General features: G+C 34.4%; 1 protein-coding gene across 1 annotated transcript; it reads left to right on the top strand.

Annotated features, from left to right (window-relative positions):
- The first annotated feature begins 43673 nt into the window (after window positions 1-43673).
- Window positions 43674-66477, top strand: LOC140145084 (uncharacterized). The gene is made up of 10 exons (XM_072166866.1): window positions 43674-43753; window positions 53689-53748; window positions 54806-54936; window positions 56973-57189; window positions 57572-57647; window positions 58622-58698; window positions 61984-62059; window positions 62215-62279; window positions 62419-62582; window positions 65371-66477. Exons 1-10 carry the CDS (start codon window positions 43693-43695, stop codon window positions 65386-65388), a joined length of 945 nt encoding a protein of 314 aa, XP_072022967.1. The 5' UTR covers window positions 43674-43692; the 3' UTR covers window positions 65389-66477.
- The last annotated feature ends 5612 nt before the right edge of the window (window positions 66478-72089 follow it).

Genomic DNA, 72089 nt, shown 5'->3' with positions numbered 1-72089 from the left:
AATAATATAAACTGTCAGATACCATTATTTGCCATTCATACCTTTTTCATTAGAAAAACGGTAACTTTATAATGGTCTTTTAAAAGATATCTGTCTTGCTACATTTTTGTATAGCTCTAATGGATGAATGTACTTTGGGTACTGATGATTGTGACGTAAATGCTCTTTGCACCGATACCATGGAATCTTTCACATGTACATGTAATACCGGCTACTATGGAGATGGAGTAACATGCACAGGTTAGTCCATTTTGTACCATTTGGCCATATTAATATTGTCACGTATACGATAGTCAAAGTACATGTATCTCTTGGAAATATTGTATGAAAGTGCCTATCACACACGTTTTTAAAGTAAAAATGGTAACTTCATAATAATCATTTGGAATTTATCTGACTTGGCACATTTTTTGTACAGCTCTGATGGATGAATGTACTTTGGGTACTGATGATTGTGACGTAAATGCTCTTTGCACTGATACCATGGAATCTTTTACATGTACATGTAATACCGGCTACTATGGAGATGGAGTAACATGCACAGGTTAGTCCACTTTGTACCATGTCGCCATATTAATTAATTTCCAACTACCTTTTGGAAATGTTATATTCCTATCGATACCATCTACTATGTTCGTTTCAATTTTTCAAAACAGATACGTTTCCGTACCAATATTTATGATGTAATCGATATGATACACGATGTTGTAAAGCAAAGCCAACTATTTTTGACTATTATTGGATTTACATTCAATGTTGAAAAGTACAAGAAGTATTTCAACTTTTGTATTGATCATACATAAAAATCTGTTTGATACCTAATTATGTGTGGCAAATGGATGTGTTGGTTTGGGAAGTTATGTATGTGTTTTTCTGTTCCTCATGAATACTACCTAAATTATTTGAGCACACTTAAAATAATAATATAAACTGTCAGATACCATTATTTGCCATTCACGCCCTTTTTCATTAGAAAAACGGTAACTTTATAATGGTCTTTTAAAAGATATCTGACTTGCTACATTTTTGTATAGCTCTAATGGATGAATGTACGTTGGGTACTGACGATTGTGACGTAAATGCTCTATGCACCGATACCATGGATTCTTTTACATGTACATGTAATACCGGCTACTATGGAGATGGAGTAACATGCACAGGTTAGATAATTTTGTACCATTTGGTCATATTAATTGATTTAAATTATTGTCACGTATACGGTAGTCAAAGTATCTCTTGGAAATATTGTATGAAAGTGCCTATCACACACGTTTTTAAAGTAAAAAAGGTAACTTCATAATAATCATTGGAATTTATCTGACTTTGCACATTTTTTGTTCAGCTCTGATGGATGAATGTACTTTGGGTACTGATGATTGTGACGTAAATGCTCTTTGCACTGATACCATGGAATCTTTTACATGTACATGTAATACCGGCTACTATGGAGATGGAGTAACATGCACAGGTTAGTCCATTTTGTACCATTTCGCCATATTAATTGATTTAATTAATTGTCACGTATACGATAGTCAAAGTATCTCTTGGAAATATTGTATGAAAGTGCCTATCACACACGTTTTTAAAGTAAAAATGGTAACTTCATAATCATTTGGAATTTATCTGACTTGGCACATTTTTTGTACAGCTCTGATGGATGAATGTACTTTGGGTACTGATGATTGTGACGTAAATGCTCTTTGCACTGATACCATGGAATCTTTTACATGTACATGTAATACCGGCTACTATGGAGATGGAGTAACATGCACAGGTTAGTCCTTTTTGTACCATGTCGCCATATTAATTAATTTCCAACTACCTTTTGGAAATGTTGTATTCCTATTGATACCATCTACTATGTTCGTTTCAATTTTTCAAAACAAATGCGTTTCCGTACCAATATTTATGATGTAATCGATATGATACACGATGTTGTAAAGCAAAGCCAACTATTTTGGACTATTATTGGATTTACATTCAATGTTGAAAAGTACAAGAAGTATTTCAATTTTTGTATTGATCATACATCAAAATCTGTTTGATACCTAATAATTATTATGTGTGGCAAATGGATGTGTTGGTTGGGGAGGTTATGTATGTGTTTTTTCTGTTCCTCACTCATGAATACTACCTAAACTATTTGAGCACACTTAAAATAATAATATAAACTGTCAGATACCATTATTTGCCATTCACGCCCTTTTTCATTAGAAAAACGGTAACTTTATAATGGTCTTTTAAAAGATATCTGACTTGCTACATTTTTGTATAGCTCTAATGGATGAATGTACTTTGGGTACTGATGATTGTGACGTAAATGCTCTTTGCACCGATACCATGGAATCTTTCACATGTACATGTAATACCGGCTACTATGGAGATGGAGTAATATGCACAGGTTAGTCCATTTTGTACCATTTCGCCATATTAATTGATTTAATTAATTGTCACGTATACGATAGTCAAAGTATCTCTTGGAAATATTGTATGAAAGTGCCTATCGCACACGTTTTAAAGTAAAAATGGTAACTTCATAATAATCATTTGGAATTTATCTGACTTGGCACATTTTTTGTACAGCTCTGATTGATGAATGTACTTTGGGTACTGATAATTGTGACGTAAATGCTCTTTGCACTGATACCATGGAATCTTTTACATGTACATGTAATACCGGCTACTATGGAGATGGACTAACATGCACAGGTTAGTCCTTTTTGTACCATGTCGCCATATTAATTAATTTCCAACTACCTTTTGGAAATGTTGTATTCCTATCGATACCATCTACTTTGTTCGTTTCAATTTTTCAAAACAAATGCGTTTCCGTACCAATATTTATGATGTAATCGATATGATACACGATCTTGTAAAGCAAAACCAACTATTTTTGACTATTATTGGATTTACATTCAATGTTGAAAAGTACCAGAAGTATTTCAACTTTTGTATTGATCATACATAAAAATCTGTTTGATACCTAATAATTATTATGTGTGGCAAATGGATGTGTTGGTTGGGGAGGTTATGTATGTGTTTTTCTGTTCCTCACTCATGAATACTACCTAAATTATTTGAGCACACTTAAAATAATAATATAAACTGTCAGATACCATTATTTGCCATTCACACCCTTTTTCATTAGAAAAACGGTAACTTTATAATGGTCTTTTAAAAGATATCTGACTTGCTACTTTTTTGTATAGCTCTAATGGATGAATGTACTTTGGGTACTGATGATTGTGACGTAAATGCTCTTTGCACCGATACCATGGAATCTTTCACATGTACATGTAATACCGGCTACTATGGAGATGGAGTAACATGTACAGGTTAGCCCATTTTGTACCATTTCGCCATATTAATTTATTTAAATAATTGTCACGTATACGATAGTCAAAATATCTCTTGGAAATATTGTATGAAAGTGCCTATCACACACGTTTTTCAAGTAAAAATGGTAACTTCATAATAATCATTTGGAATTTATCTGACTTGGCACATTTTTTGTACAGCTCTGATGGATGAATGTACTTTGGGTACTGATGATTGTGACGTAAATGCTCTTTGCACTGATACCATGGAATCTTTTACATGTACATGTAATACCGGCTACTATGGAGATGGAGTAACATGCACAGGTTAGTCCACTTTGTACCATGTCACCATATTAATTAATTTCCAACTACCTTTTGGAAATGTTATATTCCTATCGATACCATATACTATGTTCGTTTCAATTTTTCAAAACAAATACGTTTGCGTACCAATATGTATGATGTAATCGATATGATACACGATGTTGTAAAGCAAAGCCAACTATTTTTTGACTATTATTGGATTTACATTCAATGTTGAAAAGTACAAGAAGCATTTCAACTTTTGTATTGATCATACATAAAAATCTGTTTGATACCTAATTATGTGTGGCAAATGGATGTGTTGGTTTGGGAGGTTATGTATGTGTTTTTCTGTTCCTCATGAATTCTATCTGAATTATTTGAGCACACTTAAAATAATAATATAAACTGTCAGATACCATTATTTGCCATTCACGCCCTTTTTTCATTAGAAAAACGGTAACTTTATAATGGTCTTTTAAAAGATATCTGACTTGCTACATTTTTGTATAGCTCTAATGGATGAATGTACGTTGGGTACTGACGATTGTGACATAAATGCTCTATGCACCGATACCATGGAATCTTTTACATGTACATGTAATACCGGCTACTATGGAGATGGAGTAACATGCACAGGTTAGACCATTTTGTACCATTTGGTCATATTAATTGATTTAAATTATTGTCACGTATACGGTAGTCAAAGTATCTCTTGGAAATATTGTATGAAAGTGCCTATCACACACGTTTTTAAAGTAAAAATGGTAACTTCATAATAATCATTTGGAATTTATTTGACTTGGCACATTTTTTGTACAGCTCTGATGGATGAATGTACTTTGGGTACTGATGATTGTGACGTAAATGCTCTTTGCACTGATACCATGGAATCTTTTACATGTACATGTAATACCGGCTACTATGGAGATGGAGTAACATGCACAGGTTAGTCCATTTTGTACCATGTCGCCATATTAATTAATTTCCAACTACCTTTTGGAAATGTTGTATTCCTATCGATACCATCTACTATGTTCGTTTCAATTTTTCAAAACAAATGCGTTTCCGTACCAATATTTATGATGTAATCGATATGATACACGATGTTGTAAAGCAAAGCCAACTATTTTTGACTATTATTGGATTTACATTCAATGTTGAAAAGTACAAGAAGTATTTCAACTTTTGTATTGATCATACATAAAAATCTGTTTGATACCTAATTATGTGTGTCAAATGGATGTGTTGGTTGGGGAGGTTATGTATGTGTTTTTCTGTTCCTCATGAATACTACCTAAATTATTTGAGCACACTTAAAATAATAATATAAACTGTCAGATACCATTATTTGCCATTCACCCTTTTTCATTAGAAAAACGGTAACTTTTTATATTGGTCTTTTTAAGATATCTGACTTGCTACATTTTTGTATAGCTCTAATGGATGAATGTACTTTGGGTACTGATGATTGTGACGTAAATGCTCTTTGCACCGATACAATGGAATCTTTTACATGTACATGTAATACCTATCACACACGTTTTTAAAGTAAAAATGGTAACTTCATAATAATCATTTGGAATTTATTTGTCTTGGCACATTTTTTGTACAGCTCTGATGGATGAATGTACTTTGGGTACTGATGATTGTGACGTAAATGCTCTTTGCACCGATACAATGGAATCTTTTACATGTACATGTAATACCTATCACACACGTTTTTAAAGTAAAAATGGTAACTTCATAATAATCATTTGGAATTTATTTGTCTTGGCACATTTTTTGTACAGCTCTGATGGATGAATGTACTTTGGGTACTGATGATTGTGACGTAAATGCTCTTTGCACCGATACCATGGAATCTTTTACATGTACATGTAATACCGGCTACTATGGAGATGGAGTAACATGCACAGGTTAGTCCATTTTGTACCATGTCGTCATATTAATTAATTTCCAACTACCTTTTGGAAATGTTATATTCCTATCGATATGTTCGTTTCAATTTTACAAACAAATGCGTTTCCGTACCAATATTTATGATACAATCCATAAAATATAACACACGATGTTGTAAAGCAAAGCCAACTATTTATAATAATAATATTAATAATAATATTTATTTCAATTGCCATTAATTACAAACATGAAAAAACATTAAAAGCAATTTAAATGACAATCCAGGAAAGAAGAAATAGACTAAACAGTCCAAGCACAATGTTTTCTTCTTTCCTGATTATATTACAGTACATATAATAATAATAATAATAATAATAATAATAATAATAATAATAATAATAATAATAATAATATAAATTTAGATAATAGATACGCATTAATTAAACCAGAAACATTTGTAGGAAAAAAAATTAGTGAAACACTCTATGACATAGCTTATGCACACAGGATGTATCAACAGTGCACAAGATAGGCAGTACAAAAAATAAAACATGCGTGAACAAAGTTATTGCCTTAGAGTGGGCCTACATGTAACTCAAATTATACAGGTAAATTGCCTAAAATTTAAACAAAATGATAACTGGCAAAAGATTTCAAAACAGCAATTGCAATGAAAGAAAAAAAAAGTAAACATGCATATGAAAAACATAATTATATCATAAAATGTTCTTTACACGTGGCCTTAAACAAGGTAAGGGAGGGCGCAGAGCGTACATCAGTGGGAAGTTCATTCCACAAACGTGGAAAGGAAACAAAAACAGAGTTGAAAAAAAAAGGCATTGATATGAGAACTACAGTGGAGATACCTAAACTCCTTTATCTTAGAAGGCTTGAACAATTGGCAAAAAGAAGAAGAAGGACCAATTCCATTAACCAATTTAAAGCAGAAGATCAACCTCAACAAGTCAAATAAGTCGCATGTTTTAAGTAATCCAAATTCATCTAATCTAGACTGATATGAAAGATCAGAAGGACACTCCTTCCTATACATCAAAACTTTAGAAATCTTTCTCTGACTCTTATCTAACCTATCAAGCAGGCCAGTCTGACAAGGATTCCAAATAACAGCACAGTAAGTAAGATGAGGGAGTATCAATGCTTTAAATAGATGCAGAAGAGCACTGAAGTGCATATGGCGAGAAGTTCTGATGACAAAACCAGTTCGGCGAGAAACCTTTTTACAGATTTTATCAACATGTGAAGAGAATGATAGGGAAGAATTGAAAACAACACCAAGCAGTTTATACTCATCAACAACCTTAATTGGAATACCACCTAACTTGTATGTATAAAGACTGCAAGCCCTAGACCTCGAAAAATGAACAACAGCACACTTAGAAGCATTCAGGGGGAGTTTATTCTCAATGGTCCACTTGTGAATTGTGTCAATATCTTTCTGCGGTGCAACTTGATCCTCAAAAGTTCTAATAGAGCGCACAAGTGTATGGTCATCAGCAAATTGAAATAAGGGAGAGGACAGGTTGTCATTAATGTCATTTACAAATAACAGAAACAAGATGGGCCCAAAACAGAACCTTGAGGAACACCCGATGTGACTGAAGCCCAATCAGATTTAGCTCCGCCAAAGATAACTCTTTGTTTTCTACCAGAAAGAAAACTTTGAATCCAGTTAAGCACATTATTCCTGATACCATAGTAATGATGCTTTTGTAACAAAATTGTATGATCTACTCTATCAAAAGCAGCACTAAAGTCAAAATAAATCCCATCCACCAAATTACAATATTTGCTGTTATCAAGGTTACCACTGAGAAAATGATAACATCTGCTCACAATTCCTACCATGTCGAAAACCAAATTGATTATCTGAAAGAATGTCATGCTCATCAAGATAACCAAGAAGACGTTTACAAACCAATCTTTCCATGACCTTACAGAGGATTGCTGTTAAGAAAACTGGCCTGTAACTCGAAATAGCATTCTTAGGCTTACCAGAACCTTTGTAAATAGGCACAACATTTGCACACTTCCAAGCAGACGGAATTTCACCCTTTGAAATACAATCATTAAAAAAGGTACACGAAACAGGAGCTAATTCACTTGCACATTATTTTAAGAAAACAGGAAGAATACTATCAGGACCGGGAGACTTGTTGGTATCAAAACCCTTAAGAATATCAACAACTTCATCAACAGAAAACATGTCAAAGGAGAGACAAGCTCCACCATGAGAGGGGGAGAGTCAGGAAGACAATTCACATCAATGGTAGAGGATGTCCCAAAGTTACTTGAGAAATGCTTATTAAAAGTGCAAGCAATATAATCGGGGTCAGTCAAATCACCACTATCAGTAGTAAATGAAAGCTGGGAAGAGTCCTTAGAACTAGATCTTACATAATTCCAAAATTTCTTAGGATTCCTCCTAGCTAGTTTGGAAATACCAAGAGAATAATTACAATGACTAGTCCGAATAGCTTTTTTCAAATTCTTACTACACTCTTTAAATTGTTGCTCAGCAACATGACTACCAGATTTCTTAAACCTCCTGTACATAAGCTTTTTTCTTGTACATAACTTCCTAATGTCCTTTGTCATCCAAGGAACAGACTTACCCTTCTTAACAAATTTCTTAGGAACAGTTTTATCAACAGCAGCATTAATATTATGCTCAATGAAATCCCATTTGTTACTTATATCATCAATCATATTACAAACATTCCATGGGCTACTTGAAATAATATCACGCATTTCACCAAAATTTGCCCTATTCAAACAGAAAACAGGTTTATCAACAGCCTTACTTTTCAATGTATGCAAATTAAGATTCAATATAATAGCTTTATGATCACACTTATCATTTACATTGAGAGAAGTTACACATGACTATTATTCCATCATCTTTATTCAAGCAATTTAAACATACAAATTTAAAAGAATAAAGAAACCAACAAACATCCAAGACAACTGGGGCCTTTACTGACCACCAGGCATGGCGTGAACGAAATACAAATTACACATACACAATCATTAAAACACTAAAAAGATACAAAAATATAAATATATATTTTTTTAAAAAGGTTAACCAACAAATTAATGACATTGATCATCAGGCGACAGATACGCCACCCTGGTTGGCTATCTGAGGATATTGACATTCCACTCTTTTTCATGTCTTGCCTGGAAGATGGAAAAAGAAGACGTGAGAGCCATTTTGGAGATGTCATTCCTCAGATCTTTGTATTTGATGTGCGACTTGGCTACATGCAGGAGGCGGTTAAGACGAGTCTTGTTCGATTTTGTAATTAGACCTCTTGAACCAACCTCGAATGGAATGTAACTGCAATTGTAGCCAGTGTCAGAAATGTCGCCTACCAGGGAAGCATATCTGTCAACCTTAAGCTTGTGAGACTTATCAATGTATCAGATACAAACACAAGATCAAGGAAGTGCTCATTACCATTACGAGTGACATAAGAAGCCTCATTAAGCACTTGAGTAAACCCACAAGAATTCATACAATCAATAAGAAGATTAGGAAGGGCTCCTTTTTAGTTAGATGGTTCACCATCCACCCAATCCATATGAATATTAAAATCACCAACAAGTGTAATGAGAGAAAAATTATTTGTTGGAGGATGAATCTTAAGGAGATAGTCATCAAGAGAATCCATGTAATTCTTCGGGTAGTCAGGAGGCCTATAAAAACACCAATTAAGACCCTACCCTTACGTGTTTTGAACTCAGCCCAAATGATCTCATGATCGTCTGTGTCAAATTCGCACTTATCAACTGGATAAAGACCTTCCTTAATAGCCAAAAGAACACCACCACCATGAGAATTTCTATCATTACGAAACACTCTGTAACAAGAAGGAAAAATTTCTCCATCTAAATGAGAATCATCAAGCCAGGATTCACTAATGGCAACAACATCATAATCATCGTGAACAATACGGGTTTGAATTTCTGAGTGATAAACTTGATATAGATGGCGATGAAGTTGAATTTGAACGAGTACATAGACTGAAATCGCGCGGTGGAAATACAGCTCCAATCATTGCCAAGTTCACGAAATATAAACAAAGAAGTGCAGTTCTCGATGCAGCACAAACGAAGTTGAAGAAAAAGGACAAATATGGGGTCTCACAAGATTTCACAAAGAAGGTTCGCGATACAAGAAAAACCCTGATCCCATTTATGACAGAAGCAAGGAACCAAAACAAACGTGCATATCTCTCCTATGACAAGCTAGTTATCGACAAAGTTAAATACGTGTTCGATGAAGGAACTGAGGACATTGTACCAGCATAGGGATGTGGTCACGGCCATAATAACTCTAATAAAAAAGTGCAAAAACATCCTCGGACAATCACTGAAATTTCAGAAATAAATCATAGTGAAGTCATAAAGGCTGATAAAATGAGTTATTATAATGTTGTCATTGATACATATAATGAATATGCAAACATGTTAAAGGCTAAAGATGCTGGTGGTGGTGGTAATGTTGTTAAAAATGATAACGTTGAATGCTTAAATGTCAAAAAAGACACTCTTGAACTTGAAAGTTTTAACGATATGATGAGTGAAATTCATATGTCTATGAACCATGATGAAAATGTTAGATCTGTCAAAAATGCAAATACCAAGTATAATAATGATGCAGTGATAAATGGGTGCATTATAGAAAATACCGTTGACAATGGAAGTATGGACATGATTAATGAGCTGGAAATACAAAATATTTCAATAAATAGTCATGGTGATAGTGATAACAATATTTGTAACAAACATGATGAATATCCAAATAAAACCCTGATACAAATGATGTTGTGCAAAATACTCTGGTAAACATGTCAAATTGTTTGAAAAGTGATAAATATATGTCCATAAAACATTGTGAAAATTATTGTAATGTCATCAAAGATAAAAATGTTGCTATTGTCAAAAATGGTTGTGTTAGTACAAATAGGCCAACTCCTGGTAATGGAAGTATGAATAATTTGGCAAAGGATCATTTTAAGTTGACAACATATGGTGATAATGATGATGAAGCATCTAAGATGAGTAAACATGATAACACTGGTGCATTTGATACTGATTCAGGTAATAATGGTAACAATCATGATAATGGAAATGTAGAAAATGATCAGATTGATGATGATGAAAATGGAACTGAAAGTAATAATGACAATGTAAATAATGATAACCATGGTGGTAATCAAACTGAGTATGATATGAAAAATTTCTCTACTGGAATGTAAATGGTTTATTAACAAAGCTTTGTGATACACAATTTATTGCTTTCATAACAAAATTTGATTTTATGTGTTTTGTGGAAACTTGGGCAAATTCAGACAACGAACCAAATTTGGATGGTTATAATCATGTTGGTTCTTACAGAAAACGACGTTTTGATATTGGACGTCCGTCTGGAGGCATTTCCTTCTTTTATAAGAACTCTCTAAATGTTTTAGCTACAAAACTAAAAAGTATTTCCGAAAATATTCTCTGGACGAAAATTGATTTCATTTCAAAATGCATTATTGTGGCAACTGTGTATAGATCACCGGAAGACTCCCCCTATTCTATAAATGAAGATGTACTTGACATTCTAGAGACTGAATATGCTCAATATTTATCAGATTACCCAAATGCCATTTTTATTATTGTTGGTGATTTTAATGGAAGAACAGGTATTCTCAATGATTTCATTGACTCGGATGAATGCCCCGAGGGTTGGGACAATGATGTGTATGATGAAGATGTCCCCCTCCCAAGAAGATCAAACCAGGACAATTTTGTAAATAGATATGGTCGTGAATTGTTGAATTTTTGTTGTAACACGGGTTTAAAAATTGTAAATGGTAGAATTAATGCTATTCGATCAAGCTTCTATACATTCATAAGCCATCAAGGGAAAAGTGTTGTAGACTATGTGTTATGTAATGTTTCCACCTTTCAAAAGATCTGCAATGTTGATATCCACTCAAGAATTGAATCGGATCACCTCCCAATTACCTTTTCATTCATAGTGGGTAATTCTTCTGTACCGTCTGATATGCCAGACCCATGGCAACAGACAGCATGTAGCTCGTTACATAGATATGTGTGGAAACCAAATCTACTCAACTCTTTTGTTAACAGGTGGAAGCATACAAAGGTGAATGAAATGAAACATGCTTTTCAAAGAGCTCTAGACTTGGTACAAATTGACAAAGCATTGTCTGCTTTGACAGATATCTTTGCTTATGTAGGGAAAGCTATGCAACGCCCTTTTATGAACAACAAAAGTAAGGCACATTGTAAGTCTACGTGGTTTGACGATGAGTGTATCAGGTTTAAAAATAGAGTTCAATACAAACTCAGATTATTCAGATTAAGTCGCTCTGAAGAAGCTTTAACTGATTACAAAAATACGAAGCATGAATATAAAAACTTCATTGAGGAAAAGAAAACAAAATTCAAAAACCAGCAACAAAAAGAAATTTTGGACTGTTTGAAAAATCGCGACAGTAAAGGTTTCTGGTCAAGATTGAAGGAAGTCAAACATCAATTTCCAGTGAGATTTCATCAGACAATTGGTTTCAATACTTTGAAAATCTATTTCGAGTTGATATACCAGGTGGGGAGCCCACGTTGCAAAACCAAGTTGAGGGTGAACTAAATCACCATCCATATTGGACTGCATTTTTTGATGCCGAGATAACACCAGAGGAAATTAAATCGAGTATTGATGCTCTTAAAAATGCCAAGGCTCCCGGTATTGATGGTTTTCCACCCGAATTTTTCAAAAACAGTCCAATTAATGAGTTGAGTGATATTTTGGTGAAGTTTTGCAACCTGATCTTGACCACTGGATCATTTCCACTCCAATGGGCATCCAGTCTTATTATTCCTATTTTTAAAAGGGGAATAAAACTGATCCAGCAAATTACCGTGGTATTTCTTTACTTCCTATAATGAGTAAAGTTTTTCTAAAGTTTTGCTCGAAAGGTTAAACTTTTGGGCTGAGGCTGAAAATGTTTTCCATCAAGAACAGGCCGGCTTCCGTAAAGGTTTCAGAACCACAGATAATGTTTTTATATTGGATACAGTTATCAATAAATATCTTTCATGGAAGCGTGGAAGGGTCTATATAGGCTTTGTAGATTTTCGTAAAGCTTTTGATTTAATAAATCATGATGTTCTATTATTTAAGCTGAAACGATATGGTATTACTGGTAATGTTCTTAATGTTTTGAGTTCAATGTATATGCAATTAAATGCTTGTGTCAGAACATCTACAAGTATAACAAATGTTTTTTCTTGTAAGGCTGGAGTTCAGCAAGGTTCTTTGCTGTCACCATTTTTATTCAAACTTTTTATAAACGATTTGAGTACACGACTGAACTCTGACGACACTAAAAAAGTGCAGATAAATCAATGTTTTATCAGTCATCTACTATTTGCTGATGACTTAGCTCTTATAAGTGGCACTATCTTTGGTCTACAAAAACAACTTGATGTTCTAGCAGAATATTGTCACATGAATGGGGCCTTTCAGTAAATATAGATAAAACTAAAATCATGGTATTTAAACGAGGTGGTGTTCTTAAACGTGCTGAGAAATGGTTTTATAAGGGAACAAGAATAGAAGTGGTCAATACCTTCAAGTACCTAGGTAATGTGTTTTCAAGTAATGGGAACTGGCTTAATGCACAGAAATCCACTGCATCGCAAGCTAACAAAGCTTTCTTTGGTCTCATAAAGATTTTGAAAAGCTATAGTCCTCTCCCTGTGGATGTTCTATTCAAGATTTTGACACAAAAATAAGACCTATACTCCTTTTCGGTAGTGAACTTTGGGGAACATCTGAGTCCCAGATAATTGAAAGAGTACATATTAAGTTTTGTCGTTATGTTCTTGGTGTATCTAAATCATGTAAATCTATCCCACACTGTGCCATTCGTGGTGAACTTGGTAGAAATGCACTGTTGGTAAATTCACTTATTAACTGTATTAAGTATTGGTTTTACATTTTATCACTGGATAATAACAGGTTTTTAAGACAAAGTTATGAGTTTCAATACAAAAAGGCAGAGAATGGTAAAGAATGCTGGGCTATGAAGATCAAAAATATTCTGTACTCTTACGGTTTTGGTGAAATATGGATTGCTCAAGGTGTTGACAATGTAAATTATTTTATTGATGTTTTCAAACAGAGATGTAAAGATATTGATATACAAAATTGGCGAAATGCATTAAGTACATATTCATCACTTACATTTTATACTCAAATCAAAGAAAATCTAGTGGTGGAAGACTATTTATTGTGGCTGGAGAAACCATTTCATAAAATACTTCTGACCAAAGCCAGATTGGGTGTTCTTGAGTTAGAATATGTTCGTGGAATATGGTTTAAGGTTCCTCGAAATTTACGTATTTGTAAAATCTGCCACACTGGTGAAATTGAAGATTTGTATCATTTTGTATTAAAATGTCCTGCTTATGCTAATGAAAGAAATCGCTTATTGCCAGAGTGTATTCCAAATTTCAATTATTTTATTACTCTATTTCAGTCTAGAAATCAACAAACTATAATTTCATTATCAAAATTTATTTTTAATGCTCATAAAATCAGGCAAACTCTTTTGCCCCCTGGTGATGGGTAAATATATTGTACTGTACTTTATTGTATTGTAAGGCCGAAGGCCTATATATACTGAGAAATAAAATCTCTCCATATGGAGAGAACTGAACTGAACTGAACTGATTTCAGGAATCTTATTTTTAACACTGCGAGCATTAAAATACAAAACCGAAATACTGTCACGAACAGAAGAATTACTACAACTAAGATTATTACTATTTACAGAAGTATCATTGCACATATTATCATTATCCACATTAATTGTGATGGGATCAGGATCAACTGATCTACTGTTCATGGAAATTGAACCATTCAAACAATGATGATTGATAATACCAGGATTTTCATGGTTACATACACTGTAATCAGAAACAGAACAATCAGATTTGCAATCACAATCAGAAGCATGATTAACATCATTGTTTACAATAGAGCAGTTTTCATGAACATTATTTGGTATATCATTAACATGAACATTATTAACTTGGGAACAATTATAATTATCAGTACATGTAGTAATCATGATAATAGGACATACATCAACTTTTTCTAAACATACAGACACATTACTTGTATTATTATTACTTGTATCAGCACTACATATGTCAATATCATTAACAACACTTGAATAAGAATGGGTGAATGGATGATTGGGATGAGAGGAGTGACTTCAAGAGCACAATTGGTAACACTTGAGACAGGATGATGAGGTGAATGAATAGAGTTGGTAACAATAGTGTTAGTTGAGTCATTGACATCACAAATAGAATTTTGGTGAACATTATTACAAGTGTCTTTAGTTGTACAGGTAGTTTTAAAACTCAAACCTGTATCAGCATTATTTGAAATATTTTCAGTGATATTATGATCATCAGTAGTTGACAAATTGGCATCTAAAGTTATGTTATGAATATTCATATCATTACCATAACTTGAACAATTTGTGTTAAGAAGAGTCATATCATAATTATGAGTACATGTATCATGAAAAGTACATAAGCTTGCATTCACAAGAACATCATTAATATTATTTTCATTAACTTTATCATTAGGTGTTTTAGAGTTCGATTTTAGATCAACTTTGCAAGACTTCAGGCTGTAGGATACTTCCTCTGTGTTACAGACTCGAAGTTTCGCGGTATCTCCGACATTAAGAAAGTTAATGTTGGGGCATTTCCCAGTAGACCTGCAGTTTTCACAGGGGTGCGAATTTGTGGTACAGTTCGTCGTTGATACAATTTCCGACCCTGCTGAAAAAGGGAGGGATGTGCCTTTCTCAAAAAATCCTGATAGTTTTTGGCAAGAAAGCTTATGCCGCGTGCATTAGGATGAAGTTTGTCATTCCCTAAGTCCTGAATTGCAGTATTATCTATGAATGTCCAGTTATTTTGAGTACATATATTATGTAGTTTATCATTCACAGCATCCAACTTAGGTTTGAGGTGAGGTTTATCTGTCCTTTGGATGATTGATGAAATAGCAACGGAACACTTGGGCATTTCAGATTTCACACGCTCACACATGGTGTTATATTTGTCAGTTATAGTTTCAATAGAGTCTCTTTGAAGATTGTTGGTACCAACATGTATGATGATAGATTCAGCACCAGAACTCTTGTTCACAGAAATATCATTGCAAACTTGTTCAATATGACGACCACTTTCGCTGTGATTGATGACTTTGGCACTGCGTGAAAGTCGTTCACTATCTATCCTCTTGGAAATGGAGTCACCAAATATTAAAATCTTCGGCTTTGAGAGAGCAGCATCAGGTTGTCTTTTTGTTACATGTTTGTCCTTAGATTTAGCCTGTGATGACTTCGTAGATGCATTGTTAGTGATCAAATTTGAGGCGCGGTTTTTCGCTGATGGACGTGTAACTGCTGTATCGTCAGAATCTTGCGGTTCCAGCAAAGTAAACCTGTTGGACACTGGAACATTATATTGTTGAGAAGATACATTTGGCTTTGAAAGTGTAGATTTATTGTTAGATTGAGTTGAAGGTTCAGCAAGAAAATGCTTAAACACATAAGAGGGTGCTGAGGTAGACTGCTTGGTAGTGGTAATGCTAAGTGATGGGATACTCGCTGCATCACTGTATGGTGTTGTCTGTGTTGATGCTGTACATGTAGATGTGCTGCGTTTGCAAGATGAGAGGTCTTGAATTTGTTGAAGCAGATGTTTTCTCTCTTCTGAGAACTCTTCAGAAAGCTTAGAAGAAAGCTTATCAACCTCTTGTATCAGCGATGCAACTCTTTCTCTCAGCATTGAGTTTTCTGTCTTGTACTTAGTTCTTTCTTCAACACATGTGATCAGGTTCTCCACTAGTGCTAACTGAAGCTTATCAGTATTATCATCATGATCAGAATTTGAAGGAGATTTGAGGGAGATTGAAGGAGATTGTGAAATTCTTGACTTCTGTGGATGAACTGGTGTGGAGCTCAGAAGACTTCCAAGAGAAAAGTTTGGCGCACTTAAAGGTGGTTGGCTTGAAGATGATTCTGTAACTGTGGATGGGCTGCATACAGTTGGATCTGTTTGGGATTCATCAGTCACATTGCCAAGTTGTGCCATTACTGATCTGGCTAGTTTGGGAAGAACTTTAGTAGCCCAATGGGCATAGCCTCCTCCCTGTACTCTTACAGTTCCAGTTTGATATAGAGTAATTGTAACTCCTTCTCCACTAGAAACAAAGCCTCTGTATATATTTCCATTATGCATCATATTTGTGGGTTCACCATAGTCCTGTTTCACTTCCTTTTCAAACAATTGAAAAGCAGACTTGTTATGGACATGGATTGTTAATGAGTCTTTTCTTGGCAAAAGTTCCCAAATATGTGGTGGAACATAAGAAAGATCAGTAGTTGAGAAACCATCAAAACTACAACTTGAGCTTGTATTTGTAGCATTAAACATGGAGGAAGGTGAAGGCTGGCTATGACTCACTGAGTCCATTGTTGTATTCAGTAGGCCTATTGTACTGGCCATTATGTAGAAAGTTCAGAAGAGCTGGTAGTAGATCAATAATCAATAACAGTCACACATTGAAGTCCAATATCAGTATTCCAAATTATTCCAAATTCATGGAAAATACACAAAAATTGCTAATATTCTGAAGAAACAAAGTACATATAAATCATCCTGGTGTTTACAACTTCAAAATGGTATGAAATACAAATACAAAAGCAATCAGGAAACAGTCCAAATTTGTATGAATTTAGGAGCACTCAGGAGTACACGTCTGCTCATCAGCACAAATATATGAGGAATAATTTTTGACTATTATTGGATTTACATTCAATGTTGAAAAGTACAAGAAGCTTTTCAACTTTTCTTTTGATCATACATCAAAATCTGTTTGATACCTAATTATGTGTGGCAAATGGATGTGTTGGTTGGGGTGGCTATGTATGTGTTTTTCTGTTCCTCATGAATTCTACCTGAATTATTTGAGCACACTTACAATAATAATATAAACTGTCAGATACCATTATTTGCCATTCATACCTTTTTCATTAGAAAAACGGTAACTTTATAATGGTCTTTTAAAAGATATCTGACTTGCTACATTTTTGTATATCTCTAATGGATGAATGTAATTTGGGTACTGATGATTGTGACGTAAATGCTCTTTGCACCGATACCATGGAATCGTTCACATGTACATGTAATACCGGCTACTATGGAGATGGAGTAACATGCACAGGTTATCCCATTTTGTACCATTTCGCCATATTAATTGATTTAAATTATTGTCACGTATATGACAGTCAAAGTATCTCTTGGAAATATTGTATGAAAGTGCCTATCACACACGTTTTTAAAGTAAAAATGGTAACTTCATAATAATCATTTGGAATTTATTTGTCTTGGCACATTTTTTGTACAGCTCTGATGGATGAATGTACTTTGGGTACTGATGATTGTGACGTAAATGCTCTTTGCACCGATACCATGGAATCTTTTACATGTACATGTAATACCGGCTACTATGGAGATGGAGTAACATGCACAGGTTAGTCCATTTTGTACCATGTCGTCATATTAATTAATTTCCAACTACCTTTTGGAAATGTTGTATTCCTATCAATACCATCTACTAGGTTCGTTTCAATTTTTCAAAACAAATGCGTTTCCGTACCAATATTTATGATGAACTCCATGAAATATGATACACGATGTTGTACAGCAAAGCCAACTATTTTTGACTATTATTGGATTTATATTCATTGTTTAAAAGTACAAGAAGCATTTCAACTTTTCTTTTGATCATACATCAAAATCTGTTTGATACCTAATTATGTGTGGCAAATGGGGGTGTTGGTTGGGGTGGTTATGTATGTGTTTTTCTGTTCCTCATGAATACTACCTGAATTAATTGAGCACACTTAAAATAATAATATAAACTGTCAGATATCATAATTTGCCATTTACACACTTTTTCATTAGAAAAACGGTAACTTTATAATAGTCTTTCTAAAGATATCTGACTTGCTACATTTTTGCATAGCTCCAATGGATGAATGTACTTTGGGTACTGATAATTGTGACGTAAATGCTCTTTGCACCGATACCATGGAATCTTTTACGTGTACATGTAATACCGGCTACTATGGAGATGGAGTAACATGCACAGGTTAGTCCATTTTGTACCATATACGAAGCGAACAATGAATTAACAAATAGCATCCACCTTTTTAAATGAAAATAGTGTTGAAAATAGCAATGACAGTTATACTGATTATGTTTTAAATGATGTTAGTGAAGCTTGTATGGGTATTGAAAGCAACAATAGTTTAAATATATCAAGTGACAATTCAAACCAAGTCAGTAAAGACAATAATAATAGTAATGGTATTAATCACTTGAATGATTTTAATCCCTACAAAGTTCTTAATACACATGGGAAAAATATTGTTTTAGCAAACCTAAACATTTGTAGACTTACTGGTAATATTGATGAGCTAAAACATATACTTAATGATAATCCCATTGATGTAATGGGACTTGGTGAAACTTTCTTAAATGAACATATATCAGATAACATTATAGATATTGATAATTATTTTTTGTATAGACATGATAGAGTACTAAATGGAAATTATGTTAATAATAGACGTGGGGGTGTAGCTTTTTATGTAAACAAAAACTGTATTCACAAAGTAAGAGATGATTTAGTTTCAAATCAACTTGAACTGCTTACAATTGAACTAATGCCTTTTAAAAGGAAACCTATTATAGTTATATTATGGTATAGAGTGCCTGGGTCAGCTATTGATCTATTCAATCATCTTAATCATCTTCTTCAAGTAGTTGAGTCAGAAGGTAAAGATTATATTCTTATGGGTGATCTAAATTGTGATCTATTAACAAGCACTCCTCATTGTTATACAAATAGGCTCAAAGAAATTTGTAGTAATATGAACCTTGTACAGCTAATTAAGGAACCAACTAGGATAACTACGAATAGTAAAACACTCATTGATGTTATTTATTGTACAAATCCTTCTAAGATATGTGATTCTGGAGTAATTCATGTTGGTATAAGTGACCATTCAATATCATATGCAATATGGGGTAAAAAACACAGGATATGTAATGAACCAACAAATGAAAATGATGATGATAAAATGCATGCAGATAAACATAACTTCAGAACATCTCGTTCTTACAAGAAATTCAATGAAACTGACTTCTTAAATGATTTGTGTCAAACAAACTGGGATAGTGTATTTAATACTGGTAATGTTAACATTTCAGCTGAACTATTTGAAAAATTATTTCTTGAAGTAATTGACAGGCATGCACCTTTTAAAAAGCATAGAATTCGTAAAAAGTGTTCTCCATGGATCACTGATGATGAGCTTAATATGATGCGTAAACGAGACAAACTTAAATAAATTGCTATTAAATCAAGTAATGATAACAAATGCTGGGAAAATTTCCGTAAAATTAGAAACGAAACTAACAAACTTATAAAAGATAAAAAGAAAGAGTTTCTTAAACAAGGTTTTGATGCACACAAGAATAATATTAAAAAAAGCTGGGAACATCTACGGCATATTGTTCCATCTAAAGGTAAAAATACAAAAGTCTCTGTTATTAACTCTGAAAATGGCCTGGCACTAACTGAACCTAAGGATAAAGCAAATGAATTGAACAATGTTTTTGCCAATATAGGCCCTAAACTTGCAAGTAAGATTGCTAAAAATAACTTTTGTAATTATGAAGTCAATGAAAAGCAGCAAACTGATCAGTCACATTTTGAATTTGTACATGTATCAAATGACTATGTATTCAATCAACTCAATAAGTTAGCAAATGATAAAGCTACTGGTTTAGATAACATTCCATCTCGACTACTGAAAATAGCATCACCAGTAATCACACCAATTGTAACTTATTTAATAAATAATTCTTTTGCATCATGTACTTTTCCTACATGCTGGAAACGTGCAAAGGTTATTCCTGTATTTAAAGCTGGGGATCCCAATGATCCTAGCAATTATAGACCTATCTCAATTCTAGTTGTTATCTCTAAAATTATTGAAAGGGCTGTTTTCGATCAACTGTACGAGTACTTAAATGTAAATTGTTTAATTAATATAAACCAATCTGGTTTCCGGCCATCTCACTCCACTTCTTCTTCTCTTATAAACATCACGGAGGACTGGTATAATGAAATTGATAAAGGTAATTTAATTGGATTATGTCTGCTGGATCTGAAGAAAGCATTTGACACCGTAGACCATAATATCTTCTTGAGTAAGCTTAAAATGTATAAAGTAGGTGAATATTGTATTAAGTGGTTTACTAGTTATCTTTCTGGTCGCACCCAATGTACATCTGTAAATGGGACTCTCTCAGACTTTAAAGAAACTGTTTGTGGAATGCCCCAGGGCTCAATTGACGGACCACTCGCTTTTCTCATTTATATAAATGATTTACCAAATTATGTTTCTCATTGTAAAGTTAATATGTATGCAGATGATACTGTGTTGTACTATGCCTCTAACTCGTCAAATGATATCACGGAATGTATTAATAATGATTTAAAAATTATAAATAATTGGTTACAAAGTAATAAACTTAGTCTGAATACTGATAAAACTGAATTTATGCTAATAGGATCTAGACAAAGACTCAATACAATTAAGAACAGTGTTAATGAATTATCTATCAACATAAATGGTGTAACTATAAAGAAAGTTAATAAATGTAAACATCTGGGTGTAATTATTGATGACACATTAACTTGTAATGAGCAAATCAATAATGCACGTAAAAAAGTCTAAAAGGTATGTTCATGCTCAAACAATGCAGGGCAAATAGTCTCCCTAAGGATATTTTATGTACTGTGTATAATGCTATTGTTCTGCCGCACTTAGATTATTGTAATGTTGTATGGGGAAATTGTGGTGTTACTGTTTCAAAGAAACTTCAAGTTATTCAAAACAGGGCTGCAAGAACTATCTGTGGTGCACAATGGGACACACCTAGCATAGATGTCCGTGCTGAACTTAATTGGAAACCATTAATTGACAGACAAAACTCAAATTGTTTAATTTTAACCTACAAAATCTTAAATCATCTTGCACCTCCTTATTTGAGTCATATTTTCAGTCACGTAAACAATACCTATAATTTTCGTCAAAGCCAAAGCAATGTAACTATTCCCCTGCCAAGAACAGAGTACAAAAAGCGCAGTCTGTCATATAGAGGTGCTGTAAGCTGGAATGAACTAGAAAATAATATCCAAAACTCTCCAACATTGTATACTTTCAAAAATAATCTTAAAAATCATAAAGCCATGCCTGTAAGCATGGTATGTATGTAACCATAAGTATCATTTTGGCTTGACAATTAATAATTTTGAGTTTGTAATATGTTTAAGTCTAGATAATAAGCTTTTGCAATTATTTGTTATTTTGTACATTATATGTTTGTTTATGCACGGCCCCAAGGAAGAACAACTTTTGTTGAATTGGGCTTTCCGTGTTGAAATAAAGTCTAATATAAATTAATTAATTTCCAACTACCTTTTGGAAATGTTGTATTCCTGTCGATACCATCTACTATGTTCGTTTCAATTTTTCAAAACAAATGCGTTTCTGTACCAATATTTATGATGCAATCAACGAAATATGATACACGATGTTGTAACGCAAAACCAACTATTTTTGACTATTATTGTATTATTGGATTTACATTCAATGTTGAAAAGTACAAGAAGTATTTCAACTTTTCTTTTGATCATACATCAAAATCTGTTTGATACCTAATTATGTGTGGCAAATGGATGTGTTGGTTGGGGTGGTTATGTATGTGTTTTTCTGTTCCTCATGAATACTGCCTGAATTAATTGAGCACACTTAAAATAATAATATAACCTGTCAGATACCATAATTTGCCATTCATACCTTTTTCATTAGAAAAACGGTAACTTTATAATAGTCTTTCTAAAGATATCTGACTTGCTACATTTTTGTATAGCTCTAATGGATGAATGTACTTTGGGTACTGATGATTGTGACGTAAATGCTCTTTGCACCGATACCATGGAATCTTTCGCATGTACATGTCATACCGGCTACTATGGAGATGGAGTAACATGCACAGGTTAGTCCATTTTGTACCATGTCGTCATATTAATGAATTTCCAACTACCTTTTGGAAATGTTGTATTCCTATCAATACCATCTACTAGGTTCGTTTCAATTTTTCAAAACAAATGCGTTTCCGTACCAATATTTATGATGAACTCCATAAAATATGATACACGATGTTGTACAGCAAAGCCAACTATTTTTGACTATTATTGGATTTATATTCATTGTTTAAAAGTACAAGAAGCATTTCAACTTTTCTTTTGATCATACATCAAACTCTGTTTGATACCTAATTATGTGTGGCAAATGGGGGTGTTGGTTGGGGTGGTTATGTATGTGTTTTTCTGTTCCTCATGAATACTACCTGAATTAATTGAGCACACTTAAAATAATATAAACTGTCAGATACCATAATTTGTCATTTACACACTTTTCATTAGAAAACGGTAACTTTATAATAGTCTTTCTAAAGATATCTGACTTGCTACATTTTTGCATAGCTCTAATGGATGAATGTACTTTGGGTACTGATGATTGTGACGTAAATGCTCTTTGCACCGATACCATGGAATCGTTCACATGTACATGTAATACCGGCTACTATGGAGATGGAGTAACATGCACAGGTTATCCCATTTTGTACCATTTCGCCATATTAATTGATTTAAATTATTGTCACGTATATGACAGTCAAAGTATCTCTTGGAAATATTGTATGAAAGTGCCTATCACACACGTTTTTAAAGTAAAAATGGTAACTTCATGATAATCATTTGGAATTTATTTGTCTTGGCACATTTTTTGTACAGCTCTGATGGATGAATGTACTTTGGGTACTGATGATTGTGACGTAAATGCTCTTTGCACCGATACCATGGAATCTTTTACATGTACATGTAATACCGGCTACTATGGAGATGGAGTAACATGCACAGGTTAGTCCATTTTGTACCATGTCGTCATATTAATTAATTTCCAACTACCTTTTGGAAATGTTGTATTCCTATCAATACCATCTACTAGGTTCGTTTCAATTTTTCAAAACAAATGCGTTTCCGTACCAATATTTATGATGAACTCCATGAAATATGATACACGATGTTGTACAGCAAAGCCAACTATTTTTGACTATTATTGGATTTATATTCATTGTTTAAAAGTACAAGAAGCATTTCAACTTTTCTTTTGATCATACATCAAAATCTGTTTGATACCTAATTATGTGTGGCAAATGGGGGTGTTGGTTGGGGTGGTTATGTATGTGTTTTTCTGTTCCTCATGAATACTACCTGAATTAATTGAGCACACTTAAAATAATAATATAAACTGTCAGATACCATAATTTACCATTTACACACTTTTTCATTAGAAAAACGGTAACTTTATAATAGTCTTTCTAAAGATATCTGACTTGCTACATTTTTGCATAGCTCTAATGGATGAATGTACTTTGGGTACTGATAATTGTGACGTAAATGCTCTTTGCACCGATACCATGGAATCTTTTACGTGTACATGTAATACCGGCTACTATGGAGATGGAGTAACATGCACAGGTTAGTCCATTTTGTACCATATACGAAGCGAACAATGAATTAACAAATAGCATCCACCTTTTAAATGAAAATAGTGTTGAAAATAGCAATGACAGTTATACTGATTATGTTTTAAATGATGTTAGTGAAGCTTGTATGGGTATTGAAAGCAACAATAGTTTAAATATATCAAGTGACAATTCAAACCAAGTCAGTAAAGACAATAATAATAGTAATGGTATTAATCACTTGAATGATTTTAATTCCTACAAAGTTCTTAATACACATGGGAAAAATATTGTTTTAGCAAACATAAACATTTGTAGTCTTACTGGTAATATTGATGAGCTAAAACATATACTTAATGATAATCCCATTGATGTAATGGGACTTGGTGAAACTTTCTTAAATGAACATATATCAGATAACATTATAGATATTGATAATTATTTTTTGTATAGACATGATAGAGTACTAAATGGAAATTATGTTAATAATAGACGTGGGGGTGTAGCTTTTTATGTAAACAAAAACTGTATTCACAAAGTAAGAGATGATTTAGTTTCAAATCAACTTGAACTGCTTACAATTGAACTAATGCCTTTTAAAAGGAAACCTATTATAGTTATATTATGGTATAGAGTGCCTGGGTCAGCTATTGATCTATTCAATCATCTTAATCATCTTCTTCAAGTAGTTGAGTCAGAAGGTAAAGATTATATTCTTATGGGTGATCTAAATTGTGATCTATTAACAAGCACTCCTCATTGTTATACAAATAGGCTCAAAGAAATTTGTAGTAATATGAACCTTGTACAGCTAATTAAGGAACCAACTAGGATAACTAAGAATAGTAAAACACTCATTGATGTTATTTATTGTACAAATCCTTCTAAGATATGTGATTCTGGAGTAATTCATGTTGGTATAAGTGACCATTCAATATCATATGCAATATGGGGTAAAAACACAGGATATGTAATGAACCAACAAATGAAAATGATGATGATAAAATGCATGCAGATAAACATAACTTCAGAACATCTCGTTCTTACAAGAAATTCAATGAAACTGACTTCTTAAATGATTTGTGTCAAACAAACTGGGATAGTGTATTTAATACTGGTAATGTTAACATTTCAGCTGAACTATTTGAAAAATTATTTCTTGAAGTAATTGACAGGCATGCACCTTTTAAAAAGCATAGAATTCGTAAAAAGTGTTCTCCATGGATCACTGATGATGAGCTTAATATGATGCGTAAACGAGACAAACTTAAACAAATTGCTATTAAATCAAGTAATGATAACAAATGCTGGGAAAATTTCCGTAAAATTAGAAACGAAACTAACAAACTTATAAAAGATAAAAAGAAAGAGTTTCTTAAACAAGGTTTTGATGCACACAAGAATAATATTAAAAAAAGCTGGGAACATCTACGGCATATTGTTCCATCTAAAGGTAAAAATACAAAAATCTAGACTGTTATTAACTCTGAAAATGGCCTGGCACTAACTGAACCTAAGGATAAAGCAAATGAATTGAACAATTTTTTTGCCAATATAGGCCCTAAACTTGCAAGTAAGATTGCTAAAAATAACTTTTGTAATTATGAAGTCAATGAAAAGCAGCAAACTGATCAGTCACATTTTGAATTTGTACATGTATCAAATGACTATGTATTCAATCAACTCAATAAGTTAGCAAATGATAAAGCTACTGGTTTAGATAACATTCCATCTCGACTACTGAAAATAGCATCACCAGTAATCACACCAATTGTAACTTATTTAATAAATAATTCTTTTGCATCATGTACTTTTCCTACATGCTGGAAACGTGCAAAGGTTACTCCTGTATTTAAAGCTGGGGATCCCAATGATCCTAGCAATTATAGTTGTTATCTCTAAAATTATTGAAAGGGCTGTTTTCGATCAACTGTACGAGTACTTAAATGTAAATTGTTTAATTAATATAAACCAATCTGGTTTCCGGCCATCTCACTCCACTTCTTCTCTTATAAACATCACGGAGGACTGGTATAATGAAATTGATAAAGGTAATTTAATTGGATTATGTCTGCTGGATCTGAAGAAAGCATTTGACACCGTAGACCATAATATCTTCTTGAGTAAGCTTAAAATGTATAAAGTAGGTGAATATTGTATTAAGTGGTTTACTAGTTATCTTTCTGGTCGCACCCAATGTACATCTGTAAATGGGACTCTCTCAGACTTTAAAGAAACTGTTTGTGGAATGCCCCAGGGCTCAATTGACGGACCACTCGCTTTTCTCATTTATATAAATGATTTACCAAATTATGTTTCTCATTGTAAAGTTAATATGTATGCAGATGATACTGTGTTGTACTATGCCTCTAACTCGTCAAATGATATCACGGAATGTATTAATAATGATTTAAAAATTATAAATAATTGGTTACAAAGTAATAAACTTAGTCTGAATACTGATAAAACTGAATTTATGCTAATAGGATCTAGACAAAGACTCAATACAATTAAGAACAGTGTTAATGAATTATCTATCAACATAAATGGTGTAACTATAAAGAAAGTTAATAAATGTAAACATCTGGGTGTAATTATTGATGACACATTAACTTGGAATGAGCAAATCAATAATGCACGTAAAAAAGTCTAAAAGGTATGTTCATGCTCAAACAATGCAGGGCAAATAGTCTCCCTAAGGATATTTTATGTACTGTGTATAATGCTATTGTTCTGCCGCACTTAGATTATTGTAATGTTGTATGGGGAAATTGTGGTGTTACTGTTTCAAAGAAACTTCAAGTTATTCAAAACAGGGCTGCAAGAACTATCTGTGGTGCACAATGGGACACACCTAGCATAGATGTCCGTGCTGAACTTAATTGGAAACCATTAATTGACAGACAAAACTCAAATTGTTTAATTTTAACCTACAAAATCTTAAATCATCTTGCACCTCCTTATTTGAGTCATATTTTCAGTCACGTAAACAATACCTATAATTTTCGTCAAAGCCAAAGCAATGTAACTATTCCCCTGCCAAGAACAGAGTACAAAAAGCGCAGTCTGTCATATAGAGGTGCTGTAAGCTGGAATGAACTAGAAAATAATATCCAAAACTCTCCAACATTGTATACTTTCAAAAATAATCTTAAAAATCATAAAGCCATGCCTGTAAGCATGGTATGTATGTAAACATAAGTATCATTTTGGCTTGACAATTAATAATTTTGAGTTTGTAATATGTTTAAGTCTAGATAATAAGCTTTTGCAATTATTTGTTATTTTGTACATTATATTTGTTTATGCACGGCCCCAAGGAAGAACAACTTTTGTTGAATTGGGCTTTCCGTGTTGAAATAAAGTCTAATATAAATTAATTAATTTCCAACTACCTTTTGGAAATGTTGTATTCCTGTCGATACCATCTACTATGTTCGTTTCAATTTTTCAAAACAAATGCGTTTCTGTACCAATATTTATGATGCAATCAACGAAATATGATACACGATGTTGTAAAGCAAAACCAACTATTTTTGACTATTATTGTATTATTGGATTTACATTCAATGTTGAAAAGTACAAGAAGTATTTCAACTTTTCTTTTGATCATACATCAAAATCTGTTTGATACCTAATTATGTGTGGCAAATGGATGTGTTGGTTGGGGTGGTTATGTATGTGTTTTTCTGTTCCTCATGAATACTGCCTGAATTAATTGAGCACACTTAAAATAATAATATAAACTGTCAGATACCATAATTTGCCATTCATACCTTTTTCATTAGAAAAACGGTAACTTTATAATAGTCTTTCTAAAGATATCTGACTTGCTACATTTTTGTATAGCTCTAATGGATGAATGTACTTTGGGTACTGATGATTGTGACGTAAATGCTCTTTGCACCGATACCATGGAATCTTTCGCATGTACATGTCATACCGGCTACTATGGAGATGGAGTAACATGCACAGGTTAGTCCATTTTGTACCATGTCGTCATATTAATGAATTTCCAACTACCTTTTGGAAATGTTGTATTCCTATCAATACCATCTACTAGGTTCGTTTCAATTTTTCAAAACAAATGCGTTTCCGTACCAATATTTATGATGAACTCCATAAAATATGATACACGATGTTGTACAGCAAAGCCAACTATTTTTGACTATTATTGGATTTATATTCATTGTTTAAAAGTACAAGAAGCATTTCAACTTTTCTTTTGATCATACATCAAACTCTGTTTGATACCTAATTATGTGTGGCAAATGGGGGTGTTGGTTGGGGTGGTTATGTATGTGTTTTTCTGTTCCTCATGAATACTACCTGAATTAATTGAGCACACTTAAAATAATATAAACTGTCAGATACCATAATTTGTCATTTACACACTTTTTCATTAGAAAAACGGTAACTTTATAATAGTCTTTCTAAAGATATCTGACTTGCTACATTTTTGTATAGCTCTAATGGATGAATGTACTTTGGGTACTGATAATTGTGACGTAAATGCTCTTTGCACCGATACCATGGAATCTTTTACGTGTACATGTAATACCGGCTACTATGGAGATGGAGTAACATGCACAGGTTAGTCCATTTTGTACCATATACGAAGCGAACAATGAATTAACAAATAGCATCCACCTTTTAAATGAAAATAGTGTTGAAAATAGCAATGACAGTTATACTGATTATGTTTTAAATGATGTTAGTGAAGCTTGTATGGGTATTGAAAGCAACAATAGTTTAAATATATCAAGTGACAATTCAAACCAAGTCAGTAAAGACAATAATAATAGTAATGGTATTAATCACTTGAATGATTTTAATCCTACAAAGTTCTTAATACACATGGGAAAAATATTGTTTTAGCAAACCTAAACATTTGTAGTCTTACTGGTAATATTGATGAGCTAAAACATATACTTAATGATAATCCCATTGATGTAATGGGACTTGGTGAAACTTTCTTAAATGAACATATATCAGATAACATTATAGATATTGATAATTATTTTTGTATAGACATGATAGAGTACTAAATGGAAATTATGTTAATAATAGACGTGGGGTGTAGCTTTTATGTAAACAAAAACTGTATTCACAAAGTAAGAGATGATTTAGTTTCAAATCAACTTGAACTGCTTACAATTGAACTAATGCCTTTTAAAAGGAAACCTATTATAGTTATATTATGGTATAGAGTGCCTGGGTCAGCTATTGATCTATTCAATCATCTTAATCATCTTCTTCAAGTAGTTGAGTCAGAAGGTAAAGATTATATTCTTATGGGTGATCTAAATTGTGATCTATTAACAAGCACTCCTCATTGTTATACAAATAGGCTCAAAGAAATTTGTAGTAATATGAACCTTGTACAGCTAATTAAGGAACCAACTAGGATAACTAAGAATAGTAAAACACTCATTGATGTTATTTATTGTACAAATCCTTCTAAGATATGTGATTCTGGAGTAATTCATGTTGGTATAAGTGACCATTCAATATCATATGCAATATGGGGTAAAAAACACAGGATATGTAATGAACCAACAAATGAAAATGATGATGATAAAATGCATGCAGATAAACATAACTTCAGAACATCTCGTTCTTACAAGAAATTCAATGAAACTGACTTCTTAAATGATTTGTGTCAAACAAACTGGGATAGTGTATTTAATACTGGTAATGTTAACATTTCAGCTGAACTATTTGAAAAATTATTTCTTGAAGTAATTGACAGGCATGCACCTTTTAAAAAGCATAGAATTTGAAAAAAGTGTTCTCCATGGATCACTGATGATGAGCTTAATATGATGCGTAAACGAGACAAACTTAAACAAATTGCTATTAAATCAAGTAATGATAACAAATGCTGGGAAAATTTCCGTAAAATTAGAAACGAAACTAACAAACTTATAAAAGATAAAAAGAAAGAGTTTCTTAAACAAGGTTTTGATGCACACAAGAATAATATTAAAAAAAGCTGGGAACATCTATGGCATATTGTTCCATCTAAAGGTAAAAATACAAAAATCTCTGTTATTAACTCTGAAAATGGCCTGGCACTAACTGAACCAAAGGATAAAGCAAATGAATTGAACAATTTTTTTGCCAATATAGGCCCTAAACTTGCAAGTAAGATTGCTAAAAATAACTTTTGTAATTATGAAGTCAATGAAAAGCAGCAAACTGATCAGTCACATTTTGAATTTGTACATGTATCAAATGACTATGTATTCAATCAACTCAATAAGTTAGCAAATGATAAAGCTACTGGTTTAGATAACATTCCATCTCGACTACTGAAAATAGCATCACCAGTAATCACACCAATTGTAACTTATTTAATAAATAATTCTTTTGCATCATGTACTTTTCCTACATGCTGGAAACGTGCAAAGGTTATTCCTGTATTTAAAGCTGGGGATCCCAATGATCCTAGCAATTATAGACCTATCTCAATTCTAGTTGTTATCTCTAAAATTATTGAAAGGGCTGTTTTCGATCAACTGTACGAGTACTTAAATGTAAATTGTTTAATTAATATAAACCAATCTGGTTTCCGGCCATCTCACTCCACTTCTTCTCTTATAAACATCACGGAGGACTGGTATAATGAAATTGATAAAGGTAATTTAATTGGATTATGTCTGCTGGATCTGAAGAAAGCATTTGACACCGTAGACCATAATATCTTCTTGAGTAAGCTTAAAATGTATAAAGTAGGTGAATATTGTATTAAGTGGTTTACTAGTTATCTTTCTGGTCGCACCCAATGTACATCTGTAAATGGGACTCTCTCAGACTTTAAAGAAACTGTTTGTGGAATGCCCCAGGGCTCAATTGACGGACCACTCGCTTTTCTCATTTATATAAATGATTTACCAAATTATGTTTCTCATTGTAAAGTTAATATGTATGCAGATGATACTGTGTTGTACTATGCCTCTAACTCGTCAAATGATATCACGGAATGTATTAATAATGATTTAAAAATTATAAATAATTGGTTACAAAGTAATAAACTTAGTCTGAATACTGATAAAACTGAATTTATGCTAATAGGATCTAGACAAAGACTCAATACAATTAAGAACAGTGTTAATGAATTATCTATCAACATAAATGGTGTAACTATAAAGAAAGTTAATAAATGTAAACATCTGGGTGTAATTATTGATGACACATTAACTTGGAATGAGCAAATCAATAATGCACGTAAAAAGTCTAAAAGGTATGTTCATGCTCAAACAATGCAGGGCAAATAGTCTCCCTAAGGATATTTTATGTACTGTGTATAATGCTATTGTTCTGCCGCACTTAGATTATTGTAATGTTGTATGGGGAAATTGTGGTGTTACTGTTTCAAAGAAACTTCAAGTTATTCAAAACAGGGCTGCAAGAACTATCTGTGGTGCACAATGGGACACACCTAGCATAGATGTCCGTGCTGAACTTAATTGGAAACCATTAATTGACAGACAAAACTCAAATTGTTTAATTTTAACCTACAAAATCTTAAATCATCTTGCACCTCCTTATTTGAGTCATATTTTCAGTCACGTAAACAATACCTATAATTTTCGTCAAAGCCAAAGCAATGTAACTATTCCCCTGCCAAGAACAGAGTACAAAAAGCGCAGTCTGTCATATAGAGGTGCTGTAAGCTGGAATGAACTAGAAAATAATATCCAAAACTCTCCAACATTGTATACTTTCAAAAATAATCTTAAAAATCATAAAGCCATGCCTGTAAGCATGGTATGTATGTAACCATAAGTATCATTTTGGCTTGACAATTAATAATTTTGAGTTTGTAATATGTTTAAGTCTAGATAATAAGCTTTTGCAATTATTTGGTATTTTGTACATTATATTTGTTTATGCACGGCCCCAAGGAAGAACAACTTTTGTTGAATTGGGCTTTCCGTGTTGAAATAAAGTCTAATATAAATTAATTAATTTCCAACTACCTTTTGGAAATGTTGTATTCCTGTCGATACCATCTACTATGTTCGTTTCAATTTTTCAAAACAAATGCGTTTCTGTACCAATATTTATGATGCAATCAACGAAATATGATACACGATGTTGTAAAGCAAAACCAACTATTTTTGACTATTATTGTATTATTGGATTTACATTCAATGTTGAAAAGTACAAGAAGTATTTCAACTTTTCTTTTGATCATACATCAAAATCTGTTTGATACCTAATTATGTGTGGCAAATGGATGTGTTGGTTGGGGTGGTTATGTATGTGTTTTTCTGTTCCTCATGAATACTACCTGAATTAATTGAGCACACTTAAAATAATATAAACTGTCAGATACCATAATTTGTCATTTACACACTTTTTCATTAGAAAAACGGTAACTTTATAATAGTCTTTCTAAAGATATCTGACTTGCTACATTTTGCATAGCTCTAATGGATGAATGTACTTTGGGTACTGATGATTGTGACGTAAATGCTCTTTGCACCGATACCATGGAATCTTTTACGTGTACATGTAATACCGGCTACTATGGAGATGGAGTAACATGCACAGGTTAGTCCATTTTGTACCATATCGCCATATTAATTAATTTCCAACTACCTTTTGGAAATGTTGTATCCCTGTCGATACCATCTACTATGTTCGTTTCAATTTTTCAAAACAAATGCGTTTCCGTACCAATATTTATGACGAACTCCATGAAATATGATACACGATGTTGTACAGCAAAGCCAACTATTTTTGACTATTATTGGATTTATATTCATTGTTTAAAAGTACAAGAAGTATTTCAACTTTTCTTTTGATCATACATCAAAATCTGTTTGATACCTAATTATGTGTGGCAAATGGATATGTTGGTTGGGGTGGTTATGTATGTGTTTTTCTGTTCCTCATGAATACTGCCTGAATTAATTGAGCACACTTAAAATAATAATATAAACTGTCAGATACCATAATTTGCCATTCATACCTTTTTCATTAGAAAAACGGTAACTTTATAATAGTCTTTCTAAAGATATCTGACTTGCTACATTTTTGTATAGCTCTAATGGATGAATGTACTTTGGGTACTGATGATTGTGACGTAAATGCTCTTTGCACCGATACCATGGAATCTTTCGCATGTACATGTCATACCGGCTACTATGGAGATGGAGTAACATGCACAGGTTAGTCCATTTTGTACCATTTTGGAATATTAATTGATTTAAATAATTGTCATGTATACGATAGTCAAAGTATCTCTTGGAAATATTGTATGAAAGTGCCTATCACACACGTTTTTAAAGTAAAAATGGTAACTTCATAATAATCATTTGGAATTTATTTGTCTTGGCACATTTTTTGTACAGCTCTGATGGATGAATGTACTTTGGGTACTGATGATTGTGACGTAAATGCTCTTTGCACCGATACCATGGAATCTTTTACATGTACATGTAATACCGGCTACTATGGAGATGGCGTAACATGCACAGGTTAGTCCATTTTGTACCATGTCGTCATATTAATTAATTTCCAACTACCTTTTGGAAATGTTGTATTCCTATCAATACCATCTACTAGGTTCGTTTCAATTTTTCAAAACAAATGCGTTTCCGTACCAATATTTATGATGAACTCCATGAAATATGATACACGATGTTGTACAGCAAAGCCAACTATTTTTGACTATTATTGGATTTATATTCATTGTTTAAAAGTACAAGAAGCATTTCAACTTTTCTTTTGATCATACATCAAAATCTGTTTGATACCTAATTATGTGTGGCAAATGGGGTGTTGGTTGGGGTGGTTATGTATGTGTTTTTCTGTTCCTCATGAATACTACCTGAATTAATTGAGCACACTTAAAATAATATAAACTGTCAGATACCATAATTTGTCATTTACACACTTTTTCATTAGAAAAACGGTAACTTTATAATAGTCTTTCTAAAGATATCTGACTTGCTACATTTGCATAGCTCTAATGGATGAATGTACTTTGGGTACTGATGATTGTGACGTAAATGCTCTTTGCACCGATACCATGGAATCTTTTACGTGTACATGTAATACCGGCTACTATGGAGATGGAGTAACATGCACAGGTTAGTCCATTTTTTACCATATCGCCATATTAATTAATTTCCAACTACCTTTTGGAAATGTTGTATCCCTGTCGATACCATCTACTATGTTCGTTTCAATTTTTCAAAACAAATGCGTTTCCGTACCAATATTTATGACGAACTCCATGAAATATGATACACGATGTTGTACAGCAAAGCCAACTATTTTTGACTATTATTGGATTTATATTCATTGTTTAAAAGTACAAGAAGTATTTCAACTTTTCTTTTGATCATACATCAAAATCTGTTTGATACCTAATTATGTGTGGCAAATGGATGTGTTGGTTGGGGTGGTTATGTATGTGTTTTTCTGTTCCTCATGAATACTGCCTGAATTAATTGAGCACACTTAAAATAATAATATAAACTGTCAGATACCATTATTTGCCATTCATACCTTTTTCATTAGAAAAACGGTAACTTTATAATAGTCTTTCTAAAGATATCTGACTTGCTACATTTTTGTATAGCTCTAATGGATGAATGTACTTTGGGTACTGATGATTGTGACGTAAATGCTCTTTGCACCGATACCATGGAATCTTTCGCATGTACATGTCATACCGGCTACTATGGAGATGGAGTAACATGCACAGGTTAGTCCATTTTGTACCATTTTGGAATATTAATTGATTTAAATAATTGTCATGTATACGATAGTCAAAGTATCTCTTGGAAATATTGTATGAAAGTGCCTATCACACACGTTTTTAAAGTTAAAATGGTAACTTCATAATAGTCATTTGGAATTTATCTGACTTGGCACATTTTTGTACAGCTTTGATGGATGAATGTACTCTGGGTACTGATGATTGTGACGTAAATGCTCTTTGCACCGATACCATGGAATCTTTTACATGTACATGTAATACCGGCTACTATGGAGATGGAGTAACATGCACAGGTTAGTCCATTTTGTACCATGTCGTCATATTAATTAATTTCCAACTACCTTTTGGAAATGTTGTATTCCTATCAATACCATCTACTAGGTTCGTTTCAATTTTTCAAAACAAATGCGTTTCCGTACCAATATTTATGATGAACTCCATAAAATATGATACACGATGTTGTACAGCAAAGCCAACTATTTTTGACTATTATTGGATTTATATTCATTGTTTAAAAGTACAAGAAGCATTTCAACTTTTCTTTTGATCATACATCAAAATCTGTTTGATACCTAATTATGTGTGGCAAATGGGGGTGTTGGTTGGGGTGGTTATGTATGTGTTTTTCTGTTCCTCATGAATACTACCTGAATTAATTGAGCACACTTAAAATAATATAAACTGTCAGATACCATAATTTGTCATTTACACACTTTTTCATTAGAAAAACGGTAACTTTATAATAGTCTTTCTAAAGATATCTGACTTGCTACATTTTTGCATAGCTCTAATGGATGAATGTACTTTGGGTACTGATGATTGTGACGTAAATGCTCTTTGCACCGATACCATGGAATCTTTTACCTGTACATGTAATACCGGCTACTATGGAGATGGAGTAACATGCACAGGTTAGTCCATTTTGTACCATATCGCCATATTAATTAATTTCCAACTACCTTTTGGAAATGTTGTATTCCTGTCGATACCATCTACTATGTTCGTTTCAATTTTTCAAAACAAATGCGTTTCTGTACCAATATTTATGATGCAATCAACGAAATATGATACTCGATGTTGTAAAGCAAAACCAACTATTTTTGACTATTATTGTATTATTGGATTTACATTCAATGTTGAAACGTACAAGAAGCATTTCAACTTTTCTTTTGATCATACATCAAAATCTGTTTGATACCTAATTATGTGTGGCAAATGGATGTGTTGGTTGGGGTGGTTATGTATATGTTTTTCTGTTCCTCATGAATACTGCCTGAATTAATTGAGCACACTTAAAATAATAATATAAACTGTCAGATACCATAATTTGCCATTCATACCTTTTTAATTAGAAAAACGGTAACTTTATAACAGTCTTTCTAAAGATATCTGACTTGCTACATTTTTGTATAGCTCTAATGGATGAATGTACTTTGGGTACTGATGATTGTGACGTAAATGCTCTTTGCACCGATACCATGGAATCTTTCGCATGTACATGTCATACCGGCTACTATGGAGATGGAGTAACATGCACAGGTTAGTCCATTTTGTACCATTGTGGAATATTAATTGATTTAAATAATTGTCATGTATACGATAGTCAAAGTATCTCTTGGAAATATTGTATGAAAGTGCCTATCACACACGTTTTTAAAGTTAAAATGGTAACTTCATAATAGTCATTTGGAATTTATCTGACTTGGCACATTTTTTGTACAGCTTTGATGGATGAATGTACTCTGGGTACTGATGATTGTGACGTAAATGCTCTTTGCACCGATACCATGGAATCTTTTACATGTACATGTAATACCGGCTACTATGGAGATGGAGTAACATGCACAGGTTAGTCCATTTTGTACCATGTCGTCATATTAATTAATTTCCAACTACCTTTTGGAAATGTTGTATTCCTATCAATACCATCTACTAGGTTCGTTTCAATTTTTCAAAACAAATGCGTTTCCGTACCAATATTTATGATGAACTCCATAAAATATGATACACGATGTTGTACAGCAAAGCCAACTATTTTTGACTATTATTGGATTTATATTCATTGTTTAAAAGTACAAGAAGCATTTCAACTTTTCTTTTGATCATACATCAAAATCTGTTTGATACCTAATTATGTGTGGCAAATGGGGGTGTTGGTTGGGGTGGTTATGTATGTGTTTTTCTGTTCCTCATGAATACTACCTGAATTAATTGAGCACACTTAAAATAATAATATAAACTGTCAGATACCATTATTTGCCATTTACACACTTTTTCATTAGAAAAACGGTAACTTTATAATAGTCTTTCTAAAGATATCTGACTTGCTACATTTTTGCATAGCTCTAACGGATGAATGTACTTTGGGTACTGATGATTGTGACGTAAATGCTCTTTGCACCAACACCATGGAATCTTTCACATGTACATGTAATACAGGCTACTATGGAGATGGAGTAACATGCACAGGTTAGCCCATTTTGTACCATTTCGCCATATTAATTGATTTAAATAATTGTCACGTATACGATAGTCAAAGTATCTCTTGGAAATATTGTATGAAAGTGCCTATCACACACGATTTTAAAGTAAAAATGGTAACTTCATAATAATCATTTGGAATTTATCTGACTTGGCACATTTTTTGTACAGCTCTGATGGATGAATGTACTTTGGGTACTGATGATTGTGACGTAAATGCTCTTTGCACCGATACCATGGAATCTTTCACGTGTACATGTAATACCGGCTACTATGGAGATGGAGTAACATGCACAGGTTAGTCCATTTTGTACCATGTTGCCATATTAATTAATTTCCAACTACCTTTTGGAAATGTTGTATTCCTATCGATACCATAGACTATGTTCGTTTCAATTTTTCAAAACAAATGCGTTTCCGTACCAATATTTATGATAAACTCAATGAAATATGATACACGATGTTGTAAAGCAAAGCCAACTATTTTTGACTATTATTGGATTCATATTCAATGTTTAAAAGTACAAGAAGCATTTCAACTTTTCTTTTGATCATACATCAAAATCTGTTTGATACCTAATTATGTGTGGCAAATGGGGGTGTTGGTTGGGGTGGTTATGTATGTGTTTTTCTGTTCCTCATGAATACTACCTGAATTATTTGAGCACACTTAAAATAATAATATAAACTGTCAGATACCATAATTTGCCATTTACACACTTTTTCATTAGAAAAACGGTAACTTTATGATAGTCTTTCCAAAGATATCTGACTTGGTATATTTTTGTATAGCTCTAATGGATGAATGTACTTTGGGTACTGATGATTGTGACGTAAATGCTCTTTGCACCGATACCATGGAATCTTTCACATGTACATGTAATACCGGCTACCATGGAGATGGAGTAACATGCACAGGTTAGCCCATTTTGCACCATTTCGCCATATTAATTGATTTAAATAATTGTCACGTATACGATGGTCAAAGTATCTCTTGGAAATATTGTATGAAAGTGCCTATCACACACGATTTTAAAGTAAAAATGGTAACTTCATAATAATCATTTGGAATTTAGCTGACTTGGCACATTTTTCGTACAGCTCTGATGGATGAATGTACTTTGGGTACTGATGATTGTGACGTAAATGCTCTTTGCACCGATACTACGGAATCTTTTACGTGTACATGTAATACCGGCTACTATGGAGATGGAGTAACATGCACAGGTTAGTCAATTTTGTACCATGTTGCCATATTATATAATTTCCAACTACCTTTTGGAAATGTTGTATTCCTATCGATACCATAGACTATGTTCGTTTCAATTTTTCAAAACAAATGCGTTTCCGTACCAATATTTATGATTATGATGAACTCAATGAAATATGATACACGATGTTGTAAAGCAAAGCCAACTATTTTTGACTATTATTGGATTTATATTCAATGTTTAAAAGTACAAGAAGCATTTCAACTTTTCTTTTGATCATACATCAAAATCTGTTTGATACCTAATTATGTGTGGCAAATGGGGGTGTTGGTTGGTTGGGGTGGTTATGTATGTGTTTTTCTGTTCCTCATGAATACGGCCTGAATTAATTGAGCACACTTAAAATAATAATATAAACTGTCAGATACCATAATTTGCCATTTACACACTTTTTCATTAGAAAAACGTTAACATTATAATAGTCTTTCTAAAGATATCTGACTTCCTACATTTTTGCATAGCTCTAACGGATGAATGTACTTTGGGTACTAATGATTGTGACGTAAATGCTCTTTGCACCGACACCATGGAATCTTTCACATGTACATGTAATACAGGCTACTATGGAGATGGAGTAACATGCACAGGTTAGCGCATTTTGTACCATTTCGCCATATTAATTGATTTAATTAATTGTCATGTATACGATAGTCAAAGTATCTCTTGGAAATATTGTATGAAAGTGTCTATCACACTCGATTTTAAAGTAAAAAATGGTAACTTCATAATAATTATTTGGAATTTATCTGACTTGGCACATTTTTTGTACAGCTCTGATGGATGAATGTACTTTGGGTACTGATGATTGTGACGTGAATGCTCTTTGCACCGATACCATGGATTCTTTTACGTGTACATGTAATACCGGCTACTATGGAGATGGAGTAACATGCACAGGTTAGTCCAATTTGTACCATGTCGCCATATTAATTAATTTCCAACTACCTTTTGGAAATGTTGTATTCCTATCGATACCATAGACTATGTTCGTTTCAATTTTTCAAAACAAATGCGTTTCCGTACCAATATTTATGATGAACTCAATGAATTATGATACACGATGTTGTAAAGCAAAGCCAACTATTTTGGACTATTATTGGATTTATATTCAATGTTTAAAAGTACAAGAAGCATTTCAACTTTTCTTTTGATCATACATCAAAATCTGTTGTTTGATACCTAATTATGTGTGGCAAATGGGGGTGTTGGTTGGGGTGGTTATGTATGTGTTTTTCTGTTCCTCATGAATACTGCCTGAATTAATTGAGCACACTTAAAATAATAATATAAACTGTCAGATACCATAATTTGCCATTTACACACTTTTTCATTAGAAAAACGGTAACATTATAATAGTCTTTCTAAAGATATCTGACTTCCTACATTTTTGCATAGCTCTAACGGATGAATGTACTTTGGGTACTGATGATTGTGACGTAAATGCTCTTTGCACCGACACCATGGAATCTTTCACATGTACATGTAATACAGGCTATTATGGAGATGGAGTAACATGCACAGGTTAGCCCATTTTGTACCATTTCGCCATATTAATTGATTTAATTAATTGTCACCTATACGATAGTCAAAGTATCTCTTGGAAATATTGTATGTAAGTGCCTATCACACACGTTTTTAAAGTAAAAATGGTAACTTCATAATAATCATTTGGAATTTATCTGACTTGGCACATTTTTTGTACAGCTCTGATGGATGAATGTACTTTGGGTACTGATGATTGTGACGTAAATGCTCTTTGCACCGATACCATGGAATCTTTCACATGTACATGTAATACCGGCTACTATGGAGATGGAGTAACATGCACAGGTTAGCCCATTTTGTACCATTTCGCCATATTAATTGATTTAAATAATTGTCACGTATACGATAGTCAAAGTATCTCTTGGAAATATTGTATGAAAGTGCCTATCACACACGATTTTAAAGTAAAAATGGTAACTTCATAATAATCATTTGGAATTTATCTGACTTGGCACATTTTTTGTACAGCTCTGACGGATGAATGTACTTTGGGTACTGATGATTGTGACGTAAATGCTCTTTGCACCGATACCATGGAATCTTTTACGTGTACATGTAATACCGGCTACTATGGAGATGGAGTAACATGCACAGGTTAGTCCAATTTGTACCATGTCGCCATATTAATTAATTTCCAACTACCTTTTGGAAATGTTGTATTCCTATCGATACCATAGACTATGTTCGTTTCAATTTTTCAAAACAAATGCGTTTCCGTACCAATATTTATGATTATGATGAACTCAATGAAATATGATACACGATGTTGTATAGCAAAGCCAACTATTTTTGACTATTATTGGATTTATATTCAATGTTTAAAAGTACAAGAAGCATTTCAACTTTTCTTTTGATCATACATCAAAATCTGTTTGATACCTAATTATGTGTGGCAAATGGGGGTGTTGGTTGGGGTGGTTATGTATGTGTTTTTCTGTTCCTCATGAATACGGCCTGAATTAATTGAGCACACTTAAAATAATAATATAAACTGTCAGATACCATAATTTGCCATTTACACACTTTTTCATTAGAAAAACGGTAACATTATAATAGTCTTTCTAAAGATATCTGACTTCCTACATTTTTGCATAGCTCTAACGGATGAATGTACTTTGGGTACTGATGATTGTGACGTAAATGCTCTTTGCACCGACACCATGGAATCTTTCACATGTACATGTAATACAGGCTACTATGGAGATGGAGTAACATGCACAGGTTAGCGCATTTTGTACCATTTCGCCATATTAATTGATTTAATTAATTGTCACGTATACGATAGTCAAAGTATCTCTTGGAAATATTGTATGAAAGTGCCTATCACACTCGATTTTAAAGTAAAAAATGGTAACTTCATAATAATCATTTGGAATTTATCTGACTTGGCACATTTTTTGTACAGCTCTGATGGATGAATGTACTTTGGGTACTGATGATTGTGACGTAAATGCTCTTTGCACCGATACCATGGAATCTTTCACATGTACATGTAATACCGGCTATTATGGAGATGGAGTAACATGCACAGGTTTGCCCATTTTGTACCATTTCGCCATATTAATTGATTTAATTAATTGTCACGTATACGATAGTCAAAGTATCTCTTGGAAATATTGTATGAAAGTGCCTATCACACACGTTTTTAAAGTAAAAATGGTAACTTCATTATAATCATTTGGAATTTATCTGACTTGGCACATTTTTTGTACAGCTCTGATGGATGAATGTACTTTGGGTACTGATGATTGTGACGTAAATGCTCTTTGCACCGATACCATGGAATCTTTCACATGTACATGTAATACCGGCTACTATGGAGATGGAGTAACATGCACAGGTTAGCCCATTTTGTACCATTTCGCCATATTAATTTATTTAAATAATTGTCACGTATACGATAGTCAAAGTATCTCTTGGAAATATTGTATGAAAGTGCCTATCACACACGATTTTAAAGTAAAAATGGTAACTTCATAATAATCATTTGGAATTTATCTGACTTGGCACATTTTTTGTACAGCTCTGATGGATGAATGTACTTTGGGTACTGATGATTGTGACGTAAATGCTCTTTGCACCGATACCATGGAATCTTTTACGTGTACATGTAATACCGGCTACTATGGAAATGGAGTAACATGCACAGGTTAGTCCATTTTGTACCATGTCGCCATATTATATAATTTCAAACTACCTTTTGGAAATGTTGTATTCCTATCGATACCATCTACTATGTTCGATTCAATTTTTCAAAACAAAATGCGTTTCCGAGCTAATATTTATGATGAACTAAATGAAATATGATACACGATGTTGTAAAGCAAAGCCAACTATTTTTGACTATTATTAAATTGATATTCAATGTTTAAAAGTACAAGAAGCATTTCAACTTTTCTTTTGATCATACATCAAAATCTGTTTGATACCTAATTATGTGTGGCAAATGGTGGTGTTGGTTGGGGTGGTTATGTATGTGTTTTTCTGTTCCTCATGAATACTGCCTGAATTAATTGAGCACACTTAAAATAATAATATAAACTGTCAGATACCATAATTTGCCATTTACACACTTTTTCATTAGAAAAACGGTAACATTATAATAGTCTTTCTAAAGATATCTGACTTCCTACATTTTTGCATAGCTCTAACGGATGAATGTACTTTGGGTACTGATGATTGTGACGTAAATGCTCTTTGCACCGACACCATGGAATCTTTCACATGTATATGTTATACAGGCTATTATGGAGATGGAGTAACATGCACAGGTTTGCCCATTTTGTACCATTTCGCCATATTAATTGATTTAATTAATTGTCACGTATACGATAGTCAAAGTATCTCTTGGAAATATTGTATGAAAGTGCCTATCACACACGTTTTTAAAGTAAAAATGGTAACTTCATAATAATCATTTGGAATTTATCTGACTTGGCACATTTTTTGTACAGCTCTGATGGATGAATGTACTTTGGGTACTGATGATTGTGACGTAAATGCTCTTTGCACCGATACCATGGAATCTTTCACATGTACATGTAATACCGGCTACTATGGAGATGGAGTAACATGCACAGGTTAGCCCATTTTGTACCATTTCGCCATATTAATTGATTTAATTAATTGTCACGTATACGATAGTCAAAGTATCTCTTGGAAATATTGTATGAAAGTGCCTATCACACACGTTTTTAAAGTAAAAATGGTAACTTCATAATAATCATTTGGAATTTATCTGACTTGGCACATTTTTTGTACAGCTCTGATGGATGAATGTACTTTGGGTACTGATGATTGTGACGTAAATGCTCTTTGCACCGATACCATGGAATCTTTTACGTGTACATGTAATACCGGCTACTATGGAAATGGAGTAACATGCACAGGTTAGTCCATTTTGTACCATGTCGCCATATTATATAATTTCAAACTACCTTTTGGAAATGTTGTATTCCTATCGATACCATCTACTATGTTCGATTCAATTTTTCAAAACAAAATGCGTTTCCGAGCCAATATTTATGATGATCTGAATGAAATATGATACACGATGTTGTAAAGCAAAGCCAACTATTTTTGACTATTATTGGATTTATATTCATTGTTTAAAAGTACAAGAAGCATTTCAACTTTTCTTTTGATCATACATCAAAATCTGTTTGATATCTAATTATGTATGGCAAATGGATGTGTTGGTTGGGGTGGTTATGTATGTGTTTTTCTGTTCCTTATGAATACTACCTGAATTATTTGAGCACACTTAAAATAATAATATATTGTCAGATACCATAATTTGTCACACTTTTTTTATTAGAAAAACGGCAACTTTATTATAGTCTTTCTAAAGATATCTGATTTGCTAGAAATTTAAAAACTAAATTGTCATGCAAGGAAACCTACATTAAATATTTTGTCTATACTTCACTTGACCCAAATATATAATTGTTTTTTTGTGATGAGACAATCGCACATGGAATTGTAGAGGGATTTTGATAGCAGTTCCACATAGAAAAGCTGCTCTATCATGAGACTATGCTGTTTTGTAACTTTGCTACGGAAAGTCCTATGAGAAAACGGTTTTCTGTTTTGGCTTTCTTTACTCAAGGGCTTTATTTTGTATATAAAATGATGCAGTTTGAATTTGAATTCACCTTTTATACCTATATAATGAACATGATGAACGCAATCACAATTCACAATCGCATGATGATAAGCTTTTTAAAATTTTAATTACTTTATGATAAATTGAGCTTAAGCTAAATGCTAGTTCCCCAATCCATTGCATTATTTAATGAAAATTCATTCATACATTTCATTTCCCTCAGAAATCGTCGAGAAAACAATGAACATCGTTGTTTGTTTATTTTTATTTGTTGTTTTAATATCCTTGTGAATATTCATGACTTCGTACATCATCCGACCAATCGGAACCGGCTATTGACATCACGTGGCAAGATATTTGACCTCTGTGGTGACCTGGTAAGGGACCGATTGTTATTTACGGCGGGGGGGGGATGGGCGTTTTGGAAAAAAATATCGACTAAATAATTTCCCCATCGCGTCCGCTCAAAATTTTCGGATTCCCCGCCTTGTTTTCCTGAATTTCTCCATTTAAAACTTAACAATTCCCCTCCTGGTTCAACAAAAAATTTCGCGTTCCCTCCTCAAGATCCCAAAAAAATTTGGGTTCCCCCTCAAAATGCCCATTCCCCCTGTCGTAAATAACGATCGCTCCCTTACCACGTTTTTCCTCCAGCGAGACGGCATTCCCACTGTTTTGATCCCGGTTTTAATGTCGACAGTTTAGATATTTTGCGTGTTATTTATTTAATGTATATTTTAAGTAAAAAACATATCAAACTTTGGTAATATTGTGTTTTTTCTGTAGTCTGACCCAATATTATGTGATAAAAAATGATATTTCTTGAAATTGAAAGTTTTTGAGGTAAGTTCGACCTTCCAGTTCCAGAATATATTTCAAGCCATAATTTTACAACCAATGAATCATTAATTTTCAGTATATAAAGTAATATTTTTCATAAAAACAAATTATTTAAAAAAAATTGAGAGATAAAAGAAACCTACCACTACCGGGAATTGAACCGGGTACCTCTCGCACCAAACCATAACCAATTGCGCCACACAGCCAGCTTCGCCCATTTGTGACCGTACACCACGAATGAGCCGTAAATGTCCTCAATTGTATTCTGAGTTACAGTGTAAAATGGGCATGAAGGTCGTATTCATAGGTACCTCAATTTGGTGCTACGTGTACCTCATTTAATGAGATTGAAATACCTATGAATATGACCTTCATGCCCATTTTACACTGTAACTCAGAATACAATATTGAGGACATTTACGGCTCATTCGTGGTGTACGGTCACATTTTGGAATTTTTAGACCTTTATACTACCGCCGTAAAGCTGGAGTCTCGTTACCTATTCGCCGCAAACAGACGATATATAAAGTCACAAGGACTTGTGGTATATGATATTCAAATCATATTCGCGGCGAGCATTTGAGCACGCTCTGGGTCGGAATCTATAAAAATTTGGGAATGTTAAAATAAAGGTCCATTTATGACCCTAGGCCTAAATGGCGATGAGCGTTGAGTTCCAAAAACAGAGCATTAATGTCAAAACAGTGGAACATTTATCCTTATTCCCAAAACGACGTTGGATGGCGAAAAGCCGATCCTTTTTCCACGGGGGATGCGTAGCTCAAATATATGTGCGTGGTTCCCTCGTTGCAAAAAAAACCCAAAACCTTAAAATAATGGTATGACGTCACCACTTCTCAAATTTTTCCAACAATTTGCCCTCAAAGTCATAATAAGAGTCCAATACAAGAATCACCTGCAGAAATTCATACTTTCATAATCTATCTTCATGTATATCCGGTTATTTGAGCTAATGACCTCCCGTTATCTTGCTATCTCATGACAAAGTCATACGGGAAATTTCTCATACAATGCCATATATCATCAGAATTACCCGACTTTGTTCCTTGCTCGCTACGCGTATTGGCCGTTGCCGGCGGGGTGTTAGCGTCAAGTCCCATGGCGGGAAGTACAGTGAGCCTGGATATCTGTGATCAAGATGACATAACCGGTCATCGAAAGCTCAGAATGTGAGTACCATTTTACTGGATTTGCCTACCAAAAATTCACCAATATAACATTAACCTTTCACATGACATCACTTCCTGAGGGGAATCCCATGACATCACTTCCTGTCCTGAGGGGAATCCCATATGATGTCATCTTTACTTTACAATCTCAGGTTTTTTCCAAATATTCCAAATTAAATATGATTCAATTTGTTTTTCTCAATTTGAGAGGGGAATTCCCCCAAAATTGTCATTCGATCATAAAATTTTGTAAACAAAGATAAATAATCAAATTAAATTACTCAGGGCACATCACATTAGTGTAGGGAACTTTCCACCTATGTTCGCATGGAATAGTTCTTTTATGGTTGGATCTCTGAGTTTATCCAAGTCAAATTTGATTCGGGTACTCTTAGGTCTTAGCAGCCTCTTCAGTTTTAACTTCATGGTCATCATGACCAAGTCATGGTCAGCTCCTGGGAATGACCGGGGTTTGTGGGCATTGATACTTGACTGGTTTCTATATTTTCCATTTGGTGCATGCCAAGTTGCTCTCCTTGATGGCTTGTGTGGATGCAGGGTGTTTGCAAGGACTAGCTTATTCATGCTTGCAAACTCCAGAAGGCGCAAGCCCCTTTCTTCCCTGTACACTTTTAGTGTCCTTCTTCTGTTCTTAATTCCCCTATCCCAGTCCACTTGACTTATGAAAGACCAATGACGGTCCATTTGTAGCGCTTCAACTCATACTCCCATTCCTCTAGTTTCGCTATCCCATTCAAAGATCTGACATTCCAGATTCCCGTTGTAAATTTTTGCTTCAGAATTCGCAATTTGGTAGTTTGGTCCCCCAGTAGTATACTTACACTCTCACCCTGGGAAGTTCCAGTACGCGGCGCGAACGTTGCTAACCCAGGCCTTAGATATAATAATAATAATAATAATAATAATAATAATAATAATAATAATAATAATAATAATAATAATGATAATCATAATCATAATCATAATCATAATCATAATCATGATCATGATCATGATAATGATAATAATGATGATAATATTAATAATAATGATGATGGCAAAACTATGAGTAAGATTTAATCTTTCCCCAGAGAAGTCTTTTTCAAAGAAGGATTTTCCAGGGATTTCAAATAATGAAAATAATAGATATCTTGGGCCATACTGATGTCACAACATGAAGTGAAACCCATGAACTGTCGCAATTTCGGTAATTATTGTAGATCTGATATGAGATGTTTTTGTAAAATGTTCCGTATCATTTCCCGAAGTTGTATTATAAAAGCGAATACCACAAGGGCACTCAACTTTGCAAGTGACGGGGTGTTCGCGGACAGCGATTCAAAACTAGGGGTCTTTCGGTGAGAGATTGGACGTAAAAAAGGCCCATAGGGCGAGAAGCCCTTAAAATGGGAGTCATTCACTGAGACCTGGAGAATTTAGGGTCCATAGCATAGCCGATTTCCATGTATGTACATTTCAAGATCCAAATCTCACTCACGGCTAATCTCTGCAAACTCTGCGAGCATTTATAATACACTGTGCAGTCATCCGGCACTTATCATAGCATCACATCGTAACCGAATATCAGTATATCTTCATGCGCCACCCAGCTAATCTTGAACATTGCACGACCTGGCGAAAGGACTGGTTTTTTTGCGAAAGCCTTCGACAAGGTTTCCATAGACGCTTGCTCATGAAAACAGAACATTACGGCATTTGTGGCTCCACACTTCTTTGGACACAAAATTTCCTCAGCAATCGCACACATCAAGTTATGGTATATGGAAGAGTCGGCAGTGAATCACATGTTACATCAGGTGATCCTCAAGGAAGTGTCCTTGGCCCGCTACTCTTGATTTATATCAATGATCTGCCAGACGGTGTACGTCATTCATCAGGTGATCCTCAAGGAAGTGTCCTTGGCCCGCTACTCTTCTAGATTTATATCAATGATCTGCCAGACGGTGTACGTCATTCAGAAACACGACTCTGTACCGGAGAATTCAATCTAGCCAAGAAAACAACTTGCTGCAGGAAGACCTTGATGCCTTACTCAACAAAGTACCCGAGCGTTCACATAGATGCCAAATTGAACTTTAACACCCATGTTGACTCCATCTGTAAGAAAGCTATCTTCACCAGAGCTTTCCTCGCCCGCAACTTCTTTTTCTCTGGCGCTGACACATCTGTCGACACCATCATGTTTCTGCTCCCAGTTTTTCTTCGTTTGTTGTCTGTTATCATTTATGTAAGTTTTGTTTATCTGTACCAGACTGTTAAACATCATCTCAACAATGATCTCTGTGAGTATTTTGATGAAACAAATGCAGCAAAACTAATTCCAAATGATCATCTACAGAACTGAATTTAAGCTTATTGACTGTCAACCAGCCTTTGGTCTACAATCAACGTGATATTATTTCTATATCTAACAACACCAGTACTGATGACAATTTGTGCAATTCGAGACATGGTTATCATGCCATGTATTCTGACACTGACAATTTATCATTAAGACATAGTCGTGAACAACTTATGGGACTTAGGAAAAAAACAAGAATTTCTGAAGAAACATTTAGTATTGTGCAATCTTTGGGTATACTGCGGCGTGTACGTAGTCGTAGAGGTGGTCAGCATGTCAGGAAAAAAATCACTGTTGTATGCGGAAATCGTCATCCCCTACTTCTAGCTCATAATGCTTATGGTTGTGAAGAAACTCGCCCATCATCACTTATTCATATCCCCTGTACACTCAATCTCAATCCCAACCAGTCACATCTGAACACAAAACATTACTTCCATCCATCTTTTTAACAAATGCACAGTCATTGGTGAAAAAATTTGAGGAAGCAGAAATAATCTTTGATCAACAAGAGGTTGACCCTTTAAATTTTAGTCATCTGCCTGTTTATTTACCTGCTGAAAAACCTCCTCAGTTGTATCCACGGGAGGTTTTTGCTGAGCTTGGTAAACTGAAGCCTGCCAAAGCTGCGGGGCCTGATCAAATTCCTCCCCGGGTAGTAAAAGAGTTTGCATATATGAACTGAGTGTGCCCCTGACTGATATATTAAATAGTTCTTACTCAGAAGGTAAAGTTCCAAAACAATGGAAACAAGCAATAGTTGTGTCTATTCCTAAGCAACTACCCCCACTATTGAAAAACTGAAAACTGAAAACCAGTGTCACTCACCTCTGTTTTTGCTAAAGTTGCCGAAGGTTTTGTTATAAATCCAAAATTTATTTATTTATTATTTATTATTTTGTTGCGGGGTGGGTCCTCGATGATATTCAGCATAAAATTGATGAGCGCCAATTTGGCAATGTTAAAGGTGTTTCGACATCCCATTACCTTGTTAGCCTTCTTCACCATCTGCATCAAGGCGCAGAAGGAAGTCACAATGTTGGAACGGTGGTCCTAACGGATTTTTCCAAAGCGTTTGACTTGGTCGACCATACCATCCTTGTTGATAAGATAATCCGCTTGGGAGTCCGTGGGTCCATCGTTCCATGGATTTGTGATTTCCTTCATGATAGGCAGCAATGTGTTCGCTTTAATGACACTCTTTCAGACTATGTTCCACTTCATGGGGGAGTACCTCAGGGCACGAAACTCGGTCCCATTGGTTTTCAGATTCTCATAAACGATGCTGCTAAAAATTCCACTTCTAGTTGTTGGAAATACGTGGATGACCTGACATTTGCAGAGAATGTAAATGGATCGCAACCCTCCAGCTTTTTACAATCTGATCTTGATCAGTTTACTGAGTGGTCCAAGGGTAATGTGCTCAAATTAAATCCCTCCAAATGTCAGACCCTCCAAGTATGCTTCAGTAAAAATAAGCCCCAGGCTGGCGACTTGAGAAGCGGCGCAGAACCACTGTCATACGTCACGGAAGCTAAGGTCCTTGGTATTTATCTTCAGGACAACCTCAAGTGGGACACCCAGGTTAATAACATGCTTAAAAAAGCCAATAAGAGGTTGTTTATGCTAAGGTCCCTCAAAAGGTTTGGCTTTGATAGTGAAGAGCTGAGTGTCGTTTACAGTGGTTATGTTAGACCGATTCTCGAGTACGCCAGTGTTGTGTGGCATTCTAGTATTTCAATTAAACAATCCAAAGACCTTGAGTCTATTCAAAAAGAGCCTGTAGAACAATCCTGGGAGGAGATTACAGTTCATATCATGATGCGCTGCTCAACTGTAAACTTGACTCCCTGTTTGATAGGAGGGTGGTGCACTGTCGTAGGTTTGCTGAAGAGCTACCTAAAAATGAACGAACACAGTCATTAATCCCTCCTACCAGACTTGAGAGTCATGGTCGCAATTTGCGCAACTCGCACAATTTCTCCCAATTCCGTGCCAGGACTGAGCGCTTTCGGCTGAGCCCTATCCCATATTTTGTTAATCTTTGAAAGCAGTAATTTCATTGTTCTTCATATACTTTTTATAGTATAGTGCAATTGTTATAATATTGTTGACATGTTTTGAATTTAAGTATATTTTGATGTTTTTCAAAGTGCAATAGTATTTTGGTTAAATTAATATTTGTGTGCAATATGGTCCTTTTCTGATCTAATACTTTTCCCTATTGATGCAATTTTTGATGTCTTTTAAAAGTTCTTAAAGTGTTTAATATTTTTAATGTTTATATGTACGATAATAAAAAAAACCCACTTCAGCAAATGCAGCCGTAAAATCAAGGAAGCAACAATACCTACATCAGACCTATTGCAAAATATGCACTACAGTTAGGGATCCCCACACTAAACTCAATACCAAAAAGCAGCGGAGCAGTGCCCGGTTTGTCTTGAACAATTATGATCGTTACAGCAACGTGACTACCATGCTTCAAATTCTGCAGTGGTCATCGCTTGAGTGTAAATGTCTCCCGAGTCCCCCCTCAACGCCGATTTGAAGGTGTCGAAGGATGAGACCACAGCAGGGTCAAAGTTATTCCAGTCCATGGTGGGTCTTGCGTGATTTGTGACCTATTGTGCTAAATGTGCATTCTTGTAAGTAATGTCTCCAGTGGATGTATACAAGATTACATCGTATTCTGTACATCATTGCTAGGCTCCTGCAACTAACATTTTCCGTGACCAGTCTTTACTTAAACATTATGCATACAGCACCCAGCAATTTTGGTTGCAATTATCTCTTTCCCACACACGTCCGGAGTCTGCACTTGAAGGAAGGAAGGAAGGGAAGGGAAAGGAAGGAAGGAAGGAAGGAAGGAAGGGAGGAGGAAGGAAGGAAGGAAGGAGGGAGGGAGGGAGGGAGGGAGGGAAGGAAGGAAGGGAATGAAGGAAGATTACAAGACAAAACAGTATATTTCTGAAACCAATAGGTGAATCAGAGATCTTGAAAATAATCAACAAATTCGACCAGAATAAAAGCGCAGGTCATGACAACATAGAAAACTTCGTTGTAAAAAAACTAGCTAAAGAACTTGCTCAACCTCTTACAGCGATCTTTAATTTGTCTTTGTCAACAGGATATGTTCCTACCCAATTAAAATTAGCTAAGATAATCCCTATCTATAAAAAAGATGATGCCGAGATATTCTCAAATTACAGACCTATATCACTTCTGCCGGTTTTCTCCAAAATCCTTGAAAGATTGATCTTTAATAGAAGTGTTGAATTTATTAATAATAATAACATTCTCAATGATAAACAATTTGGATTTAGAGCCAATCATTCCACTCAAATGGCAATTATGCATCTGGTTGATAAGATAAATAATGCAGTAGAAAATGATGAAACTACTATAGGAGTGTTTCTAGACCTATCAAAAGCTTTCGACACTATTGACCATAGTATTCTACTTCATAAATTAGAACATTTTGGATTCAGAGGAATTGTTTATGACTGGTTCAAGAGCTATTTAAGTGATAGAAAACAATATGTGAACTTCAATAATAAAAATTCCAAATATAAAAGTATAATTTGCGGAGTCCCTCAAGGCTCAATATTAGGTCCTTTACTATTTATTTTGTACATAAATGATATAACGAATACCTCGAATATATTAGACTTTGTATTGTTTGCTGATGATACGACAATTTTATACTCAAGCAATGATATTGCTAATCAAATGTCATTAATAAATAAAGAGTTATCCGAAGTGAGTAACTGGTTTAAAGCAAACAAACTTTCTGTAAATGCTAGTAAAACTAATTACATGATTATGGGTACCCTAGAATGACTTCGATAAATAATTCACAAGAAAACAGAGATATTACTTTGGATGGTACAAACTTGCAAAGGGTAACCGAAACCAAATTTTAGGTGTAATTATCGATGAAAATCTCACATGGAAAAACCATATCAACGGAATCTCAAAAACAATCTCACGGAATATTGGTATGATAAACAAGTTGAAATTTTTTTATACCTGGGCGTGTTTTGCACACGCTTTATTGTACGCTTGTCTTGCCTTATATTAATTATGGTATACTTACATGTAGGAATGCATGTAAAACATATCTTGATAAAAAACATTTGCTCCAAAAATGGGCCAAGAGAACTATTTCAAATAGCCATTATCGAAGCCATTCTGGACCACTATTTCATAAATTCAATATGCTCAATGTATATGATATATTCAAACTAGAACTAGGTGTATACATGTATAAATATTCTATTAAACAACTGCCATGTTCATTTGACAGTTTCTTTCTAAAACGATCCGATATTCATAGCTATCACACAAGAAACAGTAATAAGTATAATCAAACAAGAAACAAGAAAGTATTCACTGATCATTCAATCAGGACTACCGGTCCACTGTTATGGAATTCCCTGAACGATAACCTTAAAGTAGCAAACTCAATCAAACATTTTCGAAACAAATATAAAAAACGCCTAATCTCATTTTTCAACTAGTTCTTGGAGCCCCGTTTTTGTTCTTGTGTGATAGGCTTAATATACTATGTTTGTTTGTTGTTGTATTAATTTAGTTCTGTAAGGGGATGTTCAATGCTGGCCTTATTGGCCTTTCGATCATCTCCTCCATAATTGTCTTGTTTTATTTTTATGATGTTGAATTTCTTTGTATTTTGTTGTTTTTTATTATGGAAATAAAGATTCATTCATTCATTCATTCATTCATTCATTCATTCATTACTTATGACAAATAATAATGAGCGGTTGCATGAACACTAATATCATTTCATTTTGTTTGTTCTAGAATCTGGTGGAGGCGTTATACGAAACCCTATAACTGGCTCCACATGCACAAGCTGTACAAGTGAGTTTTAAATACCGAATACTCCCGTTGGTGGAACAGGGGCGGGCCATGGAATCCGTCAGTATTTACTCGCTTTCTGTACATTTGTTTCCTTAAAAAATATTTAAAGTGTTCGGGAAATTGTCTGAGACTTACAACAATCACTTAGTTGAAAAGTGAAGGATAAATTTTATTATACGGGGTACCCTTATATAGTTTTATGAAGGTATCTTTATAACAAAAGTGTTTCATGTAAACACGATGAATATGTTTTATGTTTATACACATATTTCAGCTGGCCAATCATGTTCATGCCTCATTTCTACCATTTATAAGCATAACTTGTTTTCCATCATCTTAATATTTTCCCCCCCCCCCAATTTTTTTCCAATTATTTTAAATATATTTTTCCTTCACTTTATTATTTTAGTTTTTGTTCCCTATTTACATCTATCATTTTGTATTATGTTCATGTAGTTGCCATTCATTTTCATATTTCTATTCAGCCCATTGTCTTCATTCATATCCTTATCCCTCTTACTTCCATTCATGACATCCCACTTCCTGCCCCTATTGATATTTCCCAAGAAACACTTATGTCTTCTATTGTCTTGCTAATTTCCTTTTCCTTTATGTCCATGTCCCTATATATATGCATGTTTGTGTGTTGTCTTGTCACTCTGCCTTTGATAAAGATCCTGCTAGGATCGAAAGCTCAGGCCCCTAAAACTTTGAAATTTTACTTAACAGGCTATTTTTGTGGATAAGCAGTTTACAACAGCTCACTTTTTAACGTTAATTTATAAGCATAAGTTGAAAAAGACATGTTATGTTATGATTAAAAATTTAACCTGAAATTAATGGTCTAATTTACTGCCAAGACAAGACTGAAATGGACATTTACACATACGGAGCAAGCTATTTGCAATGTTTTAATAAACATGTGTTTACAAATGGCATATTTATGCATTTAAACTTATTTAACACGGTGAAGACATGTGATTGATCCTTTAAATTAAAATATAGGTATAGTTAATTACATTAACACTCATTTTTGAAATTTTGTGCCTGTTCTCAGGAAATCGCATTGTAAGACTTACTGTAGTTGTGGTACGTGTTGCCATAAGCACTCCAGCCGTCTTCACCCCAGCACTGAACAATCCTTCTTCGCCGGAATACCAACTGCTTGTCGTTCGCGTCACCATCGTGGTAATTAATACAGATGGGGAAGTGGTGGTAGAGTATTAAATGGTGGCAGTAGTGGTAGCGGTAGTAGTGGATAGGCCTAATCAGTAATAGTGACTGTTTTTTAGTTTGTGAACAATTATCACATGACGTTGCCTCTGCCTAAAAACATGTCAAACATTTTCACTTCACAAATTGAGTCTGCATGAGGTTGTCTATCTCTCATTAAGGTATAGCCGGAAGCAGTAGATGGGAAATGGACTACGCGAGATGACCTTGAGTCTGTCCGGCTTATAATTTGTGGAAAAAATGAGACACATCACATCGTGTATTGATACAGAATGGTGAACACACAGCACTTACGCTAGTTTCGTGCTGCGTAATCCGCGCTTATGAATTTACGCGAGTTGTAACTTCATTGACACTCGCAGTAACAAAAACCGAAAACTTTTCGCCCATTATAAGCTGAAAAATTTACAGTTCTCAGGTCATCAGGTGGTCAAATGTTGGGTGATCAAATGCTGGGTATAAAGGCGCTGTTTTAGTAAATGAGCTACCTATTAATATTGATTTAAGTTGAAACATTTCCAAGTTGAAATTGAGCCGGTGCAATATTACATAATCTTTAAGGCGCTTGTAGTCTAATGACACTATCTGGTACTATTATATTATACACATTCATAAAACGAATAAATTGTGAATACTTTGTGGAATTTTAATTTATTGTGTAAGCAACGAGGAGAAAGAAGCACGCATCGCATAATAGAATATTTTAAACATTTTACAATGTAAACAAACATTTTATATTTTATGATAGTTTTTAAACTAGATATTAATAAGCGTGCATTTTCAGTCCAAGAATTATTATTTTGTGTCCTTGATATTATTGCAATTTGCATTATAATTACACTTTATGCTAAAACTTTCAATTTTGATTTTATTTCCATTTACGTTATAATTATGCATTTACCAATTAGTGGGTTTTTAGCGGGTTCGCCGTCGGACAAGTTTAGAGTATGAGTTTACAAGTTCTACACTTGTCTGACGGCAAACCCGCTAAAAAACTATGATGCAGATCATGTCTACAGTAGAATTCATCTCGACCTTTGCAGGACTTAACCCCATTAAAAGCTATTAAACCAAGATAACACTCATTGAAACAGCTCAACTGATTAAATCGGATCTTCTCTGGTTGTGCACAAGTGACTGTTTTCATGTGCGATCGCAATAAAGCTCGTATTCATAGCTTCAGTTGGGTAACCGATTATAAAGGAAACGAAAGGAAACAATGTTATGTGTGGCTTTGTTCACGAAATCAGACAATGTCGTGCTTTTTGTAAACCAGCATTCTTGAAAATGAGCAACATAATGATTTTTGACTTAACACGGTTCAGAAATAATTTCTTCATATTTTTGGTGTTATCTGTCGTTTACATGTCCTTCCTAAAACACAAAAGTACGACCCTCTCCAAACACCTAAATTAGCTAAAAATTTAGGACATGTTACAAAACTTTATTTTCTAGAACCTATTTAGAATAATTTAAATGTAGCTTTTACCGGTTTTTTGTGGCATCCTTCAGAAGTGAGCGGTCCGATACCAATATTTTCGGTCAAATCTCCATTCAAATAACACGGGGAGTTGGCTAGCTATGCCTTGCCCTCACTCATATTTTACAAAAGTACGACCATTTCTGAACATCTAACCTAGCTGTAATTTTAGGTCATGTTAGAGAAATATATTTGCTAGAAGTTTTGGAGAATAAATAAAATATTGGCTGGTTATTTTTCACACAGTGATGTTAACTAGGCAAGTGTCCATTCTCCCAACATACATCATTTGTAGGGGTCACGCGTCAATGGTGAGAGCACTGTGTATTGTGTATAGGAAAACGGACAGTAACTGCAGTATGACCCACTAATTGTTATGAATTTCCGTCGTAAAAGCCTATCTTACAATTTACGTATTTACCGTTATCACTTTTTTCTGTTCTTCTTATTAACATTTACGCTATAATTATGGTAATTAACCGTATTTTTATTTTTCCCTTTCTCGATTTAGTTCCAGATATACTGTAGTCGATTTGTAGGATGCATTGGTGTGGTTATAATCGGTTTCTTTCCCGGGAGTATTGGCGTAGATATGGAGTACATATTTGAAGAGGATTCGCCAGTAACAGGTCTTATGGTAATGGAGACGATCTTAGACACTGGTAATGAAAACGACGACGATATCGGTGATAACTTATTTATAACACCTACTGCCACGAGAGTAAACGGTAAGTAAGCGAATACTGAACACCTTTTTTGGGTATTTTTAATTTTAAAAAAAGGTGATTGAAATTTGAATTTTTTTCCGACTGACATACAATAATTTACAAATGGTTATTTCCTTTTCAACAGTTTATTGACTTCAATATTTTTGACATAATAAACAAAAGAATATGTTATATCTATAGTCACATTCAAAATCGGTAAAAGACAGATATAGACATGGCATATAGTTTGTAAGGTATATAGCACCGATGTTTGGGCTCTCCTGTTTTAATTTTTGTCCTCACCAACATAATATTTATCATTAATATAGGGTTTTTAGTTTTTTAATAATAACAATAACTAACAACCACGTTAACGTTATTCTCATGTTGTTGGTTCATGTAGACCTTTGTCCGCCAAATTTCTGTAGTAACGGTGGTACGTGTATCAGTGATACGGAAGCTGTTACAGGATTTTGTCTGTAAGTGTCATGTTATTTTAATGTTTGTATAACTCGTTTACTCGTGTTGTTTATACTTGATGGTCCATTTATTACTCTAAATAAAACGTAACAAGGGACTCCAAGGGCACTTTGAATATGTTCACAGTCCACAGTTTACTATAGCTATAGAACTCCGCACCTTACAGAACGGATGTCACAATACAAACCGCAAAAGAATTAAGGTACTACGAATATAATTGGTATGTTTTAGTGAATTTGAAACATATATAATTTTTCCCCTTGTGTGATCATATACGGGGTTTGGGGGTCCTTATAAGGATCATGAGAGTCAAATACAGATTGTCAGACAAAATATTCGAATTCAGCATACTCGAAATCAACAATTTTTACCCAAACTTTCCGATTAACGCTAAATAAGCACATCTTTTCAAATTACAGGCCAGTTTATAAGTTTGACGGAGAAATTGACTTCCATTTTCCGCAGCGGCAAAAAAAAAAAAAAAAAAAAAATCCGCAACGTATATAAAACGTCAGAAAGTACAAATCCCAGCTCGCAGCTCTCAACTGAGTACTGAAATCTGTTGTATACGTAATGAAAAACGTACGGAAAACGTGGGACTTTTCTCAATTCAAGAAAAAAAATGGGAACATATTATACTGTTTTGTCAAATGAAACATACTGCTAAATCCTAATCATTTAGTTATTTCTAACTGGCAATAAATGTGAAACTTTAAAATTTAGCCAACTATTTAAAAATAAGGACCAAGCAATGCGTTTTAGGGTATTTTTGTATGTTGTATTGCTATATCTATATTGCATTTGGCAAAACAGGATAATAATTAATATTTTTTAATAATAAAAAAAATCAGTGCTCTATTTTTTTGGAATTGGAGGTAAATACTTTATTTAAAGAATCAAAATTAAACGTAAGAGTTACTGCTTGTGCTTATTAAGTTAATTATTCTAATTATCAACAAACCTGATTTCTCAGATGTCCAGATGGTTTTGGTGGTATTGACTGCACTGATATTGTTCCTGTCGGTGAAGGAGACGGCGGCAACGAAACGGGTAAGTAATCACAATTACATTTTCATTCATTATTTTGTTTGCGTTTCTTTTTCATGTTTTTGTTTCATTCATTGAAAATGGGATGCATAAAGTTTGGTGGGGATTGATAAAGTTTGAACCGTTTACGTACAGTTTTTTTTCAAAACATTTGATCTCCCTTTTTGATACTGTCTGAATTTTATTTGATCCCCCTCATCCAGGAAGTGGCGTGCACACATGGTTTCATTAGTTGGAGGGGTGGGGTGGGGAGTCAATGGTGGTATGGTATATTCATTATTCGAACTGACTTCTCACAAGTAACCTCAAAACATTAATATTCATGAAAATTATAGGATAATTTTGCATCAAGACTTCCCAGCAAACACAAAACGTTTTTGACATTATTCAAAAGGTTGTCAGAAAACGTTTAAATGTCGGGTTATGTAAAGGGTATAAAACGTTTTCATAACATTAAAAAACATTTTTGATAGCCTACTGCAAATGTTTTAACATTATGTTATTTAAGTGTTGACAATCTATTTTGCAAAACATGTTTTCAAACAATAGTTTGCAATAATAATTTGAAAACAATTTAAATTTTTTTTTTCATACAAAACGTTTCAATACCTTTATATAACCCGGCATTATTTTGATGTTTTTAAAACATTTTTACCTGAACCAAAACACAAAATATAACCTGTTTAAAACATTTTTAACACGTTTCTGTGTTTACTGGGACTTGTGAATGGTTGTTGGTTATTTTGCGTGAATACTGTCTATACTACATCAATACACAAATACCAATCGCTCGCCGGTCAGCGATGGAGTATAACTTCAGCCTTACTCCCATAATTACTGAAAATGTTTTTTTTTATAATGATGGAGTGAATCCCCTGGCAATCTATAATTACACAGAAATCATCCAGTCCCCTTAAAGTTGATGTTAAATGGGCTCCCAAAGCAAGGGTGTAGAATTTGTGGTACCCATAGAATAAGAGGGTAAAAATCATCTTCTATAATTATAGTAGATCAGATAAATAGACTGGTGACACATCTTGGATCTTGGATTGGTATAATACTCCCTGCAGAAGTTTTAAACTGTGATGTAAATTGCGATGTGGATTGATTACAATCACTGTGCTTTTTACAATTTCTATAGATACACAATGACTACAATAATGAAATCTACACTAATAATAATAACAATATTATGAAACCAAAAGTAGATAAAAACAATGCATTATTATCTGTAGGCCTACTAGATTCACAGTGACTAGCACCCAAATAAAGCTCATATTTTGTCTCATATTTTAGGCCTCAGATTATAATGTTTCTTTTAGTTGGTATGAACAAAACGTACGTAAATCTCACTGTAACTCGATAATATCAATATTTTCTATAAAGTAGAAACAATGTCTTATTAAATTAGAAGAATTTTTTTACTTCAACACTACTTAAAATTTGATCGCTTACCGGGAGCGCTTTCACAGTACCAACTGCGTCCTCAGCCGGATGTTATGGCTCTGATGATTTATGGCTTGTTGACAACCTTCGATGACGTCACACTAGAAGAAGATGACGTCAAAGGTGTTGTCCTCGTCCCCCTGGTGGTCTTGGGTATGAGTAGGTTGTCCCAAACTGGATCTAAATCCAGTCCAGTGTCTCTGTTCAAGTTGGGTCCTTTTTTCCTGATGTGAATGGCTTCTAGGACCCTTCTGGAAAAATCAATCTCTTGAACTTTTGCTTGAGCACGACATATTTTGTGTTCAGAGAGAAATACTATCAACAGAAGGATGGATGCGCAATGGGCAGTCCTTGTAGTCCCCTGGTGGCCAACGCGTATATTATGGAGTATTTTGAAAAGCGACCTTTGTCATCCGCTCCTCATCCACCACGCATGTGGGTTCGCTATGTCGACGACACATTCTGCGTTATAAAAACTTCGCACGTGGATGAATTTACAGATCACATAAATTCACAAGATAATAACATTAAGTTCACCAGAGAGGAAGAGGAAGACGGGCAACTTCCTTTCCTAGACACTCTGATCGTGCGGGCTAGCGATGGCAGTGTGAAGGTCAAGATCTTTAGAAAACCAACTCACACTGACCAGTATTTAAGTTTCGCTTCCCACCACCCACTGGAGCACAAACTAAGTGTGATCAAGACATTGCTTTATAGGAATGAAATTGTTACGGATCCGGAGGATAGAGCTGAGAAATTGAACACGTAAAGGAGCGCTCCGAAACTGCGGTTATCGCGACTGGACCTTTTTCAGAGCCCAGGAGAAGCGTGAAAAATCAGCTTCACAGGACGAACCGGATAGTGAAACTTCCAGGGGGTTCACAATAACCTTACCTTATTTGGAAGGAACTTCGGAGCAGCTTCGCCGAGCATTCAAAACAGCAGGGGTTCCCACAGCCTTCAAACCATACCGCACACTCCGGCAAACACTTGTGTCACCGAAAGATAAAGTAGACAAATTAAAACGGTCAGTGACCGTCTACCAAATCTCCTGTTCAGACTGTGATGCTATGTACATTGGTGAAACAGGCAGAAAGTTAGAAAAACGCCTATCTGAACATAAATCAAAGGCGGCCGGTTCTAAATCTGCGGTACATGAGCATATTTCCAGGAGTAAAAACACCCATAGACTGGGAAAACGTAAATGTGCTGGAAAAAGAACCCAAATAATTTTCCAGAAGGGTCCTGAAGCCATTCACATCAGGAAAAAAGGACCCAACTTGAACAGAGACACTGGACTGGATTTAGATCCAGTTTGGGACAACCTACTCATACCCAAGACCACCAGGGGGACGAGGACAACACCTTTGACGTCATCTTCTTCTAGTGTGACGTCATCGAAGATTGTCAACAAGCCATAAGTCATCAGAGCCATAACATCCGGCTGAGGACGCAGTTGGTACTGTGAAAGCGCTCCCGGTAAGCAATCAAATTTTAAGTAGTGTTGAAGTTAAAAAATTCTTCTAATTTAAATTATACCACTACGTATGAATTTACAATTTTACAATGTCTTATTAGTTGAGTAGTAGGCCTAGATTTAAAACAACAGTCACAAGACTTACTATTTGCAGAGCTGTGGTAGCTTGCGACCTGCATCTACAGGTCTTCTTTAGCCAATGAAGAGATTATTCCAATGAATTGACTTGCCTCTTGACTACCAGATATTGATTGGTTTTGGTCAAGCGACAAAATATTGTTGTAAACACCTAGAAATGTCTTACCATTTTTTGATGATTTTTTTATAATTGATTTATTTGGTGTCTCTTAATTTAAACCCGACAGAAATTTGCCCAGTTGATTTTTGCCAAAATGGAGGGACTTGTCAACCAGATCCCACAACTAATGTCAGTACCTGTCAGTAAGTATCCAGGGGTCTCATTCCCAACTGTAACAGGCTAATATGCGAAAGATTATGTTAAAGAGACGAAGACATCAGACGAAGATTATAAACAAAGAAAACATATTGTACAGGCATGGCACATAACACTAACTATCTTTTCAATTCACTTCTAGGTGTGCCAGTCAATTCATTGGTAGCCGATGTGAAATGAGTTTAGAAGAAGATATTGATAATGATGGTAATGATTTTGTTTATAATCATAATTTTATACAGAGCAACTGCAGTTAAGGAAAATATCCTACATAAAAGTATTATGCTAACCACACATCACGGTATTATTCGCATTGTGGTCAAATATTTTTTTTTTAATCTTTCAGTGATTTTAGCTATGATCTTCATAGTTGATGCCTTAATGATGGTTGCAATAATCATAGCCATAAGTTTAATATGCTTTTGTGTCGTCAGAAGAAGACGTATGCAACACAGACGAATCACATTTCAACCCGTTGACACACCTTGGTCAATTGCTGTGCGAAATAGGGTAGGTATAAAAGCTGATTTACAAGAGCAGCGCTCTAATCTGGTACTTTGGGTCCGGGGGCATTCGCATATTGGCACGCGTCATGTTCCTGTCAATAGACACCCTTTGTCTGCAAATTTGCCACCCTATGACTTACCTTTTTCATCAGCTTACACTCAACATGCTCAATGGCCACATTTTATTTTAGAAATATACACCAAATGTTTGAACAAATTTAACATTTTTGTTATTTTTCACGGTAAGTGACACCCAATTGTTAAAGTTTGTTCGGTTTATACAAGGCGGAAAAAAATACGACTCGTAAGAACGTGTATTGATATAGAATGGCGTGCACCCTGTCGGGCGCAGTGCGTACGCTACTTGTGAGTTGCGTAATGCGTGACAGGCGCACGCTTTTGTGAATTTACACGAGCGTGAGTTGGGACTTTTGGGACTATTGACTCGCGCAGTAACAAAAGCCGAATAATTTCCGCCTTATATAAGCCGAACAAACTTAAGTGTTCCCACACACAATAACCCTATTTTCTTGGAGCACTGAACAGTAGCGTATACCGCTCTTTTTAAACGGGCGCACCCCTGGGTATCAACAAAAAAGAGAAGAGAAATTTGTGCATGTGATTTTCAGCTTTAATCGTTTCCATTTGTAAATTCATGTTTAAATGTTCTAGTGTGTGATGCGTAATTCTTCTTTCCCCTGTATATTGATATATTAAGAATAACGATTAAGCATCATTAATTTGATCTCGTGCGCTAGTTGTAATGTTTGAATGTTTCCATGTTCCAGTGTATGATGCGTAAGCCTCTTCCCTTGTTTGTATTATATTAGGCTGGCGGGTAAGCATCATTAATTGATCTCGTACACTGGTGTGTAATGTGTTGTTTGTACTGTTCATCCTTGACTGCTCATATCCATAAGTACCAGACTTGAGTCATGTTTATCAGGGACAGTCTGTGTAGCTCAGTGGTTAGAGCGCTCGCCCGACAAGCGAAAGGTCTGGGGTTCAAGTCCCCGCACAGGCAGGTATGTCCGGAGTTTTTTCTCTGGTATATCTGCCTATGCATGTTATGTTTCCATTTGTAAATTCATGTTTAAATGTGCTAGTGTGCGATGCGTAATTCTTCTTTCCCTGTATATTGATATATTAAGAATAACGATTAAGCATCATTAATTTGATCTCGTGCGCTAGTTGTAATGTTTGAATGTTTCCATGTTCCAGTGTATGATGCGTAAGCCTCTTCCCTTGTTTGTATTATATTAGGCTGGCGGGTAAGCATCATTAATTGATCTCGTACACTGGTGTGTAATGTGTTGTTTGTACTGTTCATCCTTGACTGCTCATATCCATAAGTACCAGACTTGAGTCATGTTTATCAGGGACAGTCTGTGTAGCTCAGTGGTTAGAGCGCTCGCCCGACAAGCGAAAGGTCTGGGGTTCAAGTCCCCGCACAGGCAGGTATGTCCGGAGTTTTTTCTCTGGTATATCTGCCTATGCATGTTATGTTTCCATTTGTAAATTCATGTTTAAATGTGCTAGTGTGCGATGCGTAATTCTTCTTTCCCTGTATATTGATATATTAAGAATAACGATTAAGCATCATTAATTTGATCTCGTGCGCTAGTTGTAATGTTTGAATGTTTCCATGTTCCAGTGTATGATGCGTAAGCCTCTTCCTCTGTTCATATTTGACCATTTAAGTTTCAATATGTTATATTTGCACGTTTCATGATCCTTTCTTACCTCAGCAAGATATTCGTCCCCCACGGTTGCTAAAGTCTTGAAGGCTGAATGACCCCTTTTTCGACAAAGATCCACACCAATAGACCCCTAGTCTCGTACTTCACTGGGCACAGGTACTTCACTTTCATAATTATTCGAGTGCCCTCCGGACAAAGGGTCACGGTTAGAAAAAACCCTGCTGAAAAGTATAAGCTATATTGGACCAACATGATTGAATCAGTGCCCAATTTGTAGCGTATTTATTACAATCATAATGGGCCGCATAATAGTTAACCCTAACTCAACCTTTAACCCTAACATGTTTGCAGGTTGACTCCACGGGTAGAGTTAATTGACTGTGCAGTGAAAGTCACGTCTTTTTAAGAGTCAGTGTCAAATAACTACCACGCCGTGCACGACTCCGCACGACTCCATTCTCAGTGGCGTGCGCAGCACATTGAAAATGGGGAGGGGGATGGGAGGCGGGTTGTTCAGTTCCCCCGAATGGAGTCTGATTTAGGTGTGTAAGGTGCCGTTTTAGCGTTTTCCCCCGAATTTCCCCGAATGACCAAAAAAAGTGGGGGAGGGAGGGGGCACGTGCCCTCCCCCCTTGTGCACGCCACTGTACATTCTGGCTATCAGTGCTGACTGATAGCGATTGGTCGACCAATGAGAAAGAACTCCTTTTGTTGCGTTGTGAAAAGCGAGCTACTTTATTGGCCAAATACCAATCGCTCGTCGCTCAGCGACGTTGTATAAATACAGCTTATTTTGTAACTGGAGCTAACTACGGCCTGGCGGTGAAATTGCAGAGCCACATGCTTTGCTGCAGGGCGTATTTCTATTGGTTAGTTTCCACCTGTACAAAAATAATTATTTACGTGGTGATGACGCTGTGCACATTGTATACTGAAGCATCGATACATTTTAATGAATAATATTTAATGCTAGAATGAGGCGGAAGCAGCTGAATCTGGTTCATCTTGGATATAGTCGCGCTACCGTCATGCACTTAATATTTACATTGAAATGTTATTTAAAATATATCTTTATTTCTTTTTTTATTTCAGACTGATGGCCTGTATTAAAAGACTCGACAACAAACGAAAATATATTTCATCGAAAGTCAACTGAATTACATCATTTTTTATTGATATAGTCACCTATAATTACTACGTTATGAACTATAATCTTATAATATTGTACAAAAATATATCAAATAGTATTTTATTCAATTCTGAGAACAACACAGAAAAAGTAACGCCGATATATTTAATTAGACAACGTATTAGCATTTTGAAACAACTCACTCAATACGCCACTGACCACAATGCAATATCATCCCTATATCTTCGTGTCAGAAATTGATATGACAGTAGGGCGAATCCACTAGTTGTTCAACAGCACGGCATGGCGATTTTGTTCCGTCGTGATTTAATAGTTTCGAGATAAAGGCCGAGCACTCCAGGCAAAGTATAACACACCGCCTGTACCTATACGAACACCACCTGTACGATAGATACATAACGTTTCTTTTCCACTACGCATATACTGATGCTTCACTGTTGAAATCACGATCTGCGCATGCTCATTACCCTCTTTAATGTTACTAAGAAAATCCGATTTCTTTGTTAGTTTTTGTTTTCAAGATACAGGTGGGAATTTAATACACAAAGTGAAGGTTGTCATATTCTTTCAACACATATATTCAAGTGCAAGCCTTACAATTGGTTTTTACAGAACGCAAAAAATAATTGGATATATTCAGAGTTTTGAGAAAAAGGCATTCACAGATCTAAGCATTAATATCAAAAGGATATGACACCACCATATGAATGATATGATAGTAGCATACACAACCCGGGTAGCCCATTCAGATACATCTGCTGACAGCACTGGCTTCTTATAGCTATAGAATATATTTAAACCACAAGGTTAACAATTATATACTACAATGGAGCATAGTGAAACAATATACATGTTATACAAACTTCTTTATTGTCTGCGTGACTGATTCAACAATAGAATATTGCTTCTGTTAAATGGAATTTAATACATCTCTACAGCTGAGTTTATACTAATTTAGAATGAAGGATTATTTATTTACGCGCATTTTGATACCCCGTTTGTCAAATGTCGTTCAATATTATCGACACAGCAGTAGTGCTTTTAAATAAAAATGCCCGAATTTCGAAGTTGCAAATCAATACAAATAGCTGCAAAGTTTAAATTTGGGTAATTTTTTTTCAAAGCACCGCTGTTTTGTTAATATTGAACAAAATTGGACAAATAATGGTATCAAAATGCGCGTAAATAAATCATCCTTCTCTTTATGTTGAAATATTGTGAAAAATATTATTATTTCTGAAGCTATAGGCGTATTTATAACAGCTGGGTTACTTTTTGTTCAGACTTTATATACATCACTGAGCGATAGCTATCGGTTTCTAGCCAATCAGATACGACTCCTTTTCGTTCGAAAAACAACGGAGTATAGTTCAGTATACTTTGTAAAGTGGCACTTGATGGTATTATTGCAAATCCACGTGATATGTTGTGTTACTTACCTGCTGTGGACGCTGTGGACCAGCTTCTATTGTTATGCGTAGTCGCGCTAAAAGTTGATCGATACATGTTGAAATCAGTACAATTCAGGGATACACCTTTTTTTACTAAATTATAAGAATTACGGGCCCTGAAGAAATATTCTCTCGGGGGGGTATAGTTGTATAAGTTGTAACATGTTTGTATGTATTGGAATTGGGTGTTTTGTGCTTGAGTGGGGTATTGTGTTTTAATGATTTGTGTATGGTAATGTTCTGAGTGTGGTATTCTGGAGACTAAGTATAGGTCTTGGTTTTTTTGTGGGCGCAGTCGGCGCAGACGTAGTTGAAAACCGACAGAGTTGGTGTTTGACGTGGACACAGTTTTTTTGCGGTTTGATAAATGCAGCGTAGACGCATCGTTGGAACAAAGGGAATGTGTTTGTTTGTGTGCAATCATGGTAATAATGTTTGCTGGTATTACTCGGGAGTAGGCCTATATGTACTAGAAACACTACTTCCTTCAACATGTTTAAGGAAAGTATACGTGTTTCCTAAATATACCACTTCTTTCTTCTGAATTAGAATAGTAGTATAATTTAATGTAATATCGTCATGTTGAAGAAAACTAATACCACTTATATCTCTCGAAACTTAGTAGTATTACTTCAGACATGAATATAAAAAATATCTTTATTTCAATGAACCATCTAATTTTACATGCTCCAAAAGGCATTGTTTCAAAATCTTTCAAAACTTATAAAATTCTTCCATATTTCCAAAACAAACCTCTACTCAACCCAATAAGCATTTAACTTTCTTTAAACGAAAACTTCTGCGTAAGCAGACTAAAGGGTAATTATTGGCACTAAAAACAGCAAGGCCGCAGGACCGAAGGCCCGAGGCCGGCGACTCCCATATGACGATTAAACACTCCAAGTGAGTTAATTTTATATAGGCCCCGCAGGGCTAGAAAGATCGGTAGAACGCTAAAGCCCTAATGCATTCTCATGCCTCTAGAGCTTAAGTAAACCACAAGGTTTTCAATTTCATTTATAGTAAAGCCCGAATGCATTCTCATGCCTCTAGAGCTTATAAAGTAAAACATTTCATTAATATATATATATATTTTATATAGACTTTATATACATCACTGAGCGATAGCTATCGGTTTCTAGCCAATCAGATACGACTCCTTTTCTTGCGTTCGAAAAACAACGGAGTATAGTTCAGTATACTTTGTAAAGTGGCACTTGATGGTATTATTACACATCCACGTGATTCGTTGCTGGGAAAAAAGAATTACTTACCTGCTGTGGACGCTGTGGACCAGCTTCTATTGTTATGCGTAGTCGCGCTAAAAGTCGATCGATACATGTTGAAATCAATACAATTCAGAGATACACCTTTTTACTATGAAATTTTCTCGGTCAAATATAAAGCAACGTTTTTTTTCTTCAGTAATGTCAGTTTCTGTAATGTCAGAATTCGTTCTGCGAGTTAACTTTATATCATGATATCATGCATGAAACTCAACTAGTCTTTGTGAAAGACGCTCTGTGGGGTGAACCCTAAAAGGCACTACAGCGACAGTGATGGCAAAACCCGAGCGAGGAGAGGATAAAGCCTGACAGCGAGAGCAAGACCAGCTTACTTTATAACTAAATACATCATCTCGCGGGTAGGAATCAGTAGGAATCAGTTATGATATACTAGTTGGTTGCTTTAAAAGTAATCATTTGGTTTCGTTTCAAATGACGAAGGCAAATTTGACTTGGGTCATTGTTGTATTTTCATTTGTATTTTCGCTTAAGGATTTGAAAAAAAAGAAGAGATGCATGAGGTGATTTAAAGATAAAAGGTTCATGTACAATATTTACGCTTGGTAATGCATAAAGATTATTGTGGTGTAAGGGTATAATAGATAATATATTCTGTTGTGTAAATGGGGAACATTCATTTGTATAACTAGGAAATAATAAGTTTAAAAAGAATTGAAAGAGGTTACGTATGTGAAGGTTGTCATTCACCCAGGTTTAATAAATATTAAATTGGAATATAAAACTGATCAACTGGAATCCCTTCTATTTGAATGACTACAGTATCGCACCTTATCCTAGGTGCATCTTCAGGCCGTCTGATGATCTGGCGGCAACAGGTCGTTGACATGTGACAAGGTGGTGCCAGTCTATTTGTAGTATTTAAGGTGGTATCTAATGATCTAAGAAACAGTGTAATGTTCTGTATAATATAATACAGGCAGGAAAGGGGATATAGAAGAGAAACTAAACTAACCCTTTACTTAGCTCTGACTTATCTCATGAACTCTTTCTGCTGACATCTCAATACTTGGTGTGCCCACCATGCTCTGAAGGAGCTAAGTGCAACTTTCAAAATCCGATTTGAAGTCACTCAATCGCCCATAACTCGACCAAATGATATCGTAGAGCAACAAAAAAGGTATCACAATGCGGTGGAGAAGGCTGCGCTTTATATACATTACATAAGGTTTTGCTATATATTTCATTTCCCGATATATCTGACCATCTACAGTCGTTTCGATACTTTCAGGGTTGAGTTTATATGGTATAGGGTGAGTAAAAAAGTGCAATAAGGCAAATAAGCCATTTTATTTCAAACTGTTGATAAATGCTATGCGCAACAGACTAGTCACCTAATCTGAAAAATGAAGTGAATCAGTTCCACCGTTTTATTTTCCTGCGACACACACTATCAATTGCAATAAAGACTACATATCCAATACTGCCTTTAACCTAAATAATTCAAACTCGATTTTTGCCTTCTTGCCTTTCACGTCCAAACTTAAACTCTAACAGAGCACCACGAGGCACTGTGTTTTGAATGAAAGAATACTCTTTCGTTATTTAATGCCCTGAAATACGTACAAATTGAAGTGAAGTTCATGATGAAATATCAGTAAGTTGGCCAAGGCATAGAGAACTTTAAGGTGTATTTTTGGGTATGTGAGAGATTTTATTTGAATATACATAATGATGTGAAAGAAGGCAAAATTCAAGAATTAAGTTTAAGTCGGTTTTGGATCTACAGTGTTTGTTGCGCAGATTGTGCTCTCGTTCAGAATGCAGGTGACTCGTGGACAAAAATTAGAAAGTGAATATCGAAATAAAAAGGCACATAAATAATATGATATTCACTTCCTGTTTTAACACATAGTGACTATTGATCACAGCATTTATTTCAGGGTTCAACAGCTGAAAAATTCAACATGATTCCAAAATGATTGTGGCATCTTTTATACCTTATTGCACTTTGTATGTAGATTTGTATTTTCGCTTAAGAACTTGAAAAGATGGAGATAATTGAGGCTATTTAGAGAAATATGTTAATGTATTAGTAAAGATGCACTTGATATTATATTAGAATTTTTAAGGCTAGGTTCTATAATAAATCACCAAGTACGTCTTATGTTAAAACCATATACGATATCGGTCAAATTTTGATTTTTTTTTATTCTTTGTCAAAAATTATGAAAAATATTAGTAACAACAGTCAGGGAAGCTTTCTAGGCAATTTAAGGCGAAATAATGAGAGGAAATCGAAGAAAATCTATTTCCTAACTTGGTCGATTAACTGGGGAGATCTAAATTGTATATTTCAAATGGAGTCAAAATGCCCCTGTTGTGTTACAAACAACAACTTTGTAAGTGTAAGTTGGAACCTGTGTAAGCATTACAAATATGACAGAAAGTCAGATTTGTGAAAAAACTAATACTTACTTCATATAAAAAGATCGGCAATATGGCGTCAACTTAACGCGTGCATTAAAACTTATGATGTAAATTAAGTTTAAATAAATACCACAACTTAGCTGGCGAGGCTTTAGAATCCAAACCTACAATAAACAATAGAAAATCGTGTCTTGGATCTACATTTATATTGCTAATTGATTTATTTTATATCGTTTCAGTTCAACAACATCTTTAGTAGAAATATTAAACCCCGGAACATGAAACAAACGGTATACAACACAACTGTTATAAAATGTTAGAACCTTGCATTTATTTACAGATGGTCTTAACCCTGGAATTATGGAAACTGTTTGACCTCATAACTAAAATGTTGGTCTAAATTATTAGCCTGGTTCTATTTGGGAAATAATGTGCTTATTAATTTAAAGGCTGACTTACACTATGGCGAATGGGGGGGTTACTGTAAGCAACGTTAAGCAATTTTGTTGTTTTGGCCCTCTTTACAACATAACTCAAGAACCACAGGACCTACAAAAGTTATCTGTGATATTTGATTTCTTCTATACGCTCGCTATGAAATGAGCAATGCGATTTTTGCCAAAGCTGACTACCATTCGCAAGATGCTGTGAACTACCAAATAGCAACACTTTAAAAAAAATCGCAACACTTTAAAATAGCCCTTAAGGGCTGTGGTATGAACGTTTGGACAGTATTTATTGTGGGACATTAGAGCACATCAGACATATCGAATAGACTGAATACGAAGAATGTCATTCTGATATCAAATAATTCGCAATTTAATACACATTTTATGGCAAATCATTAAAAATTGATATTTTTAAAACAGTACTTGAAGTAAACTTTACAAATCTGATGATTTATACTTAAAGTGTATGTTGGTGGGATGAAAAGCAGACGATTTATTGAAAAATTTGACCTTTCGTATTGAAGATATGGATTTTTTTCCCAAAACACCAAAACAAATTAGGTCTTTTTGGGAAAAAAATCCATATCTTCAATATGAAAGGTCAACATTTTCAATTGACCGTCGGCTTTTCCTCCCTGCTACATACACTTTAAGAATATATCATTAGATTTATATAATTTACTTCGAGGACTGTTATATATCAAAAAATTGAAAAATATCAAATTTTTATAATTTGTCATAAAATTTGTATTATATTGTGATTTTCAAAAAATGAAAAATATTTGATATCAGAAAGACATGCTTCGTATTCAGAATGCAATTCGATAGGTCTGTGGTGCTCTCATGTCCCACAAAAAATACTGTCGAAACGCAATAAACGCTCATTTTAGATCCCTTAATATACGATTTCTGTCAAATTTTGATTTTGTTATTCTTTATTCAAAATGTTGAAAAAATATATTAGTAATCACTGATGGGAAGGGTTGCTGTCCATTTTAGGTTGAAATAACAACGTAAACTGAAAGAAACCCCCCTGGTTATTTTGACCATTTAACACGCAGTTCTATGAGAGGACATATTATCATAA

The sequence above is a fragment of the Amphiura filiformis genome, unplaced genomic scaffold, assembly GCF_039555335.1.
Source record: "Amphiura filiformis unplaced genomic scaffold, Afil_fr2py scaffold_130, whole genome shotgun sequence".
In the NCBI taxonomy this organism is placed as follows: domain Eukaryota; kingdom Metazoa; phylum Echinodermata; class Ophiuroidea; order Amphilepidida; family Amphiuridae; genus Amphiura; species Amphiura filiformis.
The sequence above is the reverse complement of the archived record's forward strand: the minus strand, read 5'-3'. Positions and strand labels throughout refer to the sequence as shown.

Bases quoted from the DNA above. Each gene is read 5' to 3' on its own strand.
- LOC140145084 (XM_072166866.1), top strand. From the start codon at position 43,693: ATGGAATCTTTTACGTGTACATGTAATACCGGCTACTATGGAAATGGA. The intron at 54,937-56,972 runs GTAATTAATACA...TTCTCGATTTAG, and splicing joins TCGTTCGCGTCACCATCGTG to TTCCAGATATACTGTAGTCG. The intron at 57,648-58,621 runs GTAAGTGTCATG...CTGATTTCTCAG, and splicing joins GCTGTTACAGGATTTTGTCT to ATGTCCAGATGGTTTTGGTG.